At 43.9% G+C, this 72,089-nt stretch overlaps 1 pseudogene; it reads right to left on the bottom strand.

Annotated features, from left to right (window-relative positions):
* Positions 1-32,788: 32,788 nt before the first annotated feature.
* LOC142425418 (NEDD8-conjugating enzyme UBE2F pseudogene) lies at positions 32,789-33,575 on the bottom strand (annotated as a pseudogene).
* Positions 33,576-72,089: the final 38,514 nt, after the last annotated feature.

The raw sequence follows: 72,089 nt of genomic DNA, 5'->3' as shown, positions 1-72,089 counted from the left end.
AAAGTGAGGATGACTTGAAGTACTTGCTGGTGAACATCAAGGACCACAGCCTTCACTATGGATGACAACTCAATATAAAGAATTCCAAGATCCTCACAACTGAACCAACATGATAAATGGAGAAAACGTTGACGTTGTACGGAATTTTGTTTTGCTTGGATCCACAATCAGTGCTAATAGATCCACAATCCAGGATCAAGAGCTCAAGGGACTCATTGAATTGGGTAATTTCACAAGATCTGTTAAGGTATTGAAAACCAGTAATGTTACATTAAGGATTAAGGTGAGCCTGACCCAAGCCATGGTATTTTCAATTGTTTCATATGCCTGTGAAAGCTGTATGGAAGAAGATTCATGCATTTGAATCAGGGTGCCGGTGAAGAATATTGAAAGCCAAAAGAATAAACGAATCTGTCTTGGATGAAGTCTAACCAGAATGCTCCTTAGAGGTCAAAATGGGGAGATTTTGTGTCATGTACTTTGGACATGTTATCAGGAGAGACCAGTTTCTGGAGAAAGGCATCAGGCTTCACAGAGTGGAGGGACAAGGAAAAAGAGGAAGGCCTTCAACAAGATGGACTGATGCGGTGTCTACCACAATGGGGTGGAACTTAAGAATGATTTCGAGGTTGGCCCAGGATCATGTGGTTTTTCGTTCTGCTGCACATAAGGTCTCTCTCAGTCTGAACTAATAAAAGACACCTAATAACATCTGTGTGGTTGGGTGGGACTATGCAAACAGAGTATGTGGAACACTAATAGGAGGTATTGGTAATTTTTAGATGTCATTCCCCTGTGTATAAGAGAGCGATGTCAAAAGCAGAGAGAATTCCTGGGACCATCGAGAAAGAAGAGCCACCAGCAGAACACATTTGAGATGCTGCCCTGTGTAAAGCGGTAGAAGCATCAGAGGCCATACCACAGTCAGTCCAGAGGCAGAGGCAAGGAGACCCTGAGACAGATCAGAGAAGTATCTCCAGAGCGATGAGATGGTGGGGCAGAGAAGCAGGTGGGGTTCCTGACCTATGGAGACCAGAGGTCAAGGGCTGCATGGTTAAGAGGCTGGAGATCAGAGGGACTTGGCTGCTGGCTGAGCAGAGGCACTGTGGTGGACAAAAGACTATATCCTTAATGTTTTCAGATCCTAGTGTGTGGGACCCTCTAAACTTCCTTGAGAGATCTCCATAATTCACAATAATCTGTGAATTGTGGGTAGCCATTGCAATGGATTACTGAACCCAGCAGAAAAAGGGAGTGTCTTGGGAAGAATGGTTGCTTCCAGAATAGGTATAGAAAGATGGAGGGTGGAGGCATATCTGACCCTTGTCTTGTGACTATTGGCCTAGTGTGGAGAATGATTCTCTAACTCCCTTGTGTAGGCAAAGGAGACAAGATGTAGAATATCAAAACCACTGCTTAGATGTGGTGTAAATTGAAGAGCCAAGCATTCTTTGCAGGAACGGTGCGTGGTCAGGGGGAATGGAGAGCTAATCACGATGAGTACAAGAACAAAGAAAATATCCTGAAATTAGTGTGGTGATGACTGTACAGCTCTTCTTTATATGATAGCATGATTGGATTGTTTGATATATGAATTATATACCAATAAAACTGTTGAAAAGTAATGACACTCAAATGGCTAAGAAACATTAACAAATGATCATGATCACTATCCATCCATGAGATGCAAATCAAAACAATGATGACATATCGCCTCACACACACAACAATACCCCAATTTAAAAAAATAACAAAAACAACAACAACTGAGAACAGGATATGCTGCAGAGGGTGTTCAGAGACCAGAACTCTTAGCCACTGCGGGTGGGCTTGTGAATAACCATTGTGGAAAGCAATCTGGCACTACCTAAAACAGCCGAGAATAGAAATCCCATACGACCCAGCAATAGACTACGTCTATTCATGAGACACACCACGAATAGACGTACACGCTCTCCTGTTCATCGCAGCACAGTAGTTCACAACAGCAAGAAGCTGGAAAGAGCCCAAATGCCCATCAGATGGAGAATGGGTAAGAAACTCTGATGCGTCCACACAATGGAATTATATGTGGCCCTAAAAGTCAATGATGAAATCACAGAACATCCTTCATGACATGAATGGACCTGGAGGCCATTATGAAGCAGAACTAGCCAACCATAAAAGGCTGAGTATGGTGTGAGGCCGCTACTATGAGGGTAAACACCAAGACAAAGGCAGGCATTTTCTCTCAGGTCATCTGATCTTCTAATCGAGTCTCCCAAAGAACAAGGTGGTGTGTCCGCCTAATGCTCATGAGCCATATGAAACAAAATAAAACCCAACTCACTGCCACCGAGTCAATGCTGGCTCATAGTGGTCTCTGTGTGTGTCTCCGAGATGATAACTGGTTAGGAGAGTAGATAGGCAAGCCTTTCTCGGATGAGCTGCTGGTGATTTTGAACTGCCAGTCATGCAGATTGCAGCCTAGTGCTTAACCACGACACCACCAGGGCTCCAGATATCACCCCCTTATTTTTACATCTTAACAATCTCTTAAATAGGACTTCGTTTCGGTGCGGGGCTACTTTCTCATGTTATGGAAAAAGGGAGAAGATGAATCTGTTCTTGCCATATGGCATCGTCATACAGCTACCCCAAATTAACAAACATTCCCACAAGGATGCTCAGTGTACTTTATGGAAATTCAAGCCCCGAGGCGGGGTGAGGGTATGTCTGTCTCAGGGAAGGCTATTTCACTTCTGTTGGGGAGTAAACCAGATGGGGCAAGGAACCATTGAGAAATATGCGTCACATTACTTATATAGACACCGCACTGCTCAGGGCCCCAAGGGGAGGATATGCCCAATATTATGTTCCAAATTGGGCAGTTGGATCCAGTTTCGACACAGCCCTTTGTGGCTCAGGCTGTGAGTTGTAGACAACTGGGACTTAGACTCTGTCTGATGTGGAAACCCTACTAAGTGAACTGGATTTATCTAAACACACACCTGTAGCTGGCCAAAGGAACAGAAATACTCTGTTGGACTTAAGGCTGAAATGTCCCAACGTGAAGAGAAGCAGATGACTACGATCACTAAACTTTGGTTCAGGGCTCTTGCTTTGAGAGTGCCCAATACATGGCAAGTCAACGCTACCATATTCTTTGCTATTTTCATAATCTCTTTGCTTTTTAATGACATGTCTTAATACAGCAGGCATAGTTCTGCCTTTGTGAATGAGTGTTATTAAACGTTGCTCTCTCTCTAGTCCCTTATGTTTACTATCCCTTACGTTTACTGTCTAGTCCCTTACGTTTTGAATCTGTTCCAGTCAACAATCTATGAATTTTTACCTAAAAAGCTGTTCAACACACATATCCTTTCCTTGTCTCAACAGTGTTTTAAATTCTGTACCAGTGTCTAAGTTAATGATGCTCTCAATATTCTTACCACATGCCATTTGGGGATGATTTATAATGTTTTCCAATAGAAGAATAATGAAGTCTCTGAAATGGACTGGGGATGTATAAAAACTGGAGATACATGAATGGGCTTTGAGTTCCTACTTAATCAAAGCCCTAATCTAGGAAAAAACAGTTCTTATGTCATGACTCTGCTTGATATTCCGGAGCCCTGGTGGTGCAGTGGTTATGCATTGGGCTGTGATCTGCATGGTGGACAGTTCGAAACCAGCAGTTTGAAACTCCATTGGAAGAAAAGACTGGGCTTTCTATTCTCCTCAACAGTTCCAGCCTCAGAAACCAACAGGGGTTGCTCTAAGTCAGCTTTGTCTGGATGGCAATGAATGCTGCCTGATAGTCACCCTCATGAAGATATGGGGGCTAGAGCAAAGCGTGGTGAAGAAATCACATGGTGCCTGGCTGTCAGAAAAGAGTGTCTGGGTCTTAAAAGCTTGTTTTAAAACAAGCAGACCTCTAAATGAGGTATCATCTAAGTCCACAAAGAAGTAACGCACAAGCCTGTGTGACACAAGGATTGTAAACAATACAATCTAAATCCAAAGGACCGAATAGTATTAGAGCTTAAATTCTGGCCACCCAGTTTACAAAAGGCTATGGGTAGCAGTGGAAACCCAAAGTCCGTTTGCAGGGAGCCCAGGCAGATGGAGCCTCCAGGCGAATGGAACCTCCAGGCGGATGGAATCTCCAGGCGGATGGAACCTCCAGGCAGATGGAACCTCCAGGCGGATGGAACCTCCAGGTGGATGAAACCTCTGACCGCTGACCAGGGATGTGAATGACCTTGCTGTAAGATAGAGTCCATTAGAAAGTGGATTCCTACAGATCTGGTTCAAATGAAAATTTAACCTTTATCATTTTTTCTCCTTTCTGACCCAGTTTCAATTTCTTCTAGTTTTTAAATAGTTTCTGATTTAAAGTTTTTTGTTGCTTATTTTGTTTGGTTGTTGTTTAGTTTATTTGTCTGTTTGTGTAAGTTTTTCTGTGCATGAAATCCAGGACAGGTAAGTCTATAGAGACAGTAACTGGATCAGGAGTTTCATAGGGATCTAGCAGGGGATCTTAGAGGGAAATGGGGAGCCACTGAGTACAAGAGGAAAGTGTTCTAAAATTGATAGCAATGATGACTGCACAACTTTAAAAAATATAAGGGAACTATCAAAATGTGTGAACTATACGTCAATAAAACTGTTCAAAAGGGAAAACAGACCATGCCATAATGCAGGTATGAAGACATCCTTGGAGTGTAGCGTGGGTCAGCAAGTCTATGGGTCAAACCCAGCCTGTCACTTCTGTAAACAAAGTTATGTGGGAAACACTCTTGTCCACTCCTTTAGACATTGACGAGATCTGTTTTGTGCTAGAACGGCAAACTTGCAAAGACGTGGAAAGCCTAAAATATTTGCTATGTGGTCTTTTAGATCCATAAAAAAACGTTTGCCATCCTCTGAGGTATAGAAACGAAAATGAACATGTTTAGATTTGGAGTGTTCTTTTTGATAGCAACAAAACAAAACATTAAGGTTATAGTTCCAGTTATCTGTATGATTGCCTTACCCAGAATATTCCCATTAGTTTTTGATGCTTGCTTTTATGACTTCTACAGTGTTTTTAATCAAGTTGTGTGCAAAGATGTGTAAATGGAATAAACACACTTTACAAAGTGAGACATCCCATGTATTTCAGTGGAGAAAGGTTGTAATCTATCACAAAGCAAGGCAGATAGACAAAACACCAAAGAATCTGTGCTACCCAGAATCGCTATCATTTATACATTGAAAGGAGCTATCTTGCTCACATTAAACACTTGAATTATCATTATGCAATTCACTAGATGCAGGAAGAGCAGTACACACGCAGCATATGCATAGACTTTACAGGTCTGTAATGCTGAGCCCCTCATGAAGGAATTCAATTGTGTAATAAGGATTTAAATAAGTATTTTGAAAAGCAAATGCAAAATAGAAGCAATTAGTAATCAGAATGTCTCAGATGATAGCACATACAATTCCAAGTCGCTATGACTAAGACATTGTTTAACTACACTCAGCCATAGTTTTCTTGTAATCACCTCATTCCAGCTAGGGATGCTCTCGCATAGTAATGCTTGAAATAGAACGTTATTAGTTTCATATTTTGTTTACATCCATTTTCTTTGAAAATTGTACTTGATCTATGAGCCTAAGAAGTTTATACCTAATTTTATTTTTATATGTAAAGGCATCATTCTCTTAAAAAATAGTCAACATTGAGCCCCAATAAATTGTTTAAAAAATTAAATTTAATTAAATTTAAAAAAAGAAGAAATCAAAATAACATTCATTGCGGGTGGATATGCAAATAAATTGCTCAAATATTTAAAAAAATAGTCAACATGAGAGTGTTAAGAAAATATGTACCTTACTCGATTTTGAGAAACACTGAAAAGATCATGAAATACACCTGTTAGCCAGTTCTTGGCATTCTTCTCTGGAAGACGTTAGTCCCATCAGGGGTGTCAGACATACTCTTTCACTCAAAATATGCCTATTAAGAAGCTAACTTGACCCACAAGACATGGCCACTGATCAATTTAATTTATCCACTCAGACTTTTATTGAACATCTATGATCTAAGGATCTGTATATTTTGGGGAAAGGGAAACTAAAATAAATCAGACTTAGTTCCTGAGCTCAGGAACATCAAAACTAGTTTGAAAAATAGGTCACAAGTGATTCTAATGCGATGTGGTAAGGGCACTGATCGATACGTATGTCAGGGTAAGGTGGGCACACTTACTCAATCTGAAGAGATGGGCCAATGCTTACATAAGAAGGTGGCGTGTAAATTGGTTCCAAAAGAACCAGTAGGCTTTATCCAGGCAAGAGATAAAGGAGAGAACAAAGAACATTCGTGCAGGAAGCTCAGGCTCCTGTTTCAGGGAGCCAAGAGGGGATGTGCCCGCAGCAGATCTCATTCATTAGTATACTAATACTCTTACTGCCAGCTGAGATGCCTAATGCTCATTTAGCACTGATCTGAGATGTCCGCTGAGGGAATGAGGGAGCTATGTTAGCCAGTGCCTGAGAGAGAGTGGCCACAGGCCTGCTTGGGAGTTGGCGGAGAGGGCTGGTGATCTCTTCCAGGAACCCTACCGCCCACCCTGACACCCATTTTACTTCTGTGTCTACAATTTAAACTCCATTCCAGCGTTTAAGAACAAAACAAAAGCCACCCCATAACCCCCAAGGGTGTCAATGGATTCTAAATGATAGCTACCCTACAGAATAGTGTAGCACTGTCCGGGGGCTTAGCTAAGGCTGAAATCTTTCCAGCAGAGCACAGCCGAGTGGTAGATGGTTTCCAACCGCTGACCTTTTAGTCAGCAGCTTAGCGCTTCAGCGCTGGGCTTCCAGCAAATAAAATCAAGCACATTCAGACGCAACAGCTGCAGACCTGGAGGGGGAACCACCAGAGGGCGCTGCTGTCCGCAGGCGGTGGTTTGACACAATGTAACCTTCCCTTCCTGAGCAAATCTCTCTTTGCTACAGTCTGTGGTGTGGTTTTATGAGGGCTGTTAGTCTAGGGCTAGGCTAACACACCAACAAAGAGTTTCTAGAGGATTCCACCACAGGATCAAGAGGCGAGAAGACGCGCTCTCTGTTGGGGTGTATCTCAGCATAACCCAGCCATGCTCGCTGCTCGCTGTTCAGCCCTTGGGATCTTGCTGATGCTCAGTAAGTAGCATTTATTCAAAAGCGAAGATGTTGCGTCTCTTGGTTTTTAGATGATCTTTACCCCTTCCAAGCTCGACACTAGCTTTGCAAATCGTCAATATAACAAACTGTTTCCTCTCTAAGGCAGGACCAGTGGAGACTCAGTGAACCAGACCAAGGGGCCCGTTGTCCTTCTTGAGGGAGCCCCTCTGACCTTGAACTGCACTTACCAGACCATCTACTCGGATTTCCTTTTCTGGTATGTCCAGTATGAAAACAAAGCACCCATGCTCCTCCTGAAAAGCTCGTCAGCAACCCAGAAGGACAGCAGGGGCTTCCAGGCCAATCTCGTGAAGAGTGACAGCTCCTTCTCCCTGAAGAAGCGCTCTGTTCAGATGTCAGACTCGGCGGTGTACTTCTGTGCTCTGAGTGGCACAGTGAGAGGGCGTGCAGGTGGAGCTGAGCACAAACCTGAGCAGCAGGGCCTGAGTGGGCAGCCCCTGGGGAGCTGGGGAGAGGGTCTCTCCAGACAGTGCTCCAGGCTGGGGGCAGTCCTGCAGTCCTGTCAGCTGTGATTCTCAGAGCAAGAGCCCTTGGGGTTTGAAATTACTGCGGGTTTGCTATGAGTCAGTATGGACTTGATGACTCAGCTCCGGGCCTTGTTTCTCTTCACCCCCTTTGTTTTAACAATGTTGCTGACGTATAACTCATCCGTTGTGCATTTCAATGGTTTAAACATATTAGAAGGAGCCTTGGCGTCATCACTGCAGGCATTTGCACACGGAGCTGCCATCCACACTGCACGCTGCAGACCGTGGTCTTCATTAGCAAGTGCTTCAAGTCCTTATTTGCAGCAAGCAAGGTCATGTCATCGGTGTATCACAGGTTGTTAATACCCCTGCCTCCAGTCCCGATGCTGTGTTCTTGGCTTTTGTGCTTAATATTCTGGTTGAGTGAGTATGTTCAAAGGATACAACCGTGACACACACCTTGCCTGATTCTGGACTACAACCTAGCAGTCAAAGGATCTAGCTACACGAGTCACTATCTATGAGTATTTCAGTATATAGCAAACACACCCATAGATTTGTAACCACCACCGCTTCTTCATTCCAGGGCATCTCATCTATTATCCTTAAAAGAAACATATCCGTCACCAGTCACTCCTCATCCTCCCTACCTTCAGTTCCCAGAAATCATGACTCTACTTTCTGTGTCTCTGCTGCTCACATAAAGGGAATCATGGGACATGTGGGCATTATGTCTGCTTTCTTTCACTTAGAATAATATTTCACAGTTTCTTGATATAGCATATGTATCAGAATTTCCTTTTTTCTTAGACCAACTAATATCTCATTGTATGTACTTACTAAACCAAACCAGATCAGACCTGCTTATGCTGAGTTGACTCTGACTCATGGCCGCCCTATAGGACAGAATAGAACTTCCTTGTGTTGTGGTCAGGGGCCATCCTATCGGTTCCAACCCATAGCATTGAGTAGCTCCCACTTTTGGGCATTATAAGTAATGCCATGAAATAAAACAGCAAATAAAACATAATATCACAAGGATAATGGTCCTGTAAACATTTCTTGAACATTAGCCCAGTTGTTTTGAAAACGATATTTTGATTGTTAGCCCTCATGGAACTAGACGCTATAGTTCCATAGTTTAAAGCTGAAAAGATTTATGCACTTTGATGCGAGGTGTAAATGATGTGGACGATTGCACTATCCTGGCATTTTCAATAGAATTTCTATTGTTTTACATAGGGCTCTGCTTACAAAGTTTATATATATATTTCAGTCCGATTGACAACATATGTCTGTGCATGCTTTGTCAGAGGAAGATGTTCAGGAAAACATATACTGAATTATAACCAAAATTTCTGTACGCGAACCTTGAGATGAGTTTTCTTAATTTATTTTGTTTAGACTGTGCCAATATTTTCCTGTGCACCTCTGACTGCACTCTTAGACTAATCAAAACCAACACAATTCTGACAATTTTCACCTCGATTCTCACTGGAGAGAAGAAGAGCACACAGAGCAAACCAAACGTTTCCTAATTGTGTGGCCCCTTGTCTTCACCACCAACTGTCACACACCATCTTCCACACAAGCCTTGCATTTTTTATCAGAAAGCAAAAGTTTGAGTGTGCTTCAGTTTTCCTCATGTTTGTACCAGACAAAAGCACCGTCCAATTAGAAACCACATGGAAGCACAGGACAGTTGAGAATTTCCTCCTTATGCAGGGAGCATGTGACAAGACACAGACACACTTGTCATATCTTGAAACTGCATTTCCTGTTTGGTGGCAGAAGCATCACACAGCCTGGTTGCTGTCTGTCCTCTTGCAAGTCCCGGGTGCAGCACGAGGTCTGGATTGGAGCCAGAGTAGAGGCCATTCCAGCCGGAGGGAAGGCCGCCATCATGCTACAGCCCAGCCTGCTGAGAGCGGTCCTAGCCTCCATCTGCCTTGGTAAGAATGCCACACCACCAGACTCGGGTCCCTCTCGGCTCCCACGTGTGCAGAGAGGCAGGTCATTGTTGCTTATGGGGTTTAAGGAGTGGGGCAATGGGCTAGAGCTCTGAGTTCTAATCCAGTCCATCCCTTACAGCCTCCAGGTTATAAATAAAGGATCACTCTCCTTGGTTTCTCTTTCCCACAGGATCCAGCTTGACCCAGGAGGTAACTCAAGACCAGGCAGCAATCTCTGTAGTGGAGACAGAGGCGGTGACCTTGAATTGTGTGTATAAAACCCCAGGCACTAATTATGCTTTATTCTGGTACAAACAACCACCGAGTGGGGAAATGATTTTCCTTATTCGTCAGGAGTCTTATAATGAGAAGACGGTGCAACAACATCGATATTCTCTGAACTTCCAGAAAGCAAACGGATACATCAATCTCACCATCCTGGCCTCCCAGCTGGAGGACTCTGCAGTGTATTTCTGTGCTCTGAGAGACCACAGTGAGACGGGCACCCGTAGGAGCCCTACAGAAACCTCAGGCTGAGACAAGACCCCTGGGGAGAGACTTTTACAGACAGGAAGAGGCAGGGGCTGGGCCAGCACAGGTGGGAGAACCTCAGCTCAATCAGTACAGACCATCTAGACATATCGCTCACTTAAAGCACCTTTTACTTGTTAGAATAGTCTGAGATAAAATATGGAGTGCATGAAAAGCAAAAACAAAACCCCAAACACCGAGAAATCCAAAATATATTAAACGTGTGCTGACTTTTTTGGTGTGGGAAACAATTACATTGTCTTCAAGGCAGGTGAGTGGTCCCCTGATACATTGTTAAGCTTTCAGAATCATTCATTCATTTATGTCCTCATCACCATGCTGCATGTTTTAGTCGATTTGTACTATAGAATTGCCTGGCATTGATTTTTTTTAAAGTGGTATCAGTATTCAATGAACTATAATGTATCATGTAATTAGATGAATTCCCACAACCATGCTGATAACTTCTTATACAGAAAATTCTGTTAGAAATGTCTTCTGCCCCCTTGGTTTCTGTCTCCCTGTGACATGATTATGATTTTTCTGAGGTCTCTAAATACATGACTCATTTTGTAGCTGTCCACAGAGGGAGCTAGGAGGTGGGGAGAATTTTTACTATCTATGCCATTACTTGTGTTGGGCTGGGTTGACTACAGAAACAAATCCAGTGACACTCATATATATGTGTAAGAGAGCTTTCTATTAAGAAATAATTACATATCAAGAAAACATCCCATCCCAGTCCATGAGGGAATTGGGACAGACCTACGAACTTTGTCCCTGGGAATACATAGTCTATCAGAAATAGGGAAGGACAAAAAAGACAGAGAGAACACAAATTGACACGTGGGATATAATGAAGATAAAACACCTGTGTGCATTGAAAGAATTCACCAAGAGAGTAATGAGACGCGACAGTCTGGGAAAACATCTTTAGCAATGACACATCAGCAAAGGGATGATTTCTAAAATCTACACTACTCTGCTAGCTTACACCAAGAAGAAAAATATAGCCCACCTAGAGAAGTGGGCAAATGACTTGAACAGAGGATTCACAAGGGCAGAAATCCAAGTGGCCAATAAACATATGAGAGAATGTTCCCGATTATTAGCCATAAAGGAAGTGCAAATTAAAACAATGATGAGATACCATCTAATGTCCTGAAAAAAGCCCAATTCAAAAAATCAGATAGCAACAAGTTCTGGAGGGGATGTGGTGAGATAAGTACTCTCATTCACTGCTGGTCGTCCTGTGGGTATGTGCCCTTACTATGGAAATCAATCTGGCGATACCTAAAACAAATGGAAATTGATCCAGCAAATCCCCCTACTGGACATATACCCAGAAAAGATAAGAAACAGACCAAGACTAGACATCTGCACTCCAATGTTCGGCACAGTGCAATTCACAATCACAAAGAATGGGAAACAACCTAAATTTCCATTGCACTGATGAAAGGATTGGAAAACTCTGGTCTATGCATACAATGGAGTATAGAGCAGCAAGGGCAGCACAGGGACAAAGTCCTCGAGTAATCCCCCCAGATAGACTTCTGACTCTGGGGACAGGGCTTGGCACCTCATCAGACCCTACTGGAAAACATCCATAAGGGTCAGAAGACAGACCTGGAACTATTTATAGGGTTTTTTTTTACCCTTTTCTGTTATCTATTGCTATAACATAGGAAGGATAAATAATCAGGGGGAGAAAACAAAAGGGCTGTTGGTATTGGGGGGACATGGAGAGGAGGGGTTGGGGAGGGGTAGCAGGGAGCCTACAAACCCAGGGACAAGAGAACAACAAGGGACCTAGAACCAATAGTGAGGAAGGTGTCGAATGTTTGGTAGGTTTTATCTAGTGCAGTGTATCCGAGAGGAATTCCTTAAAACAGAATGGAGGGTGAGCATGGTAGGGGGATAGGAGGAAAGTGAAAGGAAATAGAGGAAAGAACTAGGAGGCAAAAACGATTTATAGAGATATATGTATAGACATGCATATTTGTAAATATATTAATATATAATGATAGGATATAGGTCAATGTACACATACTTATATGTTATGTGTTAGATAGCAGACAGACTTTGGGCTTCTACTCAAGGCCTCTCTAAACATAAGAACACTTTGTTGTAATAACCTGGCACTCTGTGAGACTCACTTTCCCGACAGGATCTCTGAACACAAAATGGGTGCTTAACCAAATGTGGTGAAGAAAGCTGATGGTGCCTGGCTATCAAATAATGTAGTGTCTGGGTTCTTAAAGTCTTGAAGTTAAACAAGCGGCCATCTAGCAGGGAAGCAAAAGGCTCACATGGAAGAAGCATACCAGCCTGTGTGTTCACGAGGTGTCAATGGTATCAGGTATCACAAGATCCAAAACAAACAATTATATCAATGCCAATGAGGGGGCTCAGAGTGCAAACCCAAAGCCCATCTGCAGACAATTTGTCAAACCCTCACAGAAGGGTCACAAGGAAGGGATGGTTCAGCCAGGGTGTGGTATAGCACCAAGGAAGCACACAACATTCCTCTAGTTCTTGAATGCTTTTGACCCCCACTACCATGACTCAGTTCTACCTTACAAGACCAGAGAATGTATATTGGTTCAGATAAGAGCTCTCTGCACCTGGAATCCAGGACACACAACCTCCTCAGAAACAATAGGGAGCAACAATACCATGAGGGGAGGGGAGGATGGGGTGGGGAAAGGGAAACCGATATAACACACCACACACACACACACACACACACACATACACCACATCTGGGGAACAGATAATAGAATTGTGGGTGAAAGGAGACAATGAACTGTGTAAGATACAAAATAACTACAATAATATATAATTGATCAAGGATTCATGAGGGTGGGAGGGGATACCAGGGCTCAAGCAGAAAGAACATGTTTAGGCTAGACGCTGGCAACACATGTACAAGTGTGCTCCATACAATTGAAATATGGATTGTTGTAAGATCTGTAAGAGCCCCCAATAATATGATTAATAATTTTTTGAAGCAACATTTGGTGGAGGGGGGCGGGGCTGGCGAGGCGAGGAAGGCCTCCTAAGAGCTCAGGTGCAAGAAGTAACTGGAGAAGAAGCTCTTTTTTGGTACTAGCCCAAAGGCTCGTTTTCAATGTGGGGGCCTCCTACCGCAGCGAGGGGAACGCTTCCTCAGCCCAGAAGTTGCACGTCTCATCTTTCACTCCCCTTTTCCTACCGTGGGAGCAGTGCTGTACTGCTCACTTATTATTATTATTATTACGTGTACTGAAAGGATTCAAAGAAACAAAAAAAATCAACAACGGAAGCACCTCGGAGGTCCTTTCCCCCCACTGCTAGGAACACATCAAGTCTCAGGTCTAAGACAAGGTCTGGGAAGGGTCCAATAGTCAGTCCAAATCGGGCAATAGAGACTATGGCTACTGCGGTACTTACATTACCTGTTGTAAATTTCAGATTTTTGAGGGAAGGGGTGGAGTCTACCTGTCAATCAGGTCGCAGCTTGATGACCTCATTTAGAGGTGCTAAGGAGTTAAATAGCTCACTGGAGGCAGGACGTAGGCTCAGTCCCTGTGATACACTTCTATGAGAAGCCACACAAGGCTACCCTGATGCAGCCAGAGCCTTGGGAGCTGGAGGAACCACGTGGAGAGTCCTGCCAGCGCTCAGATGCTTCCACTGCCACTGGATCCACGAGACTTCCCACCCACTGGCCTGTGATGTTCCTGCATGCTGTGTCATTGCATGTGTTTCTGAAGAGGACTTTATAGATTGATATTAGACATATGGACTACTATTGGACTTAGGGACTTGATCTGGATTGGGATGTAGTCTTGATATTCAATTGCTCTTGTATAAAGAGCTCTTTCCTATGAGTGTCTATGCATTTGTTTCTCTAGCCTACCCGGACTAACACAGCTACCAATAAAAAATATATATTAGGGAGATAATTTAAAGCTTTCATAACCTAGGACTTGCCTGTTCTGGTTTTTCAACCTTCTTGGAATACTCAGCAGAGGAAGAAAAAAATCTTTGCAATGAGTTGATGCAAGTCACCAAGGAAATTAAAACTCAAATGTGATGTGAAACTGTAGTAAGAAATCCACCTTTGATGAGTTTCTTCTTAAGATGAAATCCCATTCTTTCAAGAGACTAGCCACTGATGAGCTAGATGAAGGCCCCTGAGCTCCTAGGCACAGGTGCCCACCTGTCCTGGCGACCAGATAGACAGAGGCCTCTGGAATGAGCGGGGCCCTACACTGGCACCCTGGGGGGGGGGGGTTCCAACCAAACTGTATTTAAACAAGCAGCCACACATATTGATTCCCCAAGGGTCAAGAGCTTATTGATTATCTGTGATTCTAAGGAAAAGGGAATATTCTAGTTCTGTAACTTTAATGTGAAAAAAAAAAAGCAAGCAGTACATTCAAAAAAGAAAAAGGAAGATAGACCTGGGGCTGAGAGGTGTAAAAGCAGGCCTTTAAGACAAGCGGCCAGGCCTTGCTCTTCATCTGCAGTGACAGTTGTGCATGCACACAGCACTGCCCACCTCCCCAAATTAGGTTAAGACAGGTGTCTGCTCGGCAGCAGCTCTTGGGAGTTGGAAGGGTTCCCTCCTGACGTGCAGGTGGGCAGTCTTTGGAAACAAGTTATTCTAGGTTGTACCATGCTTCTCTCTACAGTTTGTCTCAAGTCATAAAATTACTGTTGCAAGACCCGCTCCTTTCCAAACTTAAAACAAAACAAAAACGAACAAAAAAAAAAAACATTCGTCTGTGTTTTGAGATGAGTTGTTTCTTGCTTTGTTTTCTCAAGGCTGAGCACCATTCTCATGACTGTGGGACTGCTGGAGGTGGTCATGGACACAACCATAAACATCATTTATACATCAGGGAGAGGGATCAAGGAAAAACAAAAGAAAAACAAAACCTCACAGGAGGTGAGGTGGGTTCATTAATTACAAACAAAATAAGAATTCTAGATTTCACTTTGTCTGCATTCTCACCTTGTAGGTGAAGAAAGCTGATTAACAACCTGGGATATGCAGATTGCTTGCTTGCCCATTGGTTGCCTTGCCTTTAGACCATGGGCTCTCACCAATACTCAACAAGCCTAGACCCCCTCATGCTAGGTCATGAACTTTAGCCCAGTCAACCCTCTCTTATTGTCTTCTTTTTCCTGTAAACCAAGTCCACAGGTGTCAGTGGTCAAACTCAACCCGTCTCTTTATTGCTGCATTTCTCACACTTCCACTCAACAAGTAGATCCAGGTGGTCACCTAGCAAGCATTTCAGCCTGCTCACAGGCTCCCTTTAACATTCAGTCCCAGAGAGGAGTTTTCTTCATGGTTCCAGATTTTTTCCAGCTTCTGACAAAGGCCATTGGTTCCTGAGTACTCCAAAGCACTGGGTGAGGCATATCTTTTCAAAGCTTTCTTTGCAGGAGTGGCTTAAACCCATTTAAAGATCACATTTTAATGGCTGAAAGCAAGTGGGTTTACATACTTTCTGTTTTCCAACTTCCCGTATTTTCCCCAGAAAACTACCAAGTAAACAGTGTGGCTTTAGCTGACCTCTGGCTAGACAAAAAGAAAAGCTACCATAGGGATCCTTGCTTGTTAATAGTGGTGAGGTCTAGAAACAGTGGCTGATGAAGATCAAAGATTGCAGCCTTCCGTGTGAATTACAGCTCCACGTAAAGAAAACCCAAATCCTCGCAATTGGATTAGTAGGTAGCATCATGATAAATGGAGACAACATTGAGGTGGTCAAGGGTTTTGTCTTGTTTGTACAATGAACATTGATGGAAGTAACAGTCAAGAGATCAAATGACCCATTATATTGATTAAATCTGATTCACAAGGCCTGCTAAAGTGTTAAAAAAAAAACCCCAAGGTTGTTATTTTCAATTGCTTATTTGAATAGAGGCAGTTGAATTGCGGTGCTGGTGAAGACTGTTGAAAATACCACAAACTGCCAAAGAACAAACAAATCTGCCTTGGGAGAAGTACAGCGGGCAAGGTCCTTAGAGGCCAGGATGGTGAGACTTCATCTTGCATACTTTGGACATCTTATTAGGAGAGACCAATCCTTAGAGCGGGACATCATGGTTGGTAGAATGGAGGGGTAGTGAAAGAGAGGAAGACTCTCAAGAAGACGGATTGACACAGGGCTACAACAATGGGCTCAAACCTAGAACGATGGTCAAAATGGCACCAGACCGGACAGTGTTTCTTTCTGTTGTACCTAGGTCGCTCTGAGTCAGAACTGACTCGATGGCATCTGTTGTTACCATGAGCCCCCTGGAGTATGGGTCAAGGATTGTGCTGTGAGCAAGGAAAGGCTTTGATGTATTCAAACTGCATTTAAAAAATTCATGAAGATTTAGCATTCGTAATAGGAATTAACTTAAAAGTAAACATTTAGATGACTATTGATAATACATACAACAATCTGCATGAAAACCAAATCTGCATTGACATGTTGTGAAATGAAACTTGACCTTCACCCCATTATTTTGTGCAACATGGCTTTGTTGGAGAAACTCACGTGTGCTTTAATTGTGAGGTAGTCATGAAGGAAACATTAGCTATCATGACAGACATGAGTCCTGCCTCTATGAGATCATATGCTAATGGGCTATAGTGAAATCTACTATAGAAACATCAGTAGAATGAACAAGACACTGGTGTTTTACTAGAGTTTACTCCACGAACTATTGAGTTTATTAAACAACTTGCTTAACTTCTGTGAACCTGTGTTTCCTTCTGTAAAATGAAGAATTCCCATTAGGTAGTTGCTGGTGAGCGGTTAAATATTCTTTTGCAAAATTTTATTCGCCTCACAAGAGCTCTTGGCCCACTGTCTTGTTTGACTTGCTAGCATATATTTACTTTTGATTTTGTAAATCTCTATTAGTTTCTGTGTTGCCGCATCAGTTACGGTTGTCTAGAGAAACAAATCCAGTGGCACTCATCTATGTACAAGAAAGAGCTGTATACCAAGAAGGAAATACCAAGAAGACATCCCCAGCTTAGCCAAAATCAGCGGTTCTCAACCTGTGGGTCGCAACCCCTTTGGAGATCCAACAACCCTCTCACAGGGGTTGCCCAATTCATTACAGTAGAAAATTACAGTTATGAAGTAGCAACTAAAATAATTTTATGATTGGGGGCATGTCACCACAACAAGAAGAACTGTATTATATGGTCGCAGGATTAGGAAGGTTGAGAACCACTGGTCTAAATCAAGTGCATAGTCTGAAGCTGGTCCATCGAGGCCCTCTTTAGGCTCACAGTGCATGTCAGTGATGTAGAACGCTGGACCAGCAAGCAGCAAGGTCACAGGCCATGGGATGCAGAGCCACATGAATCTAAGGTTGCTGGCAACATGGCAGGGCACAGACCATTCTCAAGGCTGGGTGGTTCACATGGGGCCACCCTTGGTGGTAGACACCCAGGCCCCACGGACAGGAAAGCAATGTGACCGAGAGAGAACAGTTCTTGGAGACCCTCACACTCATCAAAATAGGCTGTGACATCAAGGAGGCGTCATCAGGCTGGTGCTTGATTGACAGGTTTGACTCCACCCCTAATCAGGAGTGACGAGTCGACGTTATCCCTAACTACCACAGTTGGCATAGAAATTACCTTCATCGTCCACAGACTGCATGGGAATGGAACAGAAATAATAAGAGGAAGCCAAACACAGCAGGATGTAAGAGAGTGATGTAGGAAGTCAACCACAATCAACACAAAGAAGCCCCTTCTTGATGAGGCAGAGGGAGAGAGAAGGCGCTAACTCATTTTGCTCAGCTACAATTTCTATGCCTCCAATGCATAGCAAAGGGGGCCCATGATGAAGCAAGACGAATTGGTGCCTTTGAATTATGACGTTGTTGAAGAGAACTGGATACACCATGGACTGCCCAAGAGGGAACAAATCAGTCCTGGGAAAGAGGACATCTGTCCTAAATGCTCCTTAGAAGTGCAGATGGTGAGAATTTATCGCACCTGCTCTGGGTGTGTTATCAGGAGGATCCATGACTGTGTCACAGAGTAGGACCCTCAGGAGACGGACAGACAGAGTGGTCACCACAGTAAGTTTAAGCCCAGCAACCACTGGGAGGCTAGTGCAGGGCTGGGCAATGTTTTCATGGCTGAGTTTCGGGTGCAAAAACCAGTCCATCCGATCAACGACATGTCACAGCTCCAATTCAACACTCATGTCCGTTTCCTCACTGACTGTGTTAGTCTGGGTACTTTAGAGAAGCAACTCCACAGAAACTCATGTATAAAAGAGAGTTTTATATAAAGAATCCTCAAGAAAATATCCCAACCCAGTGCTGCCCAAGCCCACAAGTCCAACATTAACCCATTAACCCATATGTCCAACACCAATCTACAAAGTCCTCCTCCATGTCACAAAAGAGACGTAACGATGCAGACTGCAGGAGGAAAACCGAGTCAGTGAATGTGTAAGCATCTCAGCGCTGGCAGGGGTCTCCATATGGCTTCTCCAGCACGCAGCACTGCATCGGAGTAGGTCCAGGCGGCTTCTCCTTGGGGATATCTTGCAGGAAGTGAGCCTTGCCAATTGAAGCTGGGAACTGCAAAGGCAGCTGCACTCTGGTCTGACCATCACAATGCAAGAGACATGAGAACTCAAAAGGTGAGGTTCACCGAGCCATTTATCCCTTCACTCCACCCTTCAATTAACCCCACATGTGTTTCTCGGCCAGGTTGACACAATAAACTAACTCACTGACATTGTACTAGAACAGTGGAACACTCCCAATAAACGAATTTAATAAAAATCAACTTCCTGAGTGACAAAGACAGGATTACAACAAGAAAACCCTATGGAGAAGTTCCACCGCCGATCATTTGGAAATGTTGTGCAACAGCGAGATGCCATGCTGATCAAAGCCCCGGAGGAAAGTAGAGAGGACTTCCTGGGTAGATGGAAACTTCTCTGACCCACGGGAACCGTGGGGATATAATCGTATGCAATGAAGAGGCTTCGGGCTAGTCCACTTAAAAGTTGTGGCGTGTTTAGAGGGCTAATGTCTCGGCACCGCGGTAGAAGAACGATGAAAACCGTGACTGAACATTGGCACAAGCGTAGTAGTGAATCAGTGCTACTGAAGAGCTCTTTACAAGATTGTGGTGCAATTCTAAGGAAGACCACTTGAGGGCGCTGCTTCCCGCAGCTGCAATTCTGATTTGGATTTGGCTTCAAAGGTGGTTTGACAAGCTTATCTTTACAGCACAAAAGTACATGAACTAGCTCCCCTAGTTCATGAGTGCAGTTTCTCTGAGATCTCGCTGGGTCTAGCATTGTTTGAGCTGGTGCACTCTGGGAAGCGAGGACCATTTTCTTCCTCTCTTCTTCCTCTCAAACAACATGTGGTCGGCCACCTCAATTCTTGCGATCTTCTTACTATCCAGTAAGTAACATTTCCATTTTTAATAGTTGTTAGCTGGTAGCTTCCTGCCTTGACCTTCAATTCTTCTTCCAATATTACAAGTAATTGAAATGTATTTTAATTTAATTTTTTTTTTTAGGAAGGACCCATGGGGACTCGGTGACCCAGACGGAAGGTGTCGTCACCCTCCCCGAGGGTGCACCCGTGGTCCTGAACTGCACGTATCAGAGCAGCTATATGGATATTGACCTTTTCTGGTATGTCCACTATCTCAACGAGGCCCCCCGAGTCCTCCTGAGGAGCTCCACAGAAAGCCAGAAGACAGAGAATCAAGGGTTTCAAGCCAATCTTGTTAAGATTGAAAACTCCTTCCACCTGCAGAAACACTCTCTCCAGCTCTCAGACTCAGCTGTGTACTACTGTGTGCTGAGTGACACAGTGAGATGAGGGGCATGTGGAGCTGAGCAGAAACTCTGAGCACCGCTGGGGCTGGTCCCACGTTGGAAGTTGCTCAGCCCAGCAGGACACCTCCTGGCTATTTACCTAAGATAAGTGACTTACAGAGTTACGAAGGAGTACCCCCCCAAAAAAATAAACTGGATTTTTTTCAAACTCTACATTTATATTTAAAAAATCATTTTATTGGGGCTCATGCAACTCTTATCACAATCCATATATACATCAATTGTGTAAAGCACATTTGTACATTCATTGCCCTCATCATTCTCAAAACATTTGTTCTCCACCTAAAGCCCTGGCATCAGCTCCTCATTTTGCCCCCTCATTCCCTGCCCTTCCCTCCCTCATGTGTGCTTGATAATTAATAAATTATTATTTTGTCATAGCTTGCACTGTCCAACGTCTCTCTTCACCCACGTTTCTGTTGTCTGACCCCCAGGGAAGTGGTTGTATGTAGATCCTTGTAATCAGTTCCCCTTTTCCAACCCACCCTCCTTCTACCCTCCCAGTATCACTATTCTCACCACTGGTCCTGAAGGGATCATCCGCCCTGGTTTCCCTGTGTTTCCAGTTCCTATCTTTACCAGTGTACATGCTCTGGTCTAGCCAGATTTGTAAGGTAGGATTGGGATCATGATAATCATTGGGAGCTCATACTGTCCTTTTTTTTTTTTAAACATTTTATTAGGGACTCATACAACTCTTATCACTATCCACACATACATCAATTGTGTAAATCACATCTGTACAATTGTGATTCTTTTTTTAAAACAATTTATTAGGGGCTCATACAACTCTTATCACAGTCCATACATATACATACATCAATTGTATAAAGCACATTCATACATTCCCCGCCCCAATCATTCTCAAAGCATTTGCTCTCCACTTAAGCCCTTTGCATCAGGTCCTCTTTTTTTCCCCCTCCCTCCCCTTCCCCCCTCCCTCATGTGCCCTTGGTAATTTATACATCGTTATTTTGTCATATCTTGCCCTATCCGGAGTCTCCCTTCCCCCCCTTCTCTGCCGTCCCTCTCCCAGGGAGGAGGTCACATGTGGATCCTTGTAATCAGTTCCCCCTTTCCAACCCACTCACCCTCCACTCTCCCAGCATCGCCTCTCACACCCTTGGTCCTGAAGGTATCATCCACACTGGATTTCCTGTGCCTCCAGCTCCCATATGCACCAGTGTACAACCTCTGCCCTATCCAGCCCTGCAAGGTAGAATTTGGATCATGGTAGTTGGGGGGAGGAAGCATCCAGGATCTGGGGGAAAGTTGTGTTCTTCATTGGTACTACCTCGCACCCTAATTCATAACCCATACATGCATCCATTGTGCCAAGCACATATGTACATATGTTGTGATCATCATTCTGAAAACACTTTCTTTCTTCTTGAGCCCTGGGTATCAATAAGCTCTTCACCACCACTACTACCCGTCCTCCCTCATGAACCCTTGTTAATTTATAAATTATTATTATTTTCATGTCTTACAATGACAGCTGTCTCCCTTCACCCACTTTTCTGTTGTTTGTCCCCCTGGGAGGGGGTTATATGTCAATTATTGTGATTGCTTAACCCTGTCTCCCCCCATCTTCCCCTTCCCCTCCTGGTATCACTACTCTCGTTATTGGTCCCGAGGGGTTTATCTGTCCTGGATTCCCTGTGTTTCCAGCTCTTATCTGTACCAGTGTACATGCTCTGGTCTAGCCAGATTTATAAGGCAGAATTGGGGTCATGAGAGTGGGGGGGGGGGAGAAAGCATTAAAGAACTAGAGGAAAGGTAAATGTTTTATCAGTGCTGTATTGCACCCTGAGTGGCTCATCTCTTCCTTTTGACCCTCTGTAAGGGGATGTCCAATTGTCTACAGGTGGTCTTTGGGTCTCCGTGCTCCCCCTCATTCACATCGATATGATTTTTTGTTCTTGAGATGTTATCAAAATTGAGGTCATATTTTGGCTTTCCTGGACTTGCTGTAATTTCTTCCACTTCAACTTGAATTTAGACATATGAACCACTGATAGTCTGTTCCACAGCCAGCCCCTGCCCTCTTTTTGGCTGTTAACATTGACCTTTTCTATCTTCTGTTCCCACAGATATAGTCAATGTGATTTCTATCCATGCTATCTGTATAGCCACTGTTTATGTTGTTGAAAAAAATATATTTGCAATGAAGAAGCCATTGTTCTTGTAGAATTATGCCAAGGAATTTCCAGCTTTGTTTCAATTATATTTTCAATCATATTTTCCAACTACTAGTCATTCCTCTTGGTTTCCACATTTTCCATTCCACTCAATGCACCTTGTTTGCACATTTGACCAATTTTACACTGAAGAGGTTGGTATAACTCTCCAGTTTAGTCATTTTAAGTGGGGCTCCTCTTGTGCATCTAGGTGTTGTCCCATCACAGACAGCATTGTTCTCCATGACAGATCTTGAAACAGTCTGTTGACAGAGACAGCTGCGCCATTCTACTCGAGTTGGTCATTCTTGGGAGAGTGAATGACATGACTGTCTGATTCAAGATGGCCAGGAGCAGTCCATTTCAGCCACTTCATGCCTAGGCCATTGTTCCTTATATATTTTACTAAATTTCTGATGACTTCCAATTTTTTCCAGATTCATACTTTGTACACTCCATCTTCTGATTATTAATCGTTATTTTCAGCTGTTTTTTTTCTTTTTGAGTCATTCTTTATCCACAAAAGAAGGTCATGAAAGCTTGAATCTATCCATCATGGTTGACACGATTTTGAGAAGGCAGGTCTTCCTCAATTGTATTTTGCATGTGGCATAGTGGGTTACACATTGAGTTGCTAATCTCAGCAGTTGTAAACCACCAACCACTCTGCTGGATAAAGATGAGACTTTCATCACCATACAGAGTTACACCCTCGGAAACCCACATGGGGTAGTTCTTCTCTGTCCTATAAGATTGCTATGAATTGCAATCAAGTCTATGGCAGAGATTTCATGGATTGGTCCAATCTGAGGGGCTCCAGGAATTGTTGACATTGGTGGTGTGAATGAAGTAAGCGCTCAGGACCTGGAGCACTCGCTGATGAAGATGAAAGACCACAGCCTTCAGGATGGCTTATACATCAATGTAGAGAAACAAAAACCACCACAACTGCACAAATAATCCACCTCATGATAACCAGAGAAAAACTCAGCTTCATCAAAGATTGCATTTCTCTTGGACCCACAATCAAGGCTCGTGCATGCAGCCATCAGAGACCAAAGGATATATTGCACTGGGCAAATCTTCTACCAAATATCATTTTAGCAGGTTCAACACAGGAACAACACAAACCCACTAACAAATCGAGATGTCACTTTGAGCACTAAGGTGCTCCTGACCCAAAGCCATGATATTTTCACTCCTTTTATAGACCTGGGAAAACTGGATATCGAATGAGGCAGTCCAGAGAACTGATGCCTCTGGACTATGGAGTTGTCAAAGAACATTTATAGACAGCCAAGTGACAGAAGGATGGACAAATCTGCCTGGAAGGAGTACAGCAGAAGGCCTTGTAGGAGCGACTGCCTTGAGGCTTAGTCTCATGTGCTTTTGATGCATCAGGGGCATAAGTTCCTTGGAGAGGAACACCAGGCATGGTAAAGTAGAAGGCCAGTGGATAAAAGGAAGATCCTCAACAAGATGGATTGACACAGTGGCTGCAACAGTGGGTTCAAACAACTGTGAGAATGGGCCAGGACTGGGCAGTGTTACATATGAGTATATAGGCATGCACTGAGATAGACTGGAAAGTGCCTAACAATAATAACAACAACCGCGATTAGATAAATAGATGCTTCTATATTATATTGCTACTGTCCAGTCAACTCCAACTTTGATTTTGTTTCAATGATTGATGGAAAGATCCAGTTTTCTGAGCTAGCTGATCTTCTTTCAACTCTTTGGACACCCATACGCTCAAAGCCTGCTGAGGCCAAGTGTCCATTTTAAAAAAATCGAAAGTGGGGCCATGTGAGATGGTCATGCCAGCTGCTAGCACATCTGTGGTAATTCTATGGCATTCTTCCACCAGTTTCTGGACGTTGCTACAATTTCCTCCTTCACTGAGGTTGACAGTCTTTCCTCTCTCGGCTCATCGTTGAGGTCTTGCCTACTCTCCTTAAAGTTCTCAACCCGTCTATATTAGTTTATGTGGAACAGCACTCCTGTAAACTTTCTGCAAAGCTTTGTGATTTGGCAGGGTGGTTACGTGACTTTCATTAAAAATTTGATATTAACCTTGACCTCAAGATAATTTATTTCCTAAGTGACAAAAGGTCTCCTTTTTAAAAGACGTCCTAAAAAGGCTAAGTGTATTGCTAAGAGAACTTGTCTGCAGCCATGCGGTAACCACGGAGACATCTTAAAACACGTTTTGTTTGGTATGAACACGTGTATCTGTGTGAACAGGGACCCTGGTGGCCATCCTTTTTGACTCACTTATATGTATATGTCTCTCCCAGCATCTTAATTTTGTGATTGGCTAAATAAAATGATGCACTTTATTTAACCATTTGTGAGGTGCAAATGGTGAGCACTCCTAATACGAATGGAAATGTTGAAGAGAGGCCTTGCAATCTACTTCCAAACCCCTCCCCCCCCCCCCCAAGCCTTGTGTTGTTAGGTACTTTGCACTGTATTGCAGCCTATGCCTCCAGGCTAGGTAACAGTGTAGGCCCCATCCTGCCCCGGTCTCTCAGTGGTTTGATTGAGCCCACTGTTGCCACCACGGTGTCAATCCATGAGTTGGAATCCACTTGACAGCAATGGGGGGGGGGGGGAATGGAAGGGCAGGGGGGGCAGGGGGGAGGATCTTAGAAAAGTTCCTGGTGCATGGTAAGAGTACAGTAAACCTGAATCAATAACATTATTATCCCTAGGCTTTCGTTGCCTGCAACTCGTGCATTCTCTCACAGCGTGTGCGTGAAACACAGGAGCTAATTGAAGCACAGTCTAGATTCCTAATTTCTTCTGAGCCATTCCCACACACGCTTCCTCTTTCCGGAGCACACTCAGCCTGATGATGTTACCACCACCACCAGATGGCAGTCTCTCTCTCTCTCTCTTTCTCTCTCTCTCCCCTTTGCTTTGAAATTCTGTTTGTAGTCAAAGGAAAGGCTGAGCATGTCTGTGATTGGCTAGGTAGAGAACCCAAGGCTCTTTCCTGGAGGGCAGAGGACTAGAGAAGAATTTTTCTGGACTCAGAAACTTGGCTGCCTTTCAGACCTTAAAGCTGAATCTTCTGTGAGCCCAGTAAAGAGGAAGAATGGAGAGACTGCTGCGAGCGTCATACATGATTCTATGGCTTCAACTGGCCCGTGAGTTGGGGACTGTCAATGGTGGGAACAAGGCTCCCTAAAGTTCAGACTCCACAAAATAGGGGCAAAGAATTCTTGGTCATTTGAAAATGTGCTAGAAGATGAGGGAATAAAAACACCGAAGAGTGGAAATGAAATGACTGACTCCTTGTCTCTGTTTTGTGTTTCTGCCTAGAGGTGAACGGGCAAGTAGAACAGAGTCCTGGATTCCTGCATGTTCAAGAGGGTGAACATGCCGTTATGAACTGCAGCTATAAAAGTAGCATAAACAACCTGCAGTGGTACAGGAAAGATTCAGGCAGAGGACTTGTCCACGTGATTTTAATACGTTCAAATGAGAGAGAGAAACACAGCGGAAGACTGAGCGTCAAGCTGGACACCTCCATCCAAAGCAGTACCCTGTCCATCCCGGCTTCCCAGCCTGCAGATGCTGCTGCTTACTTCTGTGCTGTGAGCACACAGTGTTCGTCAGGCACCTGCAACTCCTACACAAACCTGCCAGGGCTGTGGCTCAGAGGCCCTCACAGTGGGTAGAGTTGGGGGTTGGGTCTTATGAAGGAGAGTCTACCAACAGCAGGCACATGGAAGGGGGGTGCCCTCTCAATTACGTGATGTTTTTGGAAGGACTTTAAACTGGGGCAAAAGGACGTCGATTTTGAGTGAAATGCCAAGTTCATCTCTGCTCATGTTGAATATTCAATGAACTATAGACACATAATAATGGGAAGTGAAGTGTTTAGATTGACAAGCTCAAGATTCTTTAAATTCAACTTCATTGGCCAGAGTACTGGAGGCTTGCTGAGGAGTGGAGGAATGTTTCCTATTGTACGTGCAGTCTCTCGTGTGCTAGAGGTGTTGCGGAGATGCATGGTCATGATTCTGACGTTCCTCTGTCGGAAACAGTGCAGTCGTTGGGAATTGGATTTAGAAGAGGCCCTAGGACGCTTTCATTTAAAGCTTTTATTTTGTAGCCAAGGGAGTGGAAATATCATGGAAAGAACCTGAGCTCCAGAGTCATAGAGACCAAGATCTGAATCTGGTTTTGTCACTTATTTATGCATGATTTCCAAGGCTCAGCTTCTCCATTAGTCAAGGGAGCACATGTAAGAAGGTCGTAGTTTCCCCATCTAAGTGAGAGAGGTGTTTTCTCTGAGACCAGGTCCAGAAATAGTTGTTGAAAGGGGGATTTTAGTCAGGTAAGTAAAAAGGTAGTTATCTAAAGGGGTCTGCTTCACACATATACAGGTTTGTTCCAAACAGAATGTGACTAAGCAATAAGTCCCTAACCTGTGGGGGACTGCAGACAAGTTCTCTCAGTTATACACTTCTTTCTGTCTTGTCAGGGTGGCTTCCAAAAGGGTTCCAATCAGAAGAAGGGGATCCATGTTTTGGGCCAGTTAAGTTCAAGACAGAGAGGTCAACACAGAAATGATAGTAACTTGAGGGAGCCCCAAGGAGTAATCGTGTTAGGCTTTCTGGAAGGATGCAGGACAATCCCAGGGGTTCATTGCAGAGAAGTTTTACAAAATTGGAAAATTGTATTTTGGAGAAAAAGGTCAGGAAATTTGAGCCAAGGATCCCTCCCCTCCCCCCGCTTTACAGCAACATACCTACTCATTCTTTGAAGATAGCAAGGACTATCCTAGGATAACATAATTGGGAAACCTTATCCTACCTGGTAGTAACACAATCTGGTGTCAACTTGTGAGGGGGTGGTGTCTAGCCTGTCAATCAGGTTGCAGCTTGATGACCTCATTTGAAGGCACCACAGAGATAAATAGCTCACTGGAGGCCAGATACAGAGAGACTCTCCCTGCTTCATGTTCCTGTTGACAGGTCAAGTGGAACTACGCTGAGGGAACCAAACCCCTGGGGCTGGAGGAGCCATGTGGAGACCCACACCAGCACTGAGATGCTTCCACCGCCACTGGATCCACAAGATTTCCCACCCACTGGCCTGTGATCTTCCTGCATTCAGCATCATGGCTTGTGTTGTGTGAGTCTGAAGAGGAACGTATAGACTGGCATTGGCCATATGGGCTAATATCAGACTGATGGACTTGATCTGGACTGGGCTGGGATGTTTTCTCAATATTCAATTGCTCTTGTATATGAAGCTCTTTCTTATACACATATGAGTGTCTCTGGATTTATTTCTCTAGTCTACGTGGACTGACACACCCTATCACCTACAGACCTGATCAGGCTCCTTCAGAATGGGTTTTGTGCCCAAATCTCACAGACCATTTCAATGGTCAATGGTTACCATGCATTAAGGGTTGAAAAAAACTGCTATTTTGGTGTAGAATAAATTGAAGAGCACACACTTGTTTGGGGAAGGGTTTTTAGTTGGTTCCAACTCACAGCCACCTTGGGACAACAGATCAAGCCACTGCCTGCTCCTGCCTTATCCTCACGATTGTTGGTCTTTGAGCCCATTGTTGCAGCCATGGGTCGATCCATCTCGTTGAAGGTCTTCCTCTTCTTTTTTGCTGCCTTCTACCAAACACAATGGATGCTACTGACGTGTTCTGTGGATAAATCAGGACGTTCATATTTCTGCACAGGCTAGGGAAAAGGTGTGGGAGGGCAGGAGACCAGTGACCATGGTTCCCAAACACCAGACCTTGAGCCAAGAGCATCACTTGTGTCAGAGCCAGCTCGAAATCACCTGGGACACATTCTGTGATCAGGATGATAGACTCCGCCCCAATTCACCTACGCCAGCCTCTGACGAAGCGCCAGGGGATTTGAATTGGTTGTGAAGGCTCCCTGTATCTGGTGAGATTGGGTTTTGCTCCACGTCTCAGAAAATTCAAACAACTGTAACAAGGTAAAATTGATTTTTCTTTCCTCTGAAGGAACTCTGAACTATGCATAGGCGCCCTGGTGTCATTGCGCTTGCGAGCTGGGCTGCTCACCCCAAGGTCAGTGGTTTGAAACCACCAGGCGTTGCATGGGAGAAAGACGGGGCTCTCTATTCCCGGCAAGCTCTACAGTCTGGGGGTCCTGTGAGACGCACACGGGCCATTTGACCCTGTCCCTTATAGTCTTTCGGAGTCAGAATGGGGTCAATGAAGATGATTTTGGTTGGCTGTTCAGTGCTATGCATTTAGGGTTGGCATGGTGGGTCTAACATGTTATCAGAGATCCAGGGTCATCCTAGCTTGTCGTTTCCCATCCTTATCATGTCGATCTTGCTTTTGTTCTTTTAAGAGGCTACTAGAGCTCCATCTAATGTCTCCACCTGCCAGAGACAAAAGGCAAATTAGTGCATTCTAGCTGAGCCAATCATTTAAGAAGCTTTAACTAGCACCGCTGACTTACATTCAATTTATTTACATTTTATTTTCCCTTAAATTATTTCCCTTCCTTAAATTGGGAAGAAATGGGTAAATGTGTCTATGTTCCTGTACACTTGTTTAAGAGTCAGTAACTGAAGAAAATGCAATCCCCAACCCCTGCCTTTTCTAGCTGAGATTTCTCCTTTATTCTTTGACTCACAGCTGCATCCACTACTACTGGGTGTGTGCCTAACTGAAAGGAATCGTACCTGTGTTTCTCACCCTGACTTCTCCGCATCAAAACATCTTAGTTGTTAGGCTCATCAAATCTCCTTCCTCCTCTCTAGCTTTGGTTTTAAAATACAAAGCCTTTATTTTAAAACTTCTCAAGTAATTATATACTTTAAGGCATCATCATATTAAAAAAATGAAGTCAACATGTAAGTGTTAACTCCTTTTAAGAAGACTAGACCTCCATGTGCTAGTCTGGGTTGCCTAGAGAAACACATTCATAGACACTCATATGTGTATAAGAAAGAGCTTTATATAAAGAATAATTCTATATTATGAAAACATCCCAGCTCAGTCCAGATCAAGTCCCTAAGTCCAATAGTAACCCATATGCCCGATATCAATCTATAAAGTCCTCTTCAGACTCACGAAACACATGCAATGATGCCGAATGCAGGAAGATCACAGGCTAGTGGTTGGGAAGTCTTGTGGATCCAGTGGTGGTGGAAGCATCTCAGTGCCGGTGTGGGTCTCCACGTGGCTCCTCCAGCTCCCAGGGCTCCGGCTGCATCAGGGTAGCTTCATGTGGCTTCTCGTCAGAAATGTCTGGCAGGGAGTGAGCGTGTGCCCTGCCTCCAGTAAGCTATTCATCTCCTTAGTGCCTCCAAATGAGGTCATCAAGCTATGACCTGATTGACAGACTAGACTCCATCCCTTCACTCCTCCTCCTGTGAAATTGACAACAGATTATGTAACAACCACACTCCATTTTGAGAAAGACTGAAATAAGCTGTGAAGTGCACCTGTCATCTAGTTCCTGGAACTGTCCTCTGGAAGAAGCTAGTCCCACCAAAGGCCTAAGAAACATCTTTTATTTTATTTTAACCATTTCATTGTCATGTGCTTCACATATCATACAATTTAATCAATCAGTCGTCGTAAGAAGAGTTATGCAATCATTACCACAGTAAACTTCAGGGCATCTTCTTCTCATCCTCGTTGTTGGTAGATCCCTGTTCCTCCCTAACCCTCCCTGCCATGCTCTCTAAGTAATTATTAATCCAGTTGTTGTCTCTATTGATTTACCTATCTTGGATTTAATATGCAGAAAATCCTATAACTCATGAACTCAAATCAAGCAAGCAAGCAAACAAAAAGCGCAATAGTAATGACAGCAAAACAGTGACAAACCGCAATCAAAAATACATTTAAAATATTTAAATCTGAAACAACTTTAAAAGGAGGGGGAAAAGAGAAAATGATAAAGTATTATTAGTATCATTTTTTGCTTAGGGGACACTGAATTTTATTTTAATTTATTTATATCATTTGGTTGGGGGACTCATACAGCTCATATCACAATCCATCCATCCATCCATGGTGTCAAGCACATTTGTATATGTGTTGCCATCTTCCTTCTCAAAACATTTTCCTTCCACTTGAGCCCTTGGTATGGACTCCTCATTTTCCCCCTCCTCCACACCCTCCCTCTCTCATGAACCCTTGATAATTTATAATTTATTTTTTTTATGTCTTACACTGTCCGACGTCTCCCTTCACCCACTTTTCTGTTGTTATATGTAGATCATTGTGATCAGTTCCCCCTTTCTCCACCCACCTTTGCCTTATCCTCCTGGGATTGCCACTCACACTATTGGTCCCAAGGGGTTCATCCATCCCAGATTCCCCATGCTTCCAGCTCCCACCCGCACCAGGGCAGATGCTTCGCTCCAGCTGGACCTGTAACGCAGAACTGTGATCAAGAAAGTTGGGGGGAGGAAGCATTAAGGAACTAGAGGAAGGTGGTCTGTTTCATCGGTGGTATAGTACACTCTGACTGGCTTATCTCTTCCTTGTGACCCTTTTGTAAAGGGATGCCCAACTGTTTACAGATAGGCATAGGATCTCCACTCCACGCTCCCTCTCATTCTCAATGATATGATTTTATTTTTTGTTCTGGGTCTTTGATGACTGATACCTGATCCCATTGACACCTTGTGATTGATTACACAGGCTGGTGTACTTCTTCCATGTGGACATTGTTGCTTCTCAGCTAGATGGCTGCTTATTAATCTTCAATCCTTTAAGACCCGAGATGCTATACCCTTTGATAGCCGGACACCATCAGCTTTCTTCACCATATTTGCTATGCACCCACTTTGTCTTCAGTGATCATGTCTGCAAGGGGAGCATCATGAAATGCCAGGTTATTAGAACAAAGTCTTCTTGCATTGAGGCAGTACTTGAGTAGAGGCCCAATATCTGCCTGTTACCTTTAATAACAAACCTATCAACATATGTACATAGGTCTATTTCCCTATCATTATATACAAAAATATTTACATATATTCATGCCTGTATTTAGACCTCTCTAAATGCCTCTTTCCTCCTAGTTCCTTCCTCTATTACTTTTACTTTCATCATGTCCCACTATCATGTTCGGCTTTCAATAATTCCTCTCCACTACGTTGCCCTCAATCAAGCTCCACCAGGCATCCTATACCCTCCTCACCGTAGATTTTTGGATCACTTGTTTCCTTGTCCTTGGGTTTATTGACACCCCCTTCCTTTCCCCTGCCTCCCTTCTCCTCTGTCCCCCTGGGAATGATCAGTCCTGCTGTGTTCTCCTCTGGATTGTTTATCCCACCTGTCTTATCTAGAAAGACATTCAGAGACAATAATAAGCACACAAACAAGACAGAACAAAACAAAACAATAAAAGAAAACAGCAACAACAACAACAGAAAACCCTATGAATAGTTCCAGTTCTGTTTGTTGAGCTAAAAGGAGTGTTTTCCAGTCAAGTCTGATGGGGTGGCAACTCTTGCCCCAAATCACAGTATTACATTTTAACCTAGTTACATCTGCCATAATCAATTTTACAATGCTCCTGTCTGTTAGCACGTCTATTTACATCCCTGGGCTATGATCAGAAGGGATTCTCCAGAGACTTAATCCACGGAGAGGTCTTGCATATAAATTTTGGACTTTCACTTTTATCCACAGCCTTCTGCAAACCAGGTGTTCATAATTTAAGCTCTGATTTTGTTCCCTCCTCTGGATTTGGATTTCATTATTTATAATTCTTGGAACACTCAGGCTAGTGTGCTTCTTTCATGTGTACTTAGGTGGCTGCTTGCTTTAAGATAATCTTTTAAGACCCTAGGTGTTATTCTTTCTAATAGACAGGCACCATCTGGTTTCTTCACCACGCTTTGCTAAAGCACCCATCTTGAGTATTGAGTAGGACAAAAGACACAATTTTTCACCCAGAATATGCCTCTTAAAAAGATAACTTTACTCATAAGACATATCCACTCATTCATTTGTTCATTCATTTTACAGTGTTTTTTTTAAACATCTACTTTGAGTTAAATATCTGTTTACTTGGGGAAAAGAAAAACTAAGTCTAGTCATATTAAGTATTCAGGATACACCAAAAGATCTCAGAATATTCCTTTTCATATTCCCACTCCTCTTTTTTTATAAATCTTTATTGGGGACTCTTACAGTGCCCAATTGTATCAAGCACATTTGTACATATGTTGCCATTATCATTTCCCCCCCCAAATATACTTACATTAAATAAAAAACAAACCAATGCATCTCAGGAAGGTAGACAATAAATGACTCTGCATTTCTGGGGAGCCTGGCAACCCCTGGGCAGGGTCCCAGCACATGAGAGGGAGGGCTAGGAGGCTTCGCATCCAAGTAGAGTCGGGGCAGCAGGTTCCTGCTGACACTCTGCGGGTCACATGGTCCACATCATTAGCATCACTGGCGCAGGGCGGTTTGCTGGGGATGGGTCAGCAAGCTCTAGCCACTGTGAGTTCAGTGAAACTCGGCAGGAATTCCACCAGCAGTCTGTGCGGGGCAGGTTCAAACCAAACCCACGTTAAGGAGGAAAGCAGACAATTCTTCAGAACCCAAGACGCATTCCTTGCTGATTTTACATTGCGTTCTCCAGCTAACTTGGGCAGGTGGAAGCTGTTCTTCAGACCAGTGTGTCACGGGCTGGTCCAGCTCGGTGGGACAGAGGGACCGTGATGGGGACGGAGGGCAGCGCACAATCCCGGCCCTGCAGGCCTCCTGTATCATCTGGCGTACCGCTTCATGTAGTCTTCCACTTTATTCCGGAAGTCCTCCTTGTCCCGCAGATGATGTTCTGCAGCTTCAATATTCAGTGGATCATCAAAATTCAAAAGATCAGTAAATAAGGAGTTTAATCCCCAAACAACATCCTTCAGCGTCCTCGTGGGAGCCCAGCCAGTGCCGTCAATCGAATGTTCTCGCAGTAAACTCAGACAGATGTCCCCCGTCTCTGTGATGTTGGGGTGCCAGATTCTGGTCAAGCACTTCACCTTGGGGGGCACCATGTTGTAGGCATCAGGAACTTCAGTTTCAAACTGAAATTTTCCACCCTGGTAGTAACCCTCATCTGGGCTCACGGTTAGCTGGAAGCAGTGGAGCTTGTTGGGATCAGGAAAGCGCACCTTACAGGTACAAGGTAAGTTTGCTTCATGCTCTGCAACCTCTTTGACGAGCAGCTTGTCTCTCACAGACCCCCTCCGCGTGGAATCGGAGGCGGTGGCTGCGGAGCGGGACCCTTTGAGACCGTCATCCCGCTTCAGTTTGCTCGCCAGAGTGAGCATCACTGTTCTTCCCCCTGGGCTCCCTCCCCGAGAGCGGCGAGGCGGCCCGGGAGCCAACACCATGCCCGGCCCGTGCGTCGACGGCGAGACGCGGCCCTCAGGGCGGCGCCGGCTCTAGCCATTATCATTTTCAAAACATTATTTTCTACCTAGCCTTTGGTATTAGCTCCTCTTTTTACCCCCCTCCCCACCCACCCTTGTTAACCCTTGATAAATGATAAATTATTATTTTCATATCTTACAACTGTCCCCTCTCTCCTTCACCCACATTTCTGCTGTTCTCCCTTTGGGGTGGGGTGGGAGGGGAGATAAGTCAATCATCAGAGTATACTCATACGCTTAATGCAACCCGGAAATGCCTATTACTGGCTTAACAGATTTAAGAGGGATGGGGGTGGTCATGTTGCCCAGTGCCTGAGAGAGTGGCCCCAGGGCCTGCTGGGAATCTGCAAACAGGTGGCTTGGAGTTTCCTTCCTGGACCACGACCCCCGTTGTCCTATATCCACAGTGAACTCTATTCCAGCATTTTAAAAATTACACACTGCTGTGAAGTTGATTCTAAATCATAGCCAGCCTGCAGGACAGAGTAGAACTGCCCCGTGGGGCGTATGAAGCGATTGCCTTTCCAGCAGCGTTGGTAATTGGTGGGTGCCTAGGACTGACCCTTGGGTTAGCAGGGCTTCTACCTTCCAGCCTAAATACACTCAATCACATTCAGACGCAACAGCTGCAGACCTGGAAGTGAAACCACCAGAGGGCGCTGCTGTCCGCAGGCGGTGGTTTGACACAATGTAACCTTCCCTTTCTGAGCACATCTCTCTTTGCTACAGTCTGTGCTGTGGTTTTGTGAGGGCAGTTACTCCTAAGGCTAGGCTAACACACCAACAAAGAGTTTCTAGAGGATTCCACGACAGGATCAAGAGGCGAGAAGACGCGCTCTCTGTTCGGGTGTATCTCAGCATAACCCAGCCATGCTCGCTGCTCGCTGCTCAGCCCTGGGGATCTTGCTGATGCTCAGTAAGTAGCATTTATTCAAAAGCGAAGATGTTGCGTCTCTTGGTTTTCAGATGATCTTTACCCCTTCCAAGCTCGACACTAGCTTTTCAAATCGTCAATATAACAAACTGTTTCCTCTCTAAGGCAGGACCAGAGGAGACTCAGTGAACCAGACCAAGGGGCCCGTTGTCCTTCCTGAGGGAGCCCCTCTGACCTTGAACTGCACTTACCAGACCAGCTACTCGGATTTCCTTTTCTGGTATGTCCAGTATGAAAACAAAGCACCCACGCTCCTCCTGAAAAGCTCTTCAGCAACCCAGAAGGACAGCAGGGGCTTCCAGGCCAATCTCGTGAAGAGTGACAGCTCCTTCTCCCTGAAGAAGCGCTCCGTTCAGATGTCAGACTCGGCGGTGTACTTCTGTGCTCTGAGTGGCACAGTGAGAGGGCGTGCAGGTGGAGCTGAGCACAAACCTGAGCAGCAGGGCCTGAGTGGGCAGCCCCTGGGGAGCTGGGGAGGGGGTCTCTCCAGACAGTGCTCCAGGCTGTGGGGAGTCCTGCAGTCTTGTCAGCTCTGATGCTCAGGGCAAGGGGCCTTGGGGCTTGGAGATTACTATTAGAGAGTAATTGAGAGAGGGACAACGTGGAGAGGCACTCAAGCTGCTTCCCAGATATGCCCCTATGCTCAGTCTGCCTGGCTCCTCTTTCACCCAGATGGCGTATATTCCTGGGAGGTGACATTACTGCGCAGCAATTCAGCGAGTACTTGCCGCAATATTTCCTACTGTGCCAACCAAACGTTCCAGCGGCAATAGTTCATAGACTAATGCGTGACTTGACAGCTAGTCCTTTCTTTAAAAAAAAATGGACAAGACAAGTTTTGATTCCATTCCCTCCTCTGGATTTGGATCTTATTATTTACAGTCCTTGGATCACACGGGCTGGTGTGCTTCTTCCGTGTGGACTTCGCTGACACTTCATTTAGATGGCTGTTTGTTTTAAGACAAGCTAGGCACTATCTGCATCCCTTCCCACCCTTTGCGTTAGCATCTGTATCTTCAGTGATCTGTTCATGAGGGCACTGTCTACTAGGGTCATGCCATAAGAACTGGTTTTAATTTGGGGCTTCAATTAAAGTGTGAGCTCAAAATCTAGATATCTATGCTTTGTAAATGTTCCCGGTTAATTTTATTTTTTTTTAAGTTTTGTGAGCTAAAATTGATGTATTATGCAATTCAATAGTTCAATCATATCAGGAAGGGTTGTTGTGGTAGTCATCTAATCTGGTGTCAATTTATGAATTGAGTGTAGTGGGGAGAGTCTAGACTGTCAATCTGGAGATAGCCAATGAAATCTTTGTGTGGGCATATCCTTCTCCTGAGAATTCTGGGAAATCTGGTACTTCCTCTTTGGAGGCAGGAGATACTATCTCAGTTCATTCCCTTAGAGACTCTCTACTGACAAGGCTGACTTCCTGCAAGGCATCCCTGAGGAGATACCACATGGACCTACCCTGATCCAGCCTTAGGAACTGGAATGGCCATGTGGAAACCCCTGCCAGCACTGAGATGCTTCTACCACCAAAGACTTTCTACCCACTGGCTTGTGATCGTCCTGCATTTGGCTTCATTGCATATGTTTCATGAGTCTGAAGAGGACTTAGTACATTGGTATCGGAAATATGGGCTAATGTCAGACTTATGGCCTTGGACTGGACTGGGTTGGGATGTTTCCTCAATGCTCAATTCCTCTTGTATAAAAAAACATATGTGTGTCCATGGACTTGTTTCTCCAGTCCACCCTGACTAATACCACTGTGCAAACATCACCACAATCAACTCTGGGACCTTTTCTTCTTTCTTATACCAATTGATGTGAATGCCCCATCCCCCCACTCTTCCTTTCTATACCCACTGTCTTCATAAATTCTGCCACCCAGGCATCCCTACACCGAAAACACACACAACAAGGACACCAAACCAGACCCAGCAACAACGACCTACAAAACAGAGAACGACCTCAATCCAAGAGAAAGCAGAGAATATTAAAATTTAGGAAAAAATCAAAGGGGTTCATGACAAAGCGTGAGGTCCCAGCCTAAGCACCACTGCTAAACCTACTGTGCAGTTCTCTTTGTCTGGTGCGGGGGCTGCTTAGGGTCCGAGTCTACGGGCAGTGGGGCTTCACCTGGACTCAATGCAGGTAGGAACTTTTCCCATGGATTGGAAGCTTCCACTGTGATCTATCGCAGCAGGTACAGATACTGCTCCCTTCTCCAGGTGTGTATCTTACTACTTACAATCCTTTGTGCAACATTAAAAATAATTCATTTACCAGTTACAGACATTGGGTTATTCTGACTTTTTAAATTTTTAAAATTATGAGTAACGCTCCTGTGAGATTTTCCTGTACAAAGCCCTGCTATTTTTAACTATTATACTTTGAGTTAGATTTTTTTAAAGTTGGTCAGATGCTCTTTGAGTTGATTGGCTATCCTGGGACCCACTGCTGAAAAGTAGGAGGCAGAAGGGTATTTGATATCAAAGGGAGACTATACTTTCCCAATTGAACTGGAATACTTGTAACGGCACCTATGTGAACTCATTGAGCAGACAGATTCCAGAACCACCTGTTCTGTTACCATGTGGGTCTCTCTAACTCAAATCCATTTCCACATGTTTAGTAAACACAGGCATCAGGACAATACACTACAGAAATTCCATTGATTTTCTGTGATTCTTCCCACCACCCCCAAACTCATTAGTAATTTGAAACAAATAAAGGAACTATAAGGGATACAGCTGGGTTGTCTAGAGAAAGAAAACCAGTGAGACTCATACATGTCTAGAAAGAACGTTATATCAAGAAGTAATTGTATATCATAAAGGCATCGCAGCCCAGTCCTATTCAAGTCCATGGTTCTGATGCTAGCTGTATTAGTTACGTGATCTCTTGTCAACTTGAGATGATTAAGAGCAAAGGGGTGGAGTTTAATCTGTCAATCAGGTCACAGCTTGATGACCTCATTTGGAGGGTCTAAGGAGATAAATAGTTCACTGTAGGTCAGACACACAGTCATTCCCTGGGAGACATACCTGGCGACAAGTCACATGGAGCTATGTTGATGGCAGTCAGAGCCTTGAAGTTGGAGCCACGTGGAGACCCACGCTAGTGCTAAGATCCTCCCACCACCACTCGATCCACAAGGCTTTCCATCCACTGGCCTGTGATCTTCCTATGCTCAGAGTCATTGCATGTGTTGTATAAGTCTGAAGAGGAATGTACAGACTGGTATGGGCTAATGTTGGACTTAAGGACTTGATCTGGACTGAGCTGGGATGTTTTCTTAATGTACAATTACTTTTTTATATAAAGCTCTTTCCTATCCACATATGAGTGTCTTTGGACTTATTTCCTAGTCCACCCAGACGGACACGCTAGCCAAGGCCCACTGCAGATTCACGTGGCTGTAGGTCAATGAGGCAAAACGGTGAAGCAGGAAGCAAGGATGTCACAGGCTGGTTGGTGTAGAGTCCTGTGGATCCAAGAATGGCGGAAACACAGCAGAGCTCCCCAGGTTGGCAAGGCCCCATGGGGGTGACCCTGGAGGCAGACATAGAGGAGGAAAGCAAAGAGCAGGAGAGCAAGAAATTCTCACTGTCTTTCTTACAGAAAAGGCCACACTTCCAAGGAGGCATCCTCTGATCTGATTGGCAGATTGGACTCCACACCTGCACTATACACTACACACAGGTACAAGTTACCATAAAATCTAACTTCAACAGGCGTGCTTCTAACGATTAAGAAAAGGGCACAGGCTGGCTTTAGTGTAAATAGTGTTGTCTTCAGTGGCTTCAAGGACTTCTAAGCTTTTCAAGGTTGAGCTACCTGATAACATTGAAAATGCAGATAAAGAGACCCCGACACTAGCTCCTCTCTAGTGTTAACATATTGATTTTTGTAGAATGCTAGCCTTTATGTTTTGGTGATTCCAATCTTATTGGAAATGATAGACCTCATGGACCTTGATGTCTAGAGGGGTGACACACTGTCCCGGTGCTTAAAGCTGACGGGAATGACAGGGATACGTGCCAACAGAGATTGCACTAGACTAGCAGTTTTAATACAATTTCTATTGTTTTTCATAGGACTCTGGTTACAAAGTTGTATTTACTGTGATTTCTTTGTTTCCCCCACATTCCAGTTTACAACACATTTAGGTGCATGGTTTGGCAGAGAAAGAGGAATTTCAGGGGAAAACAAAATAAAACATGTATTGAGTGATAATCGAAATGTCTGTAACTTGATAATTGAGTTACATTTTAATTAAATTTGTTCACCTAAGTATGTGGAGGTACACACACATGTTTTCTATATTCCTTTCCCCCACCTGTGACGACTCCACATGGATCAATGACAGATTTTTTGATCCAGGAAGTGTGACGTCATCCCATTCATAGACAACGAAATTGCTCAGGTGCTTTTCACTGCATTCCATGACTCGTAACACAGGGACAAAAGGTGGAATTATTGTGATAAAGTTTTGCTTTCTGTTAGAGTAAGAACTCTGTGACCATTTTCACCCCGGTTCCTACTGGGGAAAGAAGATGCATGGAAGACCAACAGATGGGATCCTCATGCTCACCCAGTCCATCAGACACTCTGTTCCACAGCATTCCTGCCTTTCCAACAACAAGTAATTCCCCAGATGCCATTCCGTTTTACTTATGTTTCTTTTCAGGCAAAATCATGGTCCCATAGATCATAATGAGACAATGTGGAAGCTCAGGACAGTTGAAAATCTCCTCCTTATGCAGGAAGCATGTGACAAGACACAGAAACACTTGTCATATCTCGAAACTGCATTTCCTGCTTGGTGGCAGAAGCATCACACAGCCCGGTTGCTGTCTGTCCTCTTGCAAGTCCCGGGCGCAGCACGAGGTCTGGATTGGAGCCAGAGTAGAGGCCATTCCAGCCGGAGGGAGAGCCACCATCATGCTGCATCCCAGCCTGCTGAGAGTGGTCCTAGCCTCCATCTGCCTTGGTAAGATGCCACAGCCACCAAACTCGGGTCCTTCTTGGCTCCCACGTGTGCAGAGAGGCAGGTCATTGATGCCTAATGGGGTTTAAGGAGTGGGGCAATGGGCTAGAGCTCTGAGTTCTAATCCAGTCCATCCCTTACAGCCTCCAGGTTATAAATAAAGGATCACTCTCCTTGGTTTCTGTTTCCCACAGGATCCAGCTTGACCCAGGAGGTAACTCAAGACCAGGCAGCAATCTCTGTAGTGGAGATGGAGGCGGTGACCTTGAATTGTGTGTATAAAACCAAAGACACTAATTATGCTTTATTCTGGTATAAACAACCACCGAGTGGGGAAATGATTTTCCTTATTCGTCAGGAGTCTTATAATGAGAAGACGGTACAACAACATCGATATTCTCTGAACTTCCAGAAAGCAAACGGATACATCAATCTCACCATCCTGGCCTCCCAGCTGGAGGACTCCGCAGTGTATTTCTGTGCTCTGAGAGACCACAGTGAGATGGGCACCTGTAGGAGCCCTACAGAAACCTCAGGCTGAGACAAGGCCCCTGGGGAGAGACTTTCACAGACAGGAAGATGCAGGGGCTGGGCCAGCACAGGTGGGAGAACCTCAGCTCAATCAGTACAGACCATCTAGACATATCGCTCACTGAAAGCACCTTTCACTTGTTAGAATAGTCTGAGATAAAATATGGAGTGCATGGGGAAAAAAAACCAAAACAGAACAAGAAAACCAAAATATATTAAACATGTGCTGGCTTTCTTGAGGTGGGAAATGGTTAAATTGTCTTCCAAGCAGGTGAGTGGTCCCCTGATGCATTGTTAAGCTTTCAGTATCATTCATTCATTTATGCCCTCATCACCTTGCAGTGTATTTTAGGCAATCTGTGCTATAGAATTTCCTGGCATTGATTTTTCTAAAAAATAGCATCATTACTCAATGAATTAAAATACGTCATTCAATTTAGATGTATTCCCATAACCATACCAATAACTCCTTATACAGAAAATTTCATTTGAAATGTTCTTCTGTCCCCTTGGCCCCTGTCTCTCTGTGACAAGACTACGATTTTTCTTGTCTCTAAATACATGACTCCCATTTAGAAGCTGTCCACAGAGGAAGCTAAGAGGTGGAGAGAATTTTTACTAACCTGTCTAGACTCTAGTAGCCTGTCTTCACCCTTTTACTTCTGAGATCTATCAGCTTGAACCTGAAAAGCAACCAGGGGCAGAATGATAGTCACCTTGGCCCTCAGCGCCACTCTGGTCCTGTGCAGTGAACTCATTCATCTCAGCGCTTTACCAGGTGCTCAGGTGCAGGGACGTGCTTTGTCTGTATCCCACAACTCCTTAAACACCTCTGAGTTAGTTTCCAACATTAATAGAACCAGTTACAGCATTCATAGTAAGGTATATTTATACAAGTGGGAAGATGTAGCGAAGTTAGACTCTCCAGAGTCAGAGTATGGGCGATACATTCTTCCTCTACCAAGTGTGGCAGTTACATAATTTCATGTCGACTTGATAAATACCTGTAGGGGAGGAGCCTAGCCTGTCAATCGGGTCACAGCCTGATGATGCCTCCTTGGTGGTGGGCCCTTCTCATTGAGGATTCTGGGAACTTCCTCTCTCTTTCTGCCTTGGTCTTCCTGTTGACAAGCCATGTGGAGACTTGCTGAGCTCCAGGAGAACTTCCCTTTCTCTGCGTCACCTTCCTGCTGTTGAGTCACTCAGAGAGCTGCCGGAGCCACACCAAGACCTGGGAGAAGCCTGGAGGTGCTTCCACTGCCACTGGGTCCACAAGACTTTCCACCCACTGGCCTGGGATCTTCTGCATTTTGTATCATTGCATGTGCTGTGTGAGTCTGAAGAGGAATATATGGACTAGTGTCAGACTTATGGACTTGATCTGGACTGGGATGGGGTGTTTTTTTAAAGTACAATTCCTCTTTGATACAAAGTTCTTTCTTATACACATAGGAGCGTCTCTGGATCTGGTTCTCTAGTCCACCTGGACTAACACACCAAGGAAAGACTGCTGTATTCAAATTTCATTTTTGAAATTTATGCAAATGTACTCTTCATAATGGGGATTATCCTAAAGGTAAATATTTAGATTAAAAATGATAATACATAAAAATAATCTGCATGAAACCTAAACCTGTTGTGAAAGGATGCTTGTCTTTCCCCCATCATTGCACGCGTCCCAGCTTCGTATGCCAGTTGGAGAAACTCCTGTGTGGTTAGCTTTGAGGCATCAGGGCACATTGCTGTCGAGACAGGCATGATTCCAACGGCGACAGTAAAATCCAGTACAGAGGAGTCAGCAGAATGAACAAGACACTGGTGTTTATTAGAGCTTATTCCACCAACTGTTGACTTCATACAAGATGCTTAACTTTCGTGAACCTGTGTTTCGAATGAAAAATATCATTAGGTAGTTGCTGTTGAACAGTTGAATATTCCTTTATGAAATTTTCCTGGCCTTACAAGAGCACTTGGCCCACTGGTGACCCGTGGTTTCAAGTTGAGCTGTTAACCACAAGATCAGCAGTTGAATGCACCACAGCAGCTGAGACTCTGCTCCCATAACAATCAGAGTCTGGGACACCCACAGGGGCAGGTCTGCCCTGTCCTCTTGGGTCACTGTGAGTCAGAATTGACTAGATGGCAGAGAGTTTGAACCCATCTTTGCTTTTTCTCTTGATTTTGTCAATCTCTCTTAGTTGCCATAGAAACGACTCTCATTCCACACAGCGCATGGCAATGTAATTGCAATAATAACAGGAAGTCAAGGGAGCAGGAGAGTGATCCAGGAAATCAACCACTTTCAACACGAAGACGCCACTTCTCTATGAGGCAGAAGGTGAGAGGAGGCGACAGCTCCTTCTGCTCAGGTCCAATTTCTGTGCCTCATCTGCATACAAAAGCCACCCCCCCCCCCCCCCGCGATGAAGCAAGACCAAAGAAGAATGGATGCCTTTGAATTACGAAGCCGGTGAAGAATATTACATCTGCCACAGACAATCCGAAGCAGAAACAAATCTGTCTTGCAATAAGCGCTGCCAGAATGCTCCTGAGAAGTGTGATGGTGGGACTCGCGCTCGTGCTTTGGGCCAGTTTTCAGGGGGCAGCATGTCAGTGTAGAGGAGGAAGACCCTCCGTGAGCTGGTGTGCCATTGCAGTAGCGACAAAAGACTCACGCAAGGCGAGGATGGGGCCGGACTGAGCACTGTTGTCGAGAGGGTCACTGTGAGCCATCACCACCTGGACAGCACGGGCCACGGCCACACATGCAGCCTGGGTTTGGGTTCAGTGGATGGATCTTTCGAAGACATGCTTTCTTTCCTTTGGGGGGAGAAGTAGGAATTGTGGGAGATGGTATTGACAAGTGTGAAGGCCTGCTGTACCTTGATGCGCCAGTTGACCCTGCAGGGGACACAGCCCCTTTTATGAAATTCTAAGGCTGGTTGGGAGCCAGATTTTCTAGCAAACACCAAACAGACACGTCTTTAAAAATTAAGATAATTCACCTGACCCTAGAGAAATAAAGAAGATTGTCACAGGGTGAGGCTCATTCAGCATCAGAGGGATCCCTCCCTTAGATCAGGATCACAGATGCCAATATTCTGGGTGAAAAGAACACAGAGGAAAAAGAATGTAATTATTCAAGAGTTACACACTCACACACCCACACACACACACACACACACACACTCACTTTCACACAGATCCTCAGTGTCCTTTCACTCCCTTCCATGGAATTGATTATAACCTATAGTTACCCTGTGGTTTTCTGAGACTGTAACTCTTAACAGGAACAGAAAGTCTCATACTTCTCTTATGGGGCACCTGGTAGATTCGAACTGCTTACTTTGCAGTTTGCAGCCCAATGAGTAACCCACGACACCATCAGGGTACACCACCTGGGTAAAAGGATTTTATAGTAGAGAGATGAAAGAAAGTGATGTTGTAATAATATGGCTTCCCTTAAATTCAGAAAAAAAGTTACCCCAAACTTGGAACTTTGTCTCTTTCCCCTCTGAGTACCATCCAACTCACAGCATGAACTGATCCAATAGGGACAGGCCAGTGCAAAGAGACCCCAAACACAGAGCGGGAGCCTTCAGAGTCCCCAGGGCAGCTGCAGAACAGGAGATTCATCAGAGCCAACATTAGGCCCCTGTTTCTTCCTTCTTCCTTACAATCCTCTCCATCAGTTAGTCACCAACTGCCCCCCACAGAGCTTCTGACCTTGGACACAGTCTGTCCTGCACAAGGTGTCCCCTGGCCAGGGTCTGAGCCTGCATTCAAACAATGCAAATTGTCAGCAAGGCTGTAGGCCGGAGGAAGGCGGCCCCCAGGGCCCCCCAGCACCAGTCCCTGCTCCAGAGCACGTCCCGTTTGGACCCAGGACAGGTCAGAACAACGGCTCTCTCCATGAACGGCTGAGTTCTTCATCACGGTAATTCCATTGTTTTTGTTTTACACCCGAACCACCGTCATAAATATTTCTTTCAAAGCAAAAAAAAAAAAAAATAGGAGATCGATGGGTCAATGGCATGGTGGGTCCCTCATGGGAGAAGATGAGACGTTGTTGCCATAGCGAGGCAGGCTCAGATAGCCCAGGCCCAGTTGTGCTCTGTCCTCCAGGGGCACCGTGAGGTGGAATCTACTGGAAGGTAGTGAACCTGGTTCCTTTTTCAAATGTGCAATACAAAGAAGCCTGAACCAAGCCCCTTGCCCCACTGCACTTGGTGCTGATGAGTCGATATGGCCTGGCAAGCTGCCTAAGCCCTGGGAGCCTGTCAGCCAGCAGCACCCCCTGCCATCCTGCACCTCATTCCCACCCACTTGCAACCACTGGGGCCCAGCTCAGGGCCCCATCATGGCGCCTTTACGCCCCTGCCAGCTGATTTCATAGTGAAATTGTCTCTTCTTTGACAAAGAGAAGGATTGTCCATCTCTTCAGCATCAGATATGCTTGGGAGTGAGCCGGACAATACTGAACCTGCCCTCTCCTCTGAGGGTGGTGGGGGAGGAGGGTTGGGGGAGGGGGGGGCTTTCCACGTTTTATCCCAGTTTCCAAAGACGCGGGGAAACAGCTTTCTTTCTTGTTTACTCCATTGAAAAGGGTTATGCTTTCCAAATGCAAAATTTACACAAATTTAAAAAGACATGAAAGCCTATCAAGCCCCTCACACGATGACAACAAGCAAATTCCATAGCATGAAGAGCTCAATAGGGAAAAGCAACTTGAATTCATCAACTGCAGCGACAAGGGAAAATAGAGATGTAAAACCACATGGACCAGTTACAGTGTGCGGCCACCATGTGGTTTCTAAATGAAACAAACCAAAATAAAGTCTGAGATGGATGGCAGTTTGCACACACGTGTGCTGCTTGCTGGAGTCGTGGCTCCTTTTTGATGTGATGAAGGGCCCCGGGGTTGTGTTTGGACAGACAGCACTTACCTGAACACTCACATAAGGAAACACGACAATATGTGTGACTTCTCAAAACAGTAGGTGGGAAAGCTGAGGGGGGTGTAGATGAAAGTATATGATATATGGAGGCTTCAAGATGTTCATGGGAAAAATAAATGAAAGTTAATAGAAATTTTCCATGAGCTTCTTGAAGCCCCTTTGTATAAGTCAGGGTCTAAATGAACCAGAAGAAATAACAAACCTGAATGATTGTCACAGAAAGCTCTTTATTGTTCATATATTTAAAATGGTTCTTAATAAAACCGACAATAGAAGATGGCTAAATTCAGAGTCTGTCACCCGGTGCACTGTGACTTTGGTCACACTCGTTGAGTTGTCTGTGCCTCGGTTTCCTCATCTGTAAAGCAGGGTACAGATTCTACTTCGTAGTGTTCAGGAGAGAATGACAAGGAAATCACATATTCACGCTGATGCAGTGGTTGGTTAGGGCTCCACAGACTTTCCCAGGCAGCCATCTTTCAGAAGCAGACAGCCGGTCTGTCTTCGGAGCTGCTTTTGGGTGAGTTAACATGCCCCCCCCACCCCCCGCAGCCTTTAGCTGGTATTCTTGTGAAGACCAGGGACTCCACTGGTTACACACTTGCCCACACGTGGAAATGAACACGTGTTGCTACTAAACAATAGACACTGCTATTAAACCGAAATATCCAATGTGAAGCTGTTCCTTCCTCTGGGCCTGAAGGCAGTCTTTCCATCATGCTCATCCTCCCCCCACGAGCTCTGGTTGCTTTCCTTGACAGGTTTACAGCCTGCGCTTGGAGAACAAAATGGAATCGGAGGGGGCACTTCAGGACCGGAGCGTGCTGGGGTCAGGCTTCCCGGAGACATTCTCCCAGGACAGCCTTCGAAGAACGGGCAGGTGTAATGTGATTTAAAAAAAAATCCTTGGCCCACCATGGCTGGCCTTTTGCCCACCAATGTATTTTCAGTGTTCTTAAAGCACATTCCTAAGAAGCTCTCATGATTGTTCTGTGTCCTCAAACAACAACAAGAAAAAAAAAAACTATCAAGATCAGCCCTTTGAAACTTCAAAAACAGTCTCCAGAAATGTATGAACTTTAGCTGTAAATTTAACTGGCTCAGCAGATTCTCCTGAAAACCGTTGTTTGTTTGTTTTTTTCCGGGCATTCTACCAAGACTAAAAGGAGTGTTATTACAGTGAGAGTTTGTCGGAGCCATCCACTGACCTCAGAGAGATGTTTAAGCACATTTTATTGGGAGGAAACCTGAGCATGCACAAACTACTCTTTAATACAATACTTTATGACCCACTTTCAGACACATTCTTTGACCACACACACCGCAGGTACCTAGCCTGGCATCTAGATCCAGAGCCTGGCATCAGGAAAGGCAGGCTGGAATGAAAGATGGTCGTTGCGGATGTGAGGTACTTCCTGGTGGTTCCCATGAGGGGTGCTGACTGCTAACCTGAAGTTTGGAGCCTGCACCCCATCACCAGTACCATGGCACACAGGTCTGGAAATCCCGCACCACAAGCGCCATCTAAGATGTAACTATTGGAGAACCAGAGTCAAGGCAACAGTGCCCAGGAGGAGTGGCCAGAGAGCTCTCAGCCTCCATGGCTCTGAGACAAGAGAGCCAGAGAGTGCTCTCCGCCACAAAGATCCCATCTAAGACCCCTGACAGAGGGGGAGGAGACGTGGGAGCCAGTGTCCAATCTGAACAGGCTTTAGAAGGGGCAGGACAGAACAACTGGAGAGGGGATGGACACCAGGTGGTGGGGAGTGGGAAGACGGTTGTTACATTGAAGGGATGGCAACTAATGTCATGAAACAACATACGTTGTAATTAAGTTCAGTGTCTGGACAGGGGGAGAAAAATAGTGAAAACCATGATCTAGTATGGGCACACGCATTGCTATAGAAGCTGAGTCCTTCACGTGACTGTGGTGCAATTCGAAGAACGACCACACGAGGGCGCTGCGTGCTGCAGGTGCCATTCAGATCTGCATTCCCCAGACTGGGTTGAGGAGCAGCTTTGAAACCAGCCCTTTGCAGAAGCAGCTGGTGCCCTTAGTACACGAGCGAGGGGGTTCTCTGAGACCTCGCTGGAGTCTAGCCTTACTGGATTTGGTGCATTCTGGGGAGCGCGGATATATATTTTTCTCTTACCTTTCAACAACATGCTGGCTGCCATCTCAATTCTTGTCATCATCTTACTATCCAGTAAGTAACACTTCCATTTTTAAAAGGCGTGCTAGCTTGTAGCGTCCTTCCCTGACTGAAACTCTCCTTCTGTCTAACTCCCCTTCTAATATAACAGAGTCGTTTTTATTTTATTTTTCATTTTAGGAAAGACCAGTGGGGACTCGGTGACCCAGACGGAAGGCGTCGTCACCCTCCCCGAGGGTGCAGCCATGGTCCTGAACTGCACGTATCAGAGCAGCTATTCGGATATTGTCCTTTTCTGGTATGTCCACTATCTCAACGAGGCCCCCCGAGTCCTCCTGAGGAGCATGAGAGGAAGCCAGACGACGGAGAATCAGGGGTTTCAGGCCAATCTTGTCAAGAGTGAAACCTCCTTCCACCTGCAGAGAGGCTCTCTCCAGCTCTCAGACTCAGCTGTGTACTACTGTGTGCTGAGTGACACGGTGAGACAAGGGGCAGCGGGCGCTGAGCAGAAACTCTGAGCGCAGCTGGGGCTGGTCCCACGTTGGAAGTTGCTCAGCCCAGCAGGCCACCTCCTGGCTATTTACCTAAAACGTGTGAAACCAGACGCCCACACATGCTGTTTGCACTTACCGATGAAGCACAAAGACCCTCTGTATGGACTACACCTCAATGTAAAGAAAACAGAAATCACCACAACTGGACGAAGAAACGGAGGAAAGAGGGAAGCTGTGAGAAAGAGTGTGCTTTGCGTGGGTCCACTGCTTGCCAGCTTGGTGTGTCCCTGTGACGGTGGAAGCTATGTCACTGGTATTTCAAGTACCAGCAGTGCTACCCAAAGTAAACAGCTCTCAGCAGAACTTACAGACGAAGAACAGACTGCCAAGAAGGAATTGTTTCCCACGCCTATCGACCTTGTGCACAACAGAGCGGCACACTGCTTGGTCCTGCGCATCCTCACAACGGTTCCTGTCCCAGCCACGGAATAAGCTGTTCCTTTCTGAGGAATTAGCCGCTGAAAGCCTCTGAGTCTTAGGGGAGCATTGTCAGGGAGTGAAAAGCCTCATAAATAGCAGCGGGTCGCTGCCTGGTAGGAGCTCCTTAGGTTGGAAGGCGCTCAAAATCCGACTGAGGAAGAGCTGCCTTTTCCGAGCTGGCTTGGGCCATTATGATGTGCATGGAACAAAGCTTTGGGGACCCTCATTTACGGATGGGGTGCGACCAGTGGTGATAGTCAATTATTTAGCATCCAGTTTGCTGCCCGGATGACTGTGTTGAGTATATAAATGTCTACCCAAAGGCAGGTTATTATTTCGTATTTAATATCAGTTAATACTAAACTAAGAGCAATGAAAGAGGCACACCAAACTGGATTATGTCATGAGGGAGAGTTTTAACATATTAATGAAAAGATATTAAATAATACCTGACAAAGCAATCAGACGATTATTTATTTCCAATTGCTTCTTGATTGGCGTCCTCACTTGCAGCAGTCTTCGCTTTTATCTGAGCACCTTCGGCTGTGATTTCTCCTTAACCATCTTTTCACCGCAGGAGTGGGACCCCATTCCTCAGAGGTAGGCCAATCAGACAGCAGCCATTGTGTTTGGTGTATTAGCCAAAGGCGACTTCTCTTCTCTGATCATATTATATTCATCATTGAAAAATCCCTTTCCACTTTTACTGAATTTCTATTACAAGGGCCATTTTAACAACCAGCTGGCTGAACTCAACAAAAAATCAGCTATTGGTTCTGTTGAACCAGTGCAAACTGGCTGAATCCCACCACTGGTCACAACTCAAAATGAGAATAAATAGCTGCAAACATCCATTAATGATTGGAAGGTGGAATGTACAAAATATGAATCTGGAAAAACTGAAGTCATAAAAAATGAAATGGAACCCATAAAGATCGATATACTTTTTGAAAACAGAGCAGCTAAAGCACATGGAAGAAATGATGAAGTAAAGGGGGTTGAACAGAAAATTCCCACGAGCGTCTCAAAAGACTAGGTGACACAGTAATATATCCTAGTGAAATATGCCAAGACCTAGAGTTATCCCCAGAAGGAATGATATGCTCCACACATATCCAGCTGAAAGAAGTGAAGGAAAAATTTCAAGTCTCGAGCTGTAATAGTAAAAGATTTAATGGATAAAATATTGAACAATGCAGGAAGCATCCAAAGAACATGGGGAATATGCAGAGTCACCATATCAAAAAGTACTCGTCGGCATTCAACCATTACAAAAGACAGCCTACGATCAAGGACCAACGGTTCTAAAGGGAGAAATCTAAGCTGTACTGATGGCACTCGCTAAAAACAAGGCTCCAGGGATTGAGAAATGGCAATTGAAATGTTTCAACATACTGATGAAGCACTCGAAGCACTCACTAGTTTATGCCTACAAACTAGCTGGTCAACTGACTGGAGACATTCATAGTGATACCCATTCCAAAGAAGATGACCCATCAGAATGTGGAAATTTTAGAAAATGTAATTAATATCCCAGGCAAATAAATTTTGCTGAAGATCATTCAATGATTGCAGCATTACATTAATGGGGAGCTTCCATAAATTCACGTTGGACTGAGAAGAGGACATGGAACAAAAGATGTCATTGCTGAAGTCAGAGGGATCTTGAGTCAAAGCAAAGAATCCCAGACGATGCTTACTTATGTTTCATTGACTATGTAGATCACAACAAACTATGGACGGCCTTGAGAAGAATGGGAACTCCAGAACACTTCATTATCCTTATGTGGAACTTGTACATGGATCAAGAGGCACTTGTGCAAACAGAACAAGAGAATATTGCATAGATTTAAAATCAGGAAAAGTGTGTGTGTCAATGTTCCACAATTGTTCAATCTGCATGCTGAGCAAATACTCAGAGAAGCTGGTTTATATGAAAAAGAATTCGGCATAAGGTTTGGAGGATGTGCAGATGACATAACCTTGCTTGCTGGAAGTGAAGAGGATTTGAAGCGCTTGCTGATGAAGGTCAAGGATTGTAGCTTTCAGTATGGATTACAACTCAATGTTAAGAAAACCATAATTCTCATGACTGGACCGACAGATGCTCATGGAAACAGCAGTCAAGAGATCAAAAGACTCATTGCATTAGGTCAGTCTGCCGCACAAGACCCAGTTAAAGTGTTAAAAAGCAAGGCTGATACTTTGAGGACTAAGGTGCACCTGGCCCATTCATAGTCTCTCCAATCACCTCACATGCAGGTGAACGTTGAGCATTGCGTAAGGAAGCACGAGGAAGAATTGATGCTTTGAATTGTGGTACCAGCAAAGAATATCAAAAGTACCGTGGACCGACCGAAGACCACGTAGCTCTGGGAAGAAATACAACCAGCGTGTGTTTTCAGAGGGAAGGATGGCAAGACTTCATTCATCTCCTGCACGTGGGATACATTGTCAGGAGAGAGCAGTTCCTATGGCAGGACATCGCCCTTGGTAAGGCAGAGGGCCAGTGAAGAGGAGGAAGGCCCCATGCAACATAGATGGACACAGTGGCTGCAACCACGGTCTCACACGCAATGGTGAGGGTGTCTCAGGGTCGGCCGGTGTTCTGACTGTTGTACTTAAGGCCTGAGTCAGAACCGACTGGGTGGCCCTTAGCAATAATCACACTCATCACTCATGGAGTCAAGAAATCAAATATTCTCTTGGGGAAAATCTGCTGGAAAAGATCTCCTTCATCGTGGGGTGAGGAGATGTCATTCTGAGGACTAAGGTCCACTTGCCCGGAACTGGGGTACTTTCAATGTGCTTGATGTGCCTGTGAACGTGGATAACATATCAGGAAGACCGGAGAAGAATTGACGCATTTGAGTTACCGTATTGCCAAAGGAGAGTGAACGTACCACACACTGCCGGAAGCAGGGACGCATCTGTCATGAGGAAGTCCAGGCAGAATGCTTCTCAGAAGTGAGGATGATGAGGCTTGGCTTCGTTGACTTTTGACACATTAGAGGGGGAATCGGCGATGGAGAGGGACCTCAAGGTAGGTCGGTGATAACGAAGGCCCTCAAAGATAGAGAGTGACACAGTGGTGGCAGCAAAGGGCTCAAGCAAAACAATGGTGAGGAAGCAGGTAATGCTTCATCCCACGTGGCATGCAGTCACTCTGAGTTGAGGCTAAGATGTTCCAAGCAGCAACACCTGGATAAACGGGCACCTCCCCCGCTACGTCACTGTCCACTCAATCCTGACCCAGGACAACCTTTTACACAGCACAGCAAGAACGTTGCAAGGTGCTGCACCCTCTGCCTGATTGCTGGCTGGCATGCTCCAGTCGATTCCCTTACTGGCCTTCTGCTTCACCAAACCAGATGTTCCCCTTCAGCAAGTGATCTTTCCTGATGAGAGAGTCAAAGCAGGCCGCGCCAGGCAACGTTCTTTTGTGAACTGTAAGGTTTAAATGACTTTTTAGAAGTAGATCACCTGCCTCTCTTCTTAGTCTCGACGTTCCCCCGAGACCTGCCCGATGTGCGTGACCCTGCCGGCATTGGATGGATGGTCCAGCCTCACAGTCACGTGGAAGCGACCACAGTCGGCAAGTGGGTCCATAAGCAAGAAACTAGATACATTTTCACAAATTAGATAGGCCTAGGTAAGCGGCACCTCATGGGCAAAACCAGAGCACTTACTAAAATGCCAGGCCACCCTCTACCTGTCTCTCCCACACCAGGTCACCACTGTCTGGGCATCTAATAGCAGATTCGTTTTCTCGGTTTGGGGACGTTATAAATGGCATCTTTTTTTTTTTCCTTTTAAAAAATTTTCCTTTTTTTTACATTTTATTAGGGGCCCATACAACTCTTATCACAATCCATACATATACATACATCAATTATAGAAAGCACATCTGTACATTCTTTGCCCTGATCATTTTCAAAGCATTTGCTCTCCACTTAAGCCCTTGGCATCAAGTTAAAAGGCATCTTTCAGCGTGCTCTCTTGTGCCTGAAGTTTTTCACAAATCTTACCTGTGTGAGATTTGGTCACATTACAGATGGTTAGGCACACAGCTGTGTGCATTCCATTTCCTTTAATCATTTCCGTCGTGTTTCTTTAGCCTTTCAGATTAAAGTCTAGCTTGTCTTTTGATTCCAACTCTCAGAAGGAAGAGGGATTTGGAGTAGGTAATTTAACAACTGAAAAGCGCAGCTGTTACAGCTGTTGGCAACACAATGAGAAAATTACCAATTCAATTTTGCAACTTCACAAATCCAGACAACCGGCTTTCTTTTGTGTATACTTGCTTTTGTTTTGGTTCACTTTTAAATGAAGGCACAGTATATCCACAATGAAATGTATAGGCCTTTACCTGCTCAGTTCAATGAGCGCTGTGTAAACCCATGCCTTAAAACCCATGAAGAGAGCATTTCTTTTACCTCAGACAGTTCCCTGGGGACCCTGTCAAGCCAAATCCCTCCTCCTGCAGACAAACACTTTTAGATACTTTTACAACTGATGGAAGAATAAGCATCCTATTTTCTCATAACATAAGAGGGTCTTTGAATGTCACTAAGTTAATATACTCATTTAAGGGAAAGAGAGTAAATACACAAATACAAACGGCAGTCAATGGAGTCACCACCATAAATCAGCACGTTGATGCCAAGCAGATCAGTCACCAACTTCCACGCTGCAGCTGAAACAAAGCTCCTGAGGTGTCCCCAGGAAGCCAGTGAGCCACAGCTACTCCTGCAGAGAGCTGACAAAGGCGTTGGCAACGCTCGTTATGGCCACATTGATCAAATGATAAACTGAGAGTTCACGCTCTGGCGAGTTTCACGATCCTCATTGTGACTACAGGGCTTGCTATCGGAGATGAAGAATTTTTTTTCCAACACAGACTATACTCCGCTACCATGCAACTGGATAGATTTGACCACCCTGGAAATTTACTGTGGGACCACTGAGCAGATGAGGAACTTTATCCGATGTCAATTCATCTCATGTCAATTTCCAGTGCCTAGAAGAGGAAGATGGAAAATTTATGATGATGGAGAGTTTTATCTTCCTGTCTGGAAGACCATTCTGGGAGCATATTTCATTTTAGAATTTAGCTGGAGCCAAGACAGCATGCGCCATAGGAAAAGATGGATGACTGTTAGCTCCCCGCAGTCACCATGGCCCTTAATAAATTACACTTAGGAGAAAAGTGCGTCTTCAGTGCATTGCCCGACTGTGGCGAACGGTGCCATCCTGGAAGCCTTTCTAGTTCATTTAGCTCATGTGCACATCCAGATCGAATTGTCATCCAATGAAAGGATTGTGAGACCAGACTGGAAAACAGCCAACGCCCAACCCACGGCCACCCCGTCCATTCTGACTGCTGGGGACCCTATAGACTCTACCAGACTGCTCCTTAGGGCTTCCAAGACTGTCAACCTGAATGCGAGCCGGCAGCCCCCTCTTTCTCTCAAGCAGCAGGCTAGTGGGTCTCTGTGCTAAGATGATTTTGTGTGTAGGTTTTCTTGTCGTTTTCTTTGTGGCTCTTGTTTAAATGCTGAATACCTCTTCGTGGTTGTCCTCTCTTTTATTTTGATGAGAAGGTGCATTGGTTTTCTTTGAAGTTACTCTGTCTCAGGTTGCTGTCTGCTTGTTGCTCTCTTTTCAAAGAACTTCTTTCAGTGTTTCCTGGAAGGTTGGTCTGGTTCTTGCAAATTCATCCAATTTCTGTTGTATTTGAGGACAGGTTTTACTGATGATATGATCATAGAAATTTTCAAGGAACTTTTACAAGCTTCTGGTGTGGGTAAACCACACACACATGCACACAGTGTATATTTATTTATATATGGTATATATATATGATATGTGTCTATGGTATATAAATGGTATATATTGCACATTTACACATAATATAGACAGTGTTATATTTATACTACAGCTACATAATATATATGCCATATATATATTCCATAAATATATATGCAATAGATACACATCATAGGCTGTTAGGTATCATTAATTCAGTACCAACTCATAGTAACCTTACATACAACAGAATGAAACACTACCTGTTCCTACAACATCCTAACAAGTATTGCTATGTTTCAGTCCATTGTTGCAGCCACTGTGTCAATATATCAAAGTACTTGAGACATAGTGTCACCCCCCCCCACCTTCTATGGATCATTCTGGTTGTTCTTTTTCTGAGAGAAACTTATTCCTTCTTCTGGCAGTCCATGGTACATTGTATTCGTCACCCAGGCCCTAATTCAAAGACATCGTTTCTTCTTGGGTCTTCCTTTCTCATTCCCAGGCTCTCACGTGCATCTGAGGGGATGGTAACCTTGCCGGTGAGTGGGGTCCTGGTGGCATCGCTTTCAGGATAATCGTCCCACAGTATGATAGTCTGACAGGCCAGCAGTAGACACCCATAAGTATATTTTCATTGTTGTTGATAGGGGATGCTAAGTTTGTTCCAACTCACAGCAACTCTGTGTACAATGAACCAGACTCCTGCCAGGCCCTGTGCCATCCTCACAATTGTTGCTATGTATGAGCCTATGGTTGTAGCCACTATGCCAATCCATCTTGTTGAGGTCTTCCTCTTTTTCACTGAACCTTGTGTGGTAGTTAAGCTCATTATGCTAACCTGGTCAATAGGACCACGTGGGCTGAGATTAATAGGAGGTCCCAGTTTGATAGGAGGGCAAAGAGATAAATGACCCTGTAAGCCGTCCCCAGATCCATCTCTCTTGCTTTCTGGTGATCAGACCAGTGTGCTACTGCTTTAGCTAGTTCTTTGCCCAACTTGTGCGCTACACTACCTGTGGGCCAAGCCAACCCACGTACCATGTCACTAGAGCTTGAGGCTCCTTTGAGACCTGCTTCACCATGCTGCTGGTGCATACATCACCTGAATTTGAGGCTAGTGGATCCTGTCGCCTTGCATTGCTTGAATTCAATATCCCATCTGGACTTGCTTTGCTAAGCTCCCAAGCTATTGACTGTAGCTGACCTACCCTGCTGTCTGCTGCCTGCGGGCAGACTGTCTGTTTTGCCTGAGGGAAGACTCTGTTGTCTGTTTCCTTGACTTTGGACCGAACCCATCTGTTGGTTGAAGCACTGAAGGACTTTCACTATATTAACTGTTCCACAGAAGTGAGTTGAATCGAGCCCTCTGTACCAGTGTGTGAACTAATTCGCTGTTGTATTCCTTCTCTCTGTATAAACCTATCTATCTCTGTTTCTATCTATCATCTAGATAACCTATCTCTATCTAAAATCATAAGTGTCCTGGTTTAGTTTCTTTAGAGAACCCTGCCTGACACACCAGTACATAAGGTGAAGTTTCACTATCAGCACAACAATTCCACAGCATTAATCCTTTGGTATTCTATATTCTGTATTCATTGTCCAGTTTTATATGCACTTGAGGGAATCAAATACAATGGATCAGGTTGGCTACACCTTAATCTTCAAAGTAACATTTTTGATTTTCAAAAAGTGCTAAGGGATCATTTGCAGCAGATTTATTCAATGCAGTATGTTGCTTGATTTCTTTATTGATGCTTCCATGGGTGTTGATTGTGGAACCAAGTAAAATGACATCCTTAACTTCAGTCTTTTCTCCATTTATCATGATGTGTGGCCAGCCCCTCACACTATCATGGGTTCAGTAAGCAAAATTGAATGGTTAAAATATAAAAATTATAGCAAAGTGAGAATAAGAGAGATAGGAGAGGGAGTAAAATGAAAGAGCCAGACACATTTCATGTAGCATGCTCACCTCCTGAATGGCCATTGTCTCATCAGTCAGGTCCAAGCACAGCCTGGGCAGAGGGGGCAGGAGGGAGAGAGATTTATTTCTAACCAAGGTTTATATATATTCTGAGGGCATGCAAGCCCCCTAAGTACAGGTAAAGATATATGTCACAGGAAGGGGTTGTATTATAGGTAATACAGTAAGGGAGGGGGGGTGATCTAGAGGTGTACCTGCTACAGGAAGAGGAGGGATTAAGGGTATGCATGTGACAAGAAGCACAATCGAATCCTAGATTCAGGATGGTCACCTAACTTTGGATGTCACTGAGCAGGTTTGACCCGGTTCTCTGGCTCTCCATGGAAACAATTACTATCCTTATCAGTAGGGTGTGATCCCCCACCTACAGTGGACCAGATGCTTTCAGGGAAAATATCTCTAAGCATCTGACCTCCCACCAGCTGCTAGCAAACAGCCTCTAATGTGTGGCATATCTTTGGGGGAGACAAACCTGGGGAAACATCTTATTAAATCCCACAATGATGTTGCCTATTGGACCAGTTGTGAGAAACTTTGTCTTCTCTATATTGGGGTGCACTCCATATGGAAGGGTAGAGACTTTGATCTCCATCAGTAAATGCTTCAAGTCCGCTTCACTTTTAGCAAGCAAGGCTGTGGCCTCTAAATATTACTGGTTGTTAATAAGTTTTGTTACAATCATCATGTAGCCCTCTTCTTCATGTAGCCCAGCTTCCCAGTCTGCACCTGAATAGACATGGAGAAAGATGTAACCCAAACGCACAGCTTTTTTTGACCTTACGCCATGAAGTCTTCCCTTGAGCTGTTCCAGTGGAAGCCTCTTGGTCTATACACAGGTTCTGTATGAACACAATTGCTTTGACATTCCTATTCTTCTCAAGGTCATCCATCACTTTTATGGTCTACACAATCCAATGCCTTTGCGTAGTTAGTAAAACACAGTAGACATCTTTCGGGTATTCTCTGCTTTCAGTCAAGAGTCATCTGACATCAACGATGATATGCCTGGTGCCAAGTCCTCTTCTGAATCCATCTTGAATGTCTGCCAGTTCTCTGTCAATGTACTTCTGTGACCTTTTTTTTGAGTTCCCTTTAGCAAATAGTACTTATAGGTTTTATTATAGATATTTTTTATAGTTTCTGTATTCTGTTTGATCACTTTTCTTCGGAATGTTCACAAATATGGATTGTTTTTTTCTAGTCAGTGGCCACATAGATGTCTGCCATATTGTTTAGTGCACATGACTGAGAACCTCCAGCTCTGCTTCTGTTTGGGGAAGCATTTCAGTTGGCATCCTGTCAATTCTTGAAACCTTGTTTTTGTCCTTTCCTACAGTTTATACATCTTCTTTCAGTGGCACCAGTTCTTGATTGCACATCATTTCATATTTTGTCCATAGGATCCTACAGTATTGTAACTTAAGGCTTTACTTTTTTTCTTCAGCTTTTCCAGTTTAAGAAGTATTAAGTGTGTTCTTCCTCTTTGGCTCTCTGATTCCAGATCTTTGCCCATTTCATTGCATTACTCTGTCTTCTTGTGCTGCTCTTTCACATTTTCTGTTCAGTTCTTTAACTTCGTGGTTTAAATTTTTTTCTTTAGCTTTTCTATGTCCAAGAGCAAGTTACAGAGTCTCTCCTCTGACATTCATTTTGGTATTTTTCTTTCTTTCCAATGACCTCTTGCTTTCTTCACACCTGGTGTTCTTTATGTCATCCCACAGCTTATCTGGTCTTCGGTCATGAGTGCTCAAGGTCATGAGTGCTCAAGGTCATGAGTGCTCAGTGTTTTACATCTATTCTTTAGATGGTCTTTACATTCACATAGGAAATATTTAATATACTTAAGGTCCTATTTTCTTTCCTTTATTTATTTTTAAGATAATTTTATTGGTGGCTCTTACAGCTTTTGTAACAATCCATACATCAAGTGTAGCAAACTTATTTGTACATTTTCTAAACATTTACTTTCTGTTTGAGCCCCTGGTATGGCTCCTCTTTTATCCCTCCTTCACCCACACTCCCACCCTTGTGAACCCTTGATAAATTATAAATTACTATTATCTTACACCAAACCCTGTTTCCCTTCACCCACATTTCCGTTGCTTGTCCCCCACCCCCACCCTGGGTTTGTGTGCGTTATGCATCAATCATTGCGCTTAGTTCCTCCTTCTCCCCCCATCTTCCCCCTCCCCTCCTTGTATCGCTACTCTATTTCTGTTCCTAAGGGGGTTATCTGACCAGGATTCCATATATCATGAGCTCTTATCTATACCAGTGTACATGCTCTGGCCTACCCCGCAGTGAAAGGTAGAACTGGGATTATGATACTGGGGCATGAAGAAACCAGAGTAAAATCTGGTCAAAGAACCAGAGTAATATTGTGTGTTTCATTGGTGCTATACTGCACACTCGTTAACACATCCCTTCCTATGACCCTTATATGAGGGGATGTCCTATTATCTATAGATGGGTTTTGGTTTTCTGCTCTGACCCCCCCTTGTTTTCAACAATGCTTTTTTGTTTTGTTTTGTTTTGGGTCTTCTGATGCCTGTTACCTGATCCCACTGACACCTCATGCTTAAGGTCATATTTTCACTTTTGTGGACTTTTAAAATTTTCTTGAGCTTCAATTTGAACGGACATATTAACAATTGATGATCTGTTCCACAGTTGGTATATGGCCTTGCGTGTTAGTCTGGGTGCTTTATAAAAATAAATCCATAGAAACTCATGTATAAGAAAGAGTTTTATATAAAGGTTAAGTGTGCATCAAGAAAATATCCCAACTCAGTGCTGCCCAAGCCAAGTCCAATGTTAACCCATTAACCCATAGTCCAGCACCAATCCACAAAGTCCTCCTTCATCTCACAAAACAGAAGTAATGATGCCAACTGCAGGAGGAAAGTTGAGTTAGTGAATGTGTAAGCATCTCAATGCTGGTAGGGGTCTCCACATGGCTGCTCAAGCACCCAGGGCTGCATCAGGGTAGGTCCATAGGGCTTCTCCTCAGGGATGTCTTGCAGGAAGTGAGCCTTGCCAGCTGAAGCAGGGAACTGTCTAAGGTAGCTGCACCCTGGTCTGACCACCACAAAGCAAGAGACCTGAGAACTAGAAAGGTGAGGCTCACCGTGCCATTTATCCCTCCACCCTTCAATTAACCCCACATGTGTTTATCAGCCAGGTTGGCGTGATAAACTAACTATCTCACTTTGTTTATATTGATGGTATGGAGTGTCAATGCATTTGATACTCCATTGATACAGATGATGCGATTCCTGGGTATTCCTCTAGTGAAGTCTATAGGGACCCCCCACTACCATCCAGCCAAGTCCAACTCATAGTGACCCTTTACCAGCCATCCGCTTTTGGCAGGACAGTCCTGATTTTTAACAATTTTCCTCACGTCCCGTGGCATTTTAAAAATGTCCCGATTTTTGGAAAGAATGCACGACAAGCTAGGGTATACAGTTTTCGGCTGCCATGTGGCTATTTCACCAGGATATGCATTTTATCAATGGTGTCCCGCTTTACCACTGTTAAAATCTGGTCACCGTACCCAAATTGGACAGGATAGAACCACCCCTGTGGGTTTCTGTGGCTGAAATTGTTTTTACAGCAGTAAAACACCTCGATGTTCTCTAGCAGAGTAGTTAGTGGTTTTGACCTGCTATCCTTGTGGCTAGAAACCCAATGCGTAACCACTACACTGTCTAAATTCTGTTGCCATCAAGTTAACTTTAACACAACGTGTTTCTATGTAGGATTTCCAAAGTTGTAAATCCCTACCAGAGTCAAATAGTCTCATTTTTCTCCTTCAGAAGAGCTGGTGAGTTTTAATAATTGATTTTGCAGCCAGCAGCCCAACCCTACCTAACCCAACAGCACCACCAGGGCTCCAGAGTAACTGTTTATGTTACCAACAAATTGCAACAAATACATCATTGATGTTGAAAAATTCTATCATGTGATCTTCGGTGGCATTCTATACCAAGGCCATATTTTCCAACTAGTTATCCTTCTGCTCTGGACATTTGGGAAATTCCTTACAAAGCTAAATACACATTTACAATATGCCTGAACTATTGCATTTGGGGGCAAATGAAAACGCATGTCTACACAAAAATCTATACATAAGTATTCATAAAAGCTTTCTTTGTAATTGATAACAAGCTGGACACAATCAAAATGTCCTCTGATGAATAAATGGTTATGCAAACTGTGGTACATCCATACTGTGGAATACTATTCAGCATTAAAAAGGATGAAAAAAAATTGCCAATGTACAGAAATTTATAGTGGATTTCCTGGTTGTATTACTTATGTCTAGTTTTAAGAAGCCAAAATAAAAGGTTATATATACACTATATAATAATATTTTAATAAAATTATTGAAATAGGAATTAGAAAACAAAGCTGGGATACAAGTGGATAACCGTGGCTACAAGGAGGTAGCACAAAGAAGTCTTGAGGAACATGTGTTTAGCTTAACTGTGATGATAGTTACATTAATGGATGCATGTAATAAAATTGTATAGAATTGTGCACACACATAGTGAGCTCATATAAAAACAAGGAAATCTTAATAAGCAGTGTGACTTGGACCAATGTCAATTCCTTGGTTTTATTACTATATTATAGTTATGCAATATACTATCACTGAAGAATGATGGGTGAAATGTGCATGAGACATCCTTGTACATTTTTTGGTATTCTCCTATGTCTGTATACCTATTTTATTTTATTTTTTAAATATTTTATTAGGGGCTCATACAACTCTTATCACAATCCATACATATACATACATCAATTGTATAAAGCACATCCCTACATTCTTTGCCCTAATCACTCTCAACGCATTTGCTCTCCACTTAAGCCCTCTGCATCAGATCCTCTTTTTCCCCCTCCCTCCCCGGTCCCCCCTCCCTCATGAGCCCATGATAATCCACAGATTGTTATTTTGTCATATCTTGCCCTATCCGGAGTCTCCCTTCCCCCCCTTCTCTGCCGTCCATCTCCCACGGAGGAGGTCACATGTGGATCCTTGTAATCAGTTCCCCCTTTCCAACCCACTCACCCTCCACTCTCCCAGCATCGCCCCTCACACCCCTGGTCCTGAAGGTATCATCCACCCTGGATTCCCTGCTCCTCCAGCTCCCATGTGCACCAGTGTACAACCTCTGCCCTATCCAGTCCTCCAAGGTAGAATTCAGATCATGGTAGTTGGGGGAAGGAAGCATCCAGGATCTGGGGGAAAGCTGTGTTCTTCATCGGTACTACCTCACACCCTGACTGACCCGTCTCCTCTCCTAAACCCCTCTGTGAGGGAATCTCCAGTGGTCGACACTTGGGCCTCGGGTCTCCACTCTGCACTTCCCCCTTCATTAACTATGGTGTATATATATATGGTGTATATACACATATATACATATACATATATTGTATACCTATTTTAAAAGAATGTTAAAACATTGAATACAATTTCATCTAAAACTCTTCATTCCGTGTCAGCTCCTTGCCTCTGTGACACATCCTTTGCTCAGTCCTTTGGGTCTTTTAGTTCCTACGCTGCAAATATTCTGGAACTAAGCTTGCGGAGATCTTTTTGAGCTCTTTCCAAGGGAGACATATTCTGAAACAGAGAAGAATTACCTTTTAAAAGTGATTTGTGACAACCCACATTTGCTAACCCTGGTTACAACAAATCAAATGAGAAGATGACAAATTATATCCTAGAGTAATGATTTGTAGATATCTAAGGGGTTGTCCAAGCCTCAAAGAAAATGAACAATGTACTTACACTCTTCCTGCAAAAACTCTGTGTCGCTGGTGGTTTCTTGTTGCTGGTGGTTTCTTCTTGGTGGGAAAAGGCTGAGATGACACAGAAACAGTGACTCTGACGGTTCACGTCATGACTCTTTTTACTCAGATGTAGTTAGCATGGGGCAGTGTGTACTAATGGTACAAATCCAAGGCAAGCTCTTACAAATGATACATCATTCAATGAGATAAATACAAGGTCAATGACAAACTTTTTCGTAGACCTTTTGGAATATGATTTGCAGGTGGCCTGTAATAAAATCCAGTGGTATGCTGTAAAACCCAAACAAATCAAACCTAAACCCCAAACCCCATTGTGTTTGAATCAATTCTGACTCATAGTGACCCTATAGGACAATGTGGGACTGCCCACTGGGTTTCAAGATTATAAATCTTTAAGGAAGCAGACTGCCAAATCTTTCTCCCGTACAGCTGATGGGTGGGTTAGAACTGCCGACAGTTTGGTCGTAGCCTAGCATGGAAGCATGGCACTGCCAAGGTTCCTTAAGGCATGTCATACAATTGAGCAAATCCAACAATGTCAGTCTTGCTATTCATATTTACTATTCCAGTATTGTTTGAGTAACTATTTGCAATTGAAGTCAGGATATTATTAAGGTTAAGTTTCATGTAGTAAACAATCTCTAAATTCAGCAACTCTTATTTTTCATAGCAATGTGATTCTGCCTAAAATGTGATTACTTTGAAATTTGTATGTATATTTTCTTGGAACTGGAAATGCTGATCGTAAGTTTTCAATGAAGACTAAATCTGCAGGAAATCAGAAATAGTTTTGAAACAGATGAATAATTAAGGATGAAACAAACACCACCAGACATAAAATACTTTTATAACGCTGGAATAATTAAGAATAGTTGGTTCTAGGAAAAGTCTGACTAAATAGGTGGGTATCAGAGAAGACAGAAGACACAAAATAGAATCAGATTACACACAGAAAATTACTATACTCCAAAACTATTCTAATCAGGAGAAAAATCTGGATTATTCAACAGATAAGGCTGGGATCATAGTTGTGGTAGTTACATAATCTTTTGAAATTTAGGAGTGAAGGGGTGGAGGGTAGCCTGACAATCAGGTCGCAGCTTGATGACCTCATTTGAAGGTTCTAAGGAGATAAATAGCTCACTGGAGATGGGGACACATGCTCACTCCCTGGGAGACATTGCAGCTGGCAAGACACATGGAGCTAGGCTAGTGTCCTGAGCTAGAGGACCCATGTGGAACCCCTGCCAGCACTGAGATACTTACAATGCCAGTGGATCCACAAGACTTCCCACCCACTGGCCTGCCATCTTTCTGCATTTGGTGTCATTGCATATGTTTCATGAGTCTGAAGAGGAATTTATAGATTGACATCAGACATGTGGGCTAATATCAGACTAATGGACTTGATCTGGACTGGGCTGGGATGTTTTCTCAATATTCAATTACTCTTACATACAAAGCTCTTTCTTATACACATGTGAGTCTCCCTGGATTTCTTTCTTTAGTCAACCCAGACTAACACATTATAGTACCTTGGGAGTGGATCCACTTGTTGAGTGGAAGTGCGAGAAATGCAGCAAGAAAGAGATAGGTTGAGTCTGGCCACTGACACCCATGGACCTGATTTACAGGAACCAGAGGAAAGATGAGAGCGGGTTGACTGGTCTGAAGTTCATGACCTAGCACACGGGGGCTAGGGTTGTTGACAATTTGTGATGGGGCCATGGTCTAAGGCAAGGCAGCCATTGAAAACCCTGGTCAGGCTAAGTGAGGTAGCCCACATTGGAGTTGACCAGAACCCGACCAGATGAAGAAAAGAGTTTCAGCCTGTGAACTAGTGTATATTGCTGCAGACTTTATGGATGGCCTGTCCTGATTTGATTTTGCTTATGGATGTGGATTTCACAAGGTTCCAACTGGAATGAAGATTCTTCACATGAAAGACTACGTCTCCCTGAGCAATGGGTTGATGTCATTGGACAATTCAGACATTGGATACCAAAAATGGGGTGGATAAAGGCATGAAGTGGCTGGCTTACAAACTTTCAGAGGTAGGGGAATATACTCATAGGATTAAGTTTAGGATTTACTTAACTGAAATTATTAGGGATAGGATATTTTTGTTTTGTTCACTTATAGAATGTTATGTTTAAATGAGGGTGGCACATATTGCATTGTATACATTTTAGTTTTATGCTGTTAGGTACAGATATGACTTTATTATTGTTTGCTTGAAAATTATAAATGGCTAAATAGTTGTATGAAAGTGTCAAATCGACAAGGGGTGATCTGTGGTAGTTACATAATCCATTGTCAACTTGAGACTTATGAGTGAAGGGGTGGAGTTTAGCCTGTCAATCAGTTCACAGCATGATGACCTCATTTGAAAGCTCTAGGGAGATAAATAGCTTTCTGGAGGCGGGACACAAGCTCACTCCCTGGGAGACATTGTAGCTGACAAGACACATGGAGCTAGGGCCTTGAGATGGAAGAGCCAAGTGGAGACCCCTGCCAGTGCTGAGATGCTTACAATACCACTGGATCCACAAAACTTCCCACTCACTGGCCTGTAATCTTCCTGCATTAGGCATCATTGCATATGTTTTGTGAGTCTGAAGAGGACTTTATAGATTGGTATTGAACATATGGGTTAATATCAGAATTAAGGACTTGACATGGACTGGGATGTTTTCTCAATATTCAATTGCTTTTGCATATAAAGCTCTTTCTTAAACACATATGAGTGTCTATGAAATTGTTTCTCTAGTCAACCCAGACTAACACACTAGTGTAGCCACCAGGAAAGACTGTAATCTTACTTTACCCTTTGCTACTGTTACAACTCAAAAATAGGTTCGCTGCCATCTCGTCAATTCTGAGTCATGGTGACCCAATAGGGCAGGATAGAACTGGCCCTATAGACTGTAACTCCTTCAAGGAATAGCAAGCCTCCTCTCACTCCCAAGGAGTGACTTGGAGTTCCGAACTGCTGACTTGTTGGTTAGCTGCCCAACTCTCAGGTGCCATAGAATTGATTTTTGATTTATGGTAACCTCAACTGGCAGAGTAGAATTCTCACAGAGTGGATTATTGGTCTTTAGATAAAAATACTTTCTGATGTCTTGAAATTGTAGTTAAAAGATTTAATCTTGAACATATCGGGAAATTTCAGCTAAAAAAATCTTGTAGTGGGTAAGATTTTCTAATCAAGGCCTGACCTTCAGAAGACGTAATAAAAGGGAACAAATTTGCTACATGTTGTTTGTTGTTAGGTCTTGCAGGAGAACATAGAAAACAAACATTTCACATGGCAAAAAAAAATACCACAAAGAAGTAAAAATAAAACAACTAAATAAAAAAAGAGAAAGGTACTTAATATGTATCTTAATATGTAAGGCATTTTTATGAATCGGTAAGATTAACTTTTTCAAAGGAAATTGACACCATGTAGCTATATAAATATAAGGTGTATGTATTTGATCTCATTCAATCAATAAACATACAGAGAAGAGAGAGAAGGGAACAGAGAGAACAAATTGATCTATTATTCATCTCAGTATGTGAGTCTGTTACAGATGAGTCTCACAGCAATTCTGTGAGATTAGTAGTGTGTTTTCTCCATTGCTGAGATGGAAGCATTAAGTCACAGTGAGAGTCACTGAATAACTTGTTCAGAATCCACGGCAAATAAATCATGGAACTGGGTTTGAGTCCAAATATTCTGATTTAAAAATTCACATGTGAGTAGAAGCTTCAATAGACTTTTCAAAGATAGATCTTTTAATAGGTTTTAATGATTTATAAAATCCAAGTTTCACACAATCAATAGAAATAAAATTTGATAACTTGAATTAGCAGTTCCATTTATTAAATTGAAAGATAAAACTTTGATAATAAAATGTGTTGACAGGGGAGTGGGAAAAAAGACACTCGAGCACACTGTAAATGGACAGATTGGTATTGCTTGTTTAGAGGCATTTTGGCTGTATTTATTAAATGAAAAATGCATGCCTTCTTTGTTATAGATTTTCCACTTTCAGTATTTTCATTTGTATCTTGGCTCATGTTAGCTAATTCTTTTAAACTAGGAAGTTTATTTCAGAATGATCTGTGTTAAAAGAGATTTGGAAACAACCTAAATTTTTAAAAATACAAAATTTCTTAATTAAAATATGCTACAGCCATAATGTACGCATGCTACGAGAGCATTAATATTCTCAAACGGATATTATGCAAGGCACACAAAGGAGTGTACAGGTTGATCTGAAATGTGTGTGTGCTGTGGGTGTGTATGAGAGCACACACCATCGTTTCCTGGCTCAAAGATGGTCCTGGACACATGTGCACAGTCTAGTTGATCCTTTCTTTTCATCAGAGCTTTATGCTCTCCTATGTTCACATCCTTTATTTCTTTACAGAGCCACCTAAAGCGGTACACCCACCGCTTTGGCTCAACGCATTTATAACTTCTGGCAGCAGTTTAGCTCGAAGGTCATTTAAAGAACAATAAATCAATCAAAAGTGCGACCAAGAGAAGATTTTTTCTGAACGTCACATGGACCCAGCCTTCTGCCCAGGCTGCCTGTTTCTTCCTCATTTCTTCCTCTTCTTTGAAGGTGGCATGAAGCAGGTCCGGTGAGATTGCGTGCGTGGCCACGAGATGGCAGTGGCTCCATTCCCTTCAAGTTCAAAAGTCTGGGTGTTGCCGAGGGTACATTGATTGGCTGAGTCTCCAACCTGAAGGTCCTCTGGTGCACTGGAGAACAAGAACTAAGACGCAGAAACATCTCCTCTGAGAGGGGAAGGTGTGTACATCGCAGATAGTATCAAGACTGAGCTACCAGGATGGAAAAAATGCTGGGCGCCGCATTAATGGTCTTGTGCCTGCACTGTGGCTGTAAGTTGGAGATGGTTACAGCTCTGTGCTGTGGGGTGAGATTTTTATTCTTTGGGCTCCATGAGACAGAGTAGCGCCTTGCGGGTGGGGTGGGAGGGTTCATAGGGTAGCCCCAAAGAGTTTCCTTGGCTGTAATGTTTTGGCGTTGCCCGGTGGATTTGAACTGCGCCAGCAAGGGCCGTCCATCAAAGTCGAAGAAAAGAGCGAGGGTCTCCTATCATGCCAGATTTCCCGTTGGGTATTTTCAAATCTGCCGAACTACGAGAGCTATGTCATTACCTGGGTTTATTTTCCTGACCAGGGTCAAGTGGAGAAGACCAAGTGGAACAGAGCCCTCAGGCCCTGAGGCTGCCGGAGGGAGACAATGCTATGCTCAAGTGCACTTACTCCGTCAGCAATTTCAGAGGCCTCCAATGGTACAAGCAAGATCCCGGGCAAGGTCCCAGACTCCTCCTCATCTTGTATTCAGTTGGGGATGAAAAGTATAAGGAGAGACTGCGGGTCACCTTATCCCAAAAGGAAAGTACCCTGTATGTCACCGACGCTAAACCTGAAGATTCAACCACTTACTTCTGTGCGGTGGACACAGTGCTCCCCAGGCACCTGCAGCCTCTCCCCAAACCCTGCAGCTGGGCTCTGGAACACGTGGCGCAGGCATTTCTGCGTCTTTCTTTTCAGAGAAAGGTGCGTGTACTCACCACCTAGATGCTCTAGGTGGTCCCGTGGAGAACAAAGTCTTGTGATACGGCCAGAGAACCAAACCCTGTGAATGGCCGCTGTCGCCCATTCATTCTCTCCAGGTATCCTGAACAGCCCCCTTGTCCGTCATGCTAACAAGAGTTCCGTTTCTTCTCTAACAAGATACCAAGGATTCTGTTTGTTTCATTGGAACCACCTGGTGAAATGTAGTTTTATCTCATGGTGGTTGCCGTGTGCTTTCCCTGAAGGACAATAAGGTGGAGCATCTTTTGTGCATTCTTTTCTGTCCAGCGCCTGTTCAGGTGTGATGCTACTTTTTAGTTGGGGTATTTGTCTCTTTATTATTTATTTCGGGGGGCTCCTGGTGTATTTGGGACATGGGCCCTAGATAAGACAATAGCTGTGAATTTGTCGCTATTTGTAGCTTGAGAGTCCCTTTTCCAAAACGATATCCCTTATGTACACATTTATCAACGTTACAATGGGGTTATGAACGTAGCTTTATAGTATGATTTTTCTTTATCTTCGTTCTTACAAATATTGCTATTCTAGGTCCTTTGTGATCCTTTGCCAGGTTTTAGGATTATTTTTTGATGCCCACAAAAATATAGCTGCAATTTAGATACCACTGCCTCCTGCCTTAAATGGATTAATTCTCCGTATGGATCAATTTCTGGAAAATTGATGGCAATTTGAGGCATCATGCCCTAAACGTGGAATGTCTCTGCATTTATTAGGTCATCTTTCATTTCTCTGGGCAACAACTTTACTCCTCAGTGTGCACCCCAGTCAGTACACACACACACACACACTTAAACTCCCATGCTATTGAAGTGTTTTTAAAATATTTATTTTCCAAATGTTGCTAACACATCATGACTTTGAATTCAGTCAGCTTATTACATGTACTTGTTGATTCTCATAATTTATGGGTTCTTTAAATTTTTTCTACATCCATACCTAGGTTATCAGGAGAAAGAGGGCACTCTCTACCCCCCTAAACAGAGTCTTCAAAACCTACAGGGGGTCACTATGAGGCATCAGGGAATCCGCGAGGGGGTGGAGAGCGAGCGAGCCAGGTGCTGTGCAGATAAAGACAGTTTTATAGAGTGTTCTTTTGACTTTTCCTCACTCCCTGGGATGGCAGCCCGACAGTCTTCCCTGTGTACAAGGCGTGCTTACAGGGGCGATCAGACAGGCACCCTTGGCTTCTTGTCTTCGCGTGTATCCTCCTCATTTCACCACTGTTCTTGAGCTCTTACCATAGGCCGACCTCAGCGCTCCAGACTCTATGTGCTCATTTAAAAGTCCAATAACTGAGACGCCGTATTATTCCACTTCTCAGATGGCAAAACTGAAACAAGGGATTACTCAGATCAAGTAAATGGGCACTTTAAACTAAGGCTATAAAGTCTTTCCTGAGTTAATGAATTGAATAATACTTCTCAAATTTTATTACACATATAAGAATCTCATAGAGAATTTGTTTTTTAAAAAGTAACTTCATCCTCAAAGATACTGATTCAAAAGGCCTGGCGAGAGACCAGGAGTTTGTCTTTTTAAGGAGTTCTCTGATGGCTTGGGCCTATCGATTGGGAGTGCTCACTTTGAACAACACTGTAACTGGGAGCGTACAGTCTTTCGCTGGGACGGCTGATACAAATCTGCTAGTGACTGTGTGTTCGGTGAGACAAGCGGTGCTCAGGGAAAAGAAGCCTGTCTAGTGAGGCCTTCACTTAGGGGAGGGCTTATTTCTGGGGTAAGACTATGTCCTATTCCAATTAGGAGAATAAAATCTCTTCTTTTAAAGACTTACATAGTGTCACCATTTCCTTTTCTATAACATCAACACAAGTAAATCTATCCCTGATTTGAGAAGCAGCAGGGGGAAGTAGGCAAGAGACAAGCCTTTCCTCTGTGGAGCTTCAAAGAGGATAAAGGCACTGAGAACTTATCCAACTCTCCCCTGTGGAGAAACATTTCCCACTATTCATCTCTTAACCAAAGATAGGCACATATTTACAATGCCACAAATCAATTATATTTTAATATTTATTCCTTTGTTCAAAGATCTCAGCTTGTTTTTATTTTTCTTACGTTTTACCCTCTGAGCTCTCTTTACAGCATTTCAACTTTATGGTAAGGAAAACGGATTACAATACTGGTAAAGCTCTGCTTCTTGTCGACTGGAAACCAATCACTTGGAACGCCTACCTCCATAGTTCTCATTATCATTTCCAGACTGACGACTCCGAATTGCTTCAGGTTCATGTTTAATCTTCTACCCTGTCTTCATGGCCAGACTTTGCCTTTCCCCTGTCTATAGTGAATTTTAGTAGGTGTGAAGCTAATTATTGGATCGTATCAAAAGAAAAGCATTATTAAGGACTTCTGAGAAACGAGCCTGAGCCCTAGGAACATCGTTCTACTCGGACACACAAGGGACCACCGTGAGTCAGGATTGAAGGCAACTACCCCAGTTAATAACAGCCATAGTCTATTCAACTATGTGCTGGAGCTGTCAGGTCAATGCTCGCCTGCTAATCGCAAGGTCAGTAGTTCAAACCCATCAGCTACTCAGCAGGAGAAAGAGGAGGATGTCTGTCCCATGAAGATTTACAGCCTTAGAAACCCTATATTGGGTTATTATGAGTCAGAATTGAGTTGATGGTAGTGGGTTGGAGTTGTGGTACACACACACACACACACACACACACACACACACAGAAAGTTGCTTACAGACAGACATTCCCTCTAGGGTTTATGAAGAAGCATCTAAACAGAACTTGTAACCCCCAGCCCTCTCTCTCTTACTGAGCATGGTAAGATGGCTAGGGATGGAAAACTTCAAAAGGGAAACATTAGCAGTGTTCTCCTGTTTCCACAAGCCATGAGAGGGCAATATCCACGATAGTTGTTTTTTAAAAAACAGAAATAACCGGAATGAAGAGGAAAGCCATACTAGATCTTTGGAAAGGCTTTTATACAGCAGACACGTTGATCAACTTTTGCATCTACTCACAGCCACCCTCCATGACAGAGTCAACTGCCCCTGTGGGCTTCTGAGGCTCTCAATCTCTACGTGGGGCAGAAAGCCTAGTCTTTCATTCGTGGAGTGGCTGGTGCTTCAGGCTGGTACCACCCCCACCCCGGAGTCTATGAGTTGGAATCTACTTGATGGCAGAGTTGGTGTTGATTTATTTATTTATTATTATTATTTGGTATCTGCTTAAGGAGAAGACAATGAAATTGGAAAGAAATATCATAAGGCCACAGGACAGTTCTCGCCGTCAGAATCTACTCCGTGGACCTGGTAGCATAGTTAGCTATGTGTTGGACTGACCATTTCATATTTGAAGTTCAAACTCACCAGTCCCTCCTTGTCAGAAAGAGGAGGCTGCCTATCCCCATGGGGACTGAGAGCCCCTGAAGCCACAGGGAATAGTTCTACTGTGTCCTGTAGGGTGACTGTGAGCATGGACTCAAAGACTTGGGTCTTGTTACTTGGGTGCTGAGATGTATTTTATAACTGAAAATGACCCAAGATTATGGCTTTCTTAATTTTCTTTTTCTTTTTCCCATGATGTTCTTAAGTGGATAATATCCTTCAAAGAAACTATTGAAACTTAAGTGTCTTTGCTTTGACTTTTAATGTTTTCTTTTTCTGCCTGATCAACCTTGAAAATGTTTATTTAATCTGCGGTAGGGAAAATTGTAACCTAGCATCATGCGTCCTAAATGTGGTTTATGCCAGATTTTAACATTCATCGAACAAGTGGAAATTTTGAGAATACAATCTGAGGAAATCTTTATTTACTTTTCTGCTGGACCCTTGTCCCTGAAGTGCTAACCAGAGACTCACTCGCATGCCTGAGTGTGAGAAACTCACATGGTTGAAACACGTGAAAAAGGAAAGGCTCTGTAAGGGTTGAAACATGCTGTCCTGTCACCGGTGGAAACCGCTTAGAAACCACAACTGCTGTTTTCTCCTCAGGATTGTTCATCCTGCCTGTCTTATGCAGACTGACCTAGGGAGAAAGAAAAAGAAAAACAACCAACCAAACAAAAAAAAACCCAAAACAAACTATCAAAACAAAAAGAACAATAGTTCCTTGTCTGTCTGCTGACCCTTATATAGGTTTTTTGATTAAGTTTGATGAGGTGCCAAGTCCTGTCCCCTGGGTCAGAAGTCTATTTCCGGGGATCCTCGGGGACACGGTTACTTTGCTCTCTTTGCTGCCCTGTTGCACTCCCTTCAGGCTTCACCGGGGGTGGGGTGGGCGTATGGGAGAGGAGGGACCTGCGAAGGAGTGGGGAGCCAAGAAACTCAGAGATAAGGCAACAACAAGAGATCTAAAGTTGATGGCGAGGAGGGCGTATAATATCTGGTGGGGTTTAATCAAGTGCAATGTATCCGAGAGGAGTTACTGAAAGCTGAATGGAGGGTGATCATGATAATGGGATAGTGGGAAGGTGAAAGGAAATAGAGGAAAGGAGTAGGCAAAAGCTACTATAGAGGGATAGCTATAGGCATGTATATGAAACTATATTAATTTATCATGAGAGGGCTAGAGGCCAATGTACATATGTTTATATGTTAAGTACTAAGATAGCAGATAGACTTTCGGGCCTCTACTCAAGGACTTTTAACACAAAAACAC

The sequence above is a fragment of the Tenrec ecaudatus genome, chromosome 14 (genome assembly GCF_050624435.1).
Source record: "Tenrec ecaudatus isolate mTenEca1 chromosome 14, mTenEca1.hap1, whole genome shotgun sequence".
NCBI classification, from domain to species: Eukaryota; Metazoa; Chordata; class Mammalia; order Afrosoricida; family Tenrecidae; genus Tenrec; species Tenrec ecaudatus.
The sequence above is the reverse complement of the archived record's forward strand: the minus strand, read 5'-3'. Positions and strand labels throughout refer to the sequence as shown.